Here is a 72089-nt window from a genome sequence, read left to right as displayed (position 1 = left end):
TCTTCGATCGGATTTTATGCCAAGAAGGGTTTTACCAGCAAGGTTTTTAATGAGGCAACATCTATATGCTACCTAAGGAGAACTTAACAAGTGTTCAAGGCTTCTGTTCAATTAACCTCGAATACTAAGGGGCATCCCCCGTGAGATCATCTCCCCAAAGAATCAAGACGAGACAAAGAGGGTCTCAATAAAAAATTATGTATCGGGCCAAACGGTCGCAAGAAACGTGTCCACATAGAATAACCGAACCCTCAATGGCGAACACTATGTATACTTGTACCAAGTAATCAAGGAATATTTTTTGATTTTTTACCATCAAAACACTTTGCGCTTTAAAGAAGTTTGCTATTTTCAAAAGAAATGACTCCAGGGCCAGTAATTTCCCAAACTCTCGGGAACTGACGTAAAAAACTCAAAGCCATAAGACCTCCATGCCGAAAACTTCGAGCTCATAAGCCCTCAATAGGGCAATATCAAAGAACGACTCCAGAGCTGAAAAATCTTGATGTCTCGGGGACTATCGCCGACTGTCACCTCGTCGAGCTATGAAAAACTCGAGGCCATAAGACCCCAAGTGGGCAACCTTGAGCCCGAAAGACCTCTATAAGGAAATACCAAACCTATAAGACATCAAGCAAGGAATGAATTATTCTTGTACCAAGTAACCTATCTGTAAGACCTCAAGTAAGGCATGTTCAAATTTATAAGACCTTACAAAAGGCATAATCCCGATCTTAAAGTCAAGGCTATATATTCGAACTTGTAAGACCCCTAAAAAGGTATACCCTCGATATAAACGCCAATGCTACATTACTCGGGGACTATAAGGCTATGGTCAAACGCAATGACTACGGTCATAAGGCTCCGGCCAAACTAATGCGACTCGGGATGCTAGACTGTTGCCATAAAATTACAGGCCTTCAATTACTTCGAAAAGAACCGGTTAATTAGGCTACCCTCGGCATAAGCAAAAGACCTTCGATTATATCAACTCCAAACAATAAAAAGGCTTCGAGATAATTCATCCATCGAGAGAAACCTATCGAGGTGCTCATTTATCGTCACATAACGGCTCACAATCGAGGTTCTTATCAAACCGTTGAAGAGTCGTACGAACACAAAAATTTCAAAAAGTCTTTAACGAGGGAAAAATAAAGTCATATTAGAGGCCGTATCGACCCACCGCGTAAGAGCCTAAGCGCTAGCCTATATTAGAGGTCATATCGACCCACCATGTAAGAGCCTAAGCGCCAGCCTATATTAGAGGTCGTACCAATCCAACGCGTAAGAGCCCAAGAGCCAGCTTAAAATTCAAAAACTTAAGGGTCGATAAGCTCGAGTCGAAATCCGACTTGTAAACTGAGCCCAAAATGGTTAACTAAAAACTGCCTAAGGGAAAATGCGTAAGAGCCTACTAGCCAGCCTAACAAGCCTCAAGGCCAATTTGTAAAACTAAGGGATTTTACCTCGAAGGCCAATTCATCTGGCTAATCATTGACAAATGTCAAAATAAAAGACAAAGAAAGACACATACAAGCAAAGAGAAATTCATGAAAGGAGAAAACCGAAAGGCTTCTTTTTATATGTGAAAAAATACAAAGCTTTATTTATAATTGTTTACCATGAAAATGGTAATAACAATTAAATTTGATTATGAGGTTCTAAAAATACGTGATATATTTTTATGCTAGTTGTAAAGAAATGGATTCTAAGTGAAGTACTTGGAATCAAGGTAAGAGCTTAAAAACAATATGTTAACCGAGCCGAATGGCTGTCGATCGTGGCCTCAGGGTTGCTTATTTGGGGCCTCGAGGTCAAGTTCGACATCCGCCGAGGATGGTCGATGGAGACTAACAGTTATAATAAAATCACAGATGGCTCTTTAGAGTCAATGATAAGCAATAAATGAATAACAATAAATAGAACACAATAAATGTAAGTAATAAATGCAAGTAAAGAGGTCGGGAGAATATGTTAGAGAGCAGAGAGAATGTTCTTGTGTATTAGTATTGAGCAACATGTGACTACAAAATGACAAGGATCCCCTTTATATATGAGGGGAATCCTAACATAGTACAACAAGCATTAATTACAAAGATATGGAGATGGTACAACTAGTTAATTCCTTGATTCGTTTTTAGGACTAGTCCACTAGGTTTTGTCAGCCCTATTTATGCGCCTTGGGAACTCCCCACTTTCTCTCAGTAACCGTCGGTTTGTACTACTCTGAAGTCGAGCGTTGATGGCCCTCGAGGGATGAAACTCGACCATGGTCTCGAGCCTTCGAGATGTGTTTACGAGGCATCATAACGATAGAAAATTGGACCTTCCGATTTTACCGTATACATATAGTCCCTGTGTTTCTTAGAGTGGAATGATAAGAAACGACTTTGATATACATCTCTTCGAACTTACCACGATGATGTCATACTTGTGACGTGAGACTTTGTGACAACTGAGGCATCCCGTCGATCCATTTTTCCAGAATTATTCAATGTATTGTCTACTCTTATTCTTCAAAGCGATAATATCGCCGCTGGTCTAGTTCTTGAAAATGTACTGATTGCGTCTGCTGATACGTCTTTCAAAGACATTGATGGCACCGTCAGTTATGTTTTTCAAAAAGCATTGATTGTGCCTGTCGGTTACGCTACCTTTCTCTATAAATGGAAGCCTGCTGGAACCAACTTTTCATTCAAGTGTCTTCCAACATCCTCCCACCCTTTTCTTCTCCTCATCCTCATCCGTTGTTATCCCTTATGTTTGAGGCCCGCGGCCTTAAGGTTACATGGCGGTGTTCTCTTCAGCCATGCCATGGCCTTTTTCCTGAGCTTTCCTTTACCGAGTGAGATTACACTGACTTGTCATTGTTGTTGTTGCTGTCGTCGTTGGCTCGAGGTGATGAGATAAGGGGCCGATTTCTTTCGACTCGGGAAGATATTTGGACTCTACACCGCTGCTCAGGAGGGTGTTCGGACTATACATCGCTGCTCACCTACCTACTCTGGCCTGGTGTGGCACTTCATCCCTTTTGCTTTCTATGAGGTGAAGTGGCACTTCCGGCCGGTAACTTGCACAACACAATGTCCTAAGAAGTGGACTCAAAGTAGCCGTGCAGGTAAGGCTAGCGCTCGCCAAGTCTTCTACCGGGTCGTGATCTTCTTGGCCTGGTATAAGCTTTTGCTCTTTGACGGGCTATGGCTTTTTCTTCATCTTTTTTTCTACTTTAGTTCTGTGTAAGGACCCCTCGTGGGCTTTTGTAATTATATGTAAGGACCCTTCGTGGGATTTTGTAATCATGTGCTTATGAATACAAAGATTTTTCTTTGATTTGCCTCTAATTTATGCTATATTTCTTTTTATCTGCGTTTGTGGAGAATTTGAATGCACGATTCCACCGATTGGTGAGAGTATTGAGCCCAGGTTCAAGTACTTCTTCTGGCCCGTAATTGATCATAATGATTCCCCGTATAACCCTTTGACATTATTTGAACTGAGCCCGGATCGGTTTGATAAACTCGGGTCGTCGGGATCCCTGACTCTGAGTTGAATGAGAGTAAGGCTTCAAACTTTTAATACAAGACTTGGCCTTTTAGACCTCGTGATAGTCTTCGATTTGGGGGGGGTTTGCTCGGACGCCTAAGAATAGAGATAGCCTTTAGGCATTCAGAGACAATCCCCGAGTGGGGGTCCGCTCAAGCTCGGGCTACGTGGGGAGTAGTTTTGAACTCAGTGTAGATAGCCTTAAGGCGCTGTAGATAGATCCTGGATGAGGGTGTACCCGAGTTTAGGTGGCACCTCGAGGACAAGCCCGTATGAGTAGGGTTTTAGAGCTTATCTTCTTTTTGAGAAAAGCCCTCGGGATCGGGTACCATCTCGAGTCTCATAATGATATTAATGGCCCTTTAAAGCATATCTTCTTCTTTGTGGAGGTCCTCGAGACCGGGTACCATCTTGGGACGTATAGTGATGGCATTGGCTTCTTGGAGCCTGTTTTCTTTTCGATGGAGGTCCTCGAGATCGGGTACCATCTCGGGACTTGCAATGGTGCCAATGGCTTCCTAGAGCCTAACTTATTTTTGATGGAGGTCCTTGAGATCGGGTACCATCTCGGGACTTGCAATGATACCAATGGCTTCCTGGAGCCTATCTTATTCTTGGTGAAGGTCCTCGAGATCAAGTACCATCTCGGGACTTGCTATGATGCTAATGGCTTCTTGGATCCTAGCTTCTTCTTGGTAAATGTCCTCGAGATCGGGTACCATCTCGAGGCTTGGTTGATGTGGGGTCTTCAACCCCAAAATGTTGTATGACGGCGTTTATATATGATACGGTTACGAAATGACCGAGACGATTCCGCCGGCATATCTTTCCAAAGCGATAAAAGCTTTAGCCAATATTTTTAATCAGTCTTTGAGGCAGGTAGGCAGGTGGTCGTCGCTTTTCCCATATATAGGGTTTTCTTCGCCCTTTTCAAGATTCCGCTATTTTGAGTAGTTATCCTCTTTCATAGAGTTCTCCTTTCTTGTGCCAATTTTCCTTTAACTCAAAGCTTTCGCCCAAGTCTTCATTTCTCCTTTCTTCGTTTCACCATAGCCATGGCTGCTATGCCCGAATCCGCTTGGCAAGGAGAAGTGAGCTCCACCTCCGGGCACTTTGCTTCGGGAGGGAATCTCCTGTCAGAAGAGACTCCCAATGTTTGAGGTTATCGGGATTATGCCTCGAAGTTCATTTCTTTAATAGGAGAGGAGCACCTTGAGTTGGTGAGGAAGGACTGTGGATGGGGAGAAAAGGTAGCATTGTGAGTACCTTCCCCAGAGGAGAGCATCATAGACCATGCCGAGGGATTTTTGAACGTGTACACGTACCCCTTTACGCTGGGCCCCCTTGATGGGTTTGTGCTCGACTTCTATCTAAAGTACTAGGCTACCTTAGCAAAAATTCACCCGTCATTTTGGCTGATAGTAGTGATGATGAGGTTCTTTGCGGAAGAAGCAGGTCTTGAATTCACTCTCAGTCATCTCATCAAGTTGTATCGGCCCTTTCACCATCAAGGCCTGCTGACCCTGCAATGACGATCCACCATGCCTTTTGTTATTGACGATGAATAAGACGGAGATCGGGGATGTGTGAGCCGATTCGTTTGGGTATGAACTGTCGATATTATTTCAGTGGAATTCCTTCCATTTACTGAGGAATGGAATTTTATACGTAAGTGGTACACTCGTGCCTCCGTAGTTTCATTTGTGGCGGAGGTGGGCTCCATAAATGCACCTTCTTTTACTTTTCTGCAACGATTTCATGGATGTCGGGCGAGGTACCAAATCTGCTGGATTAGGTTCAGAAGTTGGTGACCCACTCGACTTACAATGAGCGTAAGTGGCGAGCTTTATCTAAGGATAGGTGAGAGGCAAAACACCACAGTACGTGCTACATGATTTTCTCCCCCCTCTTTCTCTTGGAAGTGCGCTTTTTCTTTCTGCATACTAACTCTGCCATCGTAAGTATTGAGAAGACCCTTAAAGCGAGATCGTGCCCTTTAGGAGAGGGGTAAAGACCGCCGACTTCAGCACTGAGGGATGATAATAATAACAATAAGCAGGAGAGGCCTTTGAAGGACAACATTGATTGTAGCAAGACGAGCCCGACCCGGAGGCTTAGAGAGGGCGCATCAGCCAAACCTGCAGCACCCGAGGGTTCTCTGCCGCCGGGTTCTTCTCCTGTCGAAGGCACTTCAAGGGATGTCGGACGCTAAGGCGCGCATATATCGGGTAACCATGTCCCAAACTGGGGCGGTTCTACCAGGGTAGATGAAGCCAGATCAGTAGATGTACGCTTGACTCTTGAGGAGGCTCAGCGACTTCACTTGGAGGTAGGTTCAGGCCGCTCGTACTGGTTTAATAGTTTTGTAATTTTCACTTTCTTACCATATTTCTCTTCTACAGGCTTTTAATAGGCTCAAATCTGAGCTGCTCCGCCGTGAGGCCAGATTGCGAAAAGTCGTTGATGGGGAGAAATCCCTTAGGCTTCTTTGCGATGAAAAGGAAGATGAGTTGGCATGTTTACGACATAAGACAAATCAAAGCTCGAATTATGAGAGCTACCTGAAGGAGCAGGTAGCTTTGTTCTGAGGGAGTGTGTGTTCCTTCTTTTAGCTCCTGAGGCTAACATTTTTGTTTGTTTTAGTTGCAAAAAAAGTCAGAGGACCTAGAACTCCCCCGGAGCAAATTTGGCTGAGCCAAGCACGAGTATGATGAGTTGAGGGCTCAAGCGGACGTTCAGGCTTCAGTGGAGAAGGGTGTTTTAGCTAAAACTTCCGCCTTTAAGGTTCAACTCAGCTTAGCTTGTGATAATAGCTTGGTTTGAACAGATATGATTACGAAGCTCGAGTCTGAGATTTTGAAGATAAAGGTCGAGGTTGTGGATGCCCGGACTGAAGCCGTAATGAGCCGAACTAAGGCTGACCAGAAAGTGGCGGTCTATTTAAAGGACGTTGTTGATGCTCAAGTTGAGTCGAGAAGGACTCTTGACCACGAGGGCAGGAGCAAGGAATATGCTTGGTGTAAGTCTCGAAGGGAAACCCTCGAGGAGATCCATGTTAGGGGCTTTTACCTCTAGGAAGAGGTGAAGCGGGCGAGCGCGGACGAACATGGCGCTATGTCACTTCTGTCCGATGTCGAGTAGAGTGAGGATGAGGCCGACGGTCCATAGTCCCAAGAGGGACGTAGATTTCCTTTTTTTGATTCTGTATATAGTACTTTCAAAGTACGTTGTAAATGGAGCTTGTATTTTCTCGCATATATGTACGAAAGGATGCCTTGCGATTTTATTTTTCATGCATTCCTCTTTGTTTTGATTTTAGCCAGATGAACTGGTCTTTGATTTAAAAGGAATCCTTAGATTCATAGCGTGGCCCTAGGGCTCATTAGGTTGGCCCGTAGGCTCTTATGCGCTTGGTCGGTACGACCTTTTAGTGTAAGTTGGTGTTTTGAGCTCTTATGCTTTTGCTTTGAGGCATATTTAGTTAACTATTTTGGGTTCAGTCTCCGAATCGGGTTTCGACTAGAGCTCATTTGACCCTCAAGTTTTTGAATTTGGGGCTGGCCCTTAGGCTCTTACGCATTGGGTCGGTACGACCTTTTGTATGTGCTGGCGACAGTGGCTCTGATGCATTGGGTCGGTACGACCTTTTATATATGTTGGCGACAGTGTCTTTTATGCGTTGGGTCGGTGTGACCTTTTATAGGCATTATTTTTCCCTTGTTAAGGACTTTTTGAAATAATGTTTGCCTGGCTCTTCGACGGTTTGATAAAAACCTCGATTGTGAGTCGTTATATGGCGATGATCGAGCACCTCGGGAGGTTTGGCTCGGTGGCTGAGTAGCTCGAAGCCTGTGTTTAGGAGCTGACATGGTCGAAGCTCTTTTGCCTATGTTGAGGGTAGCCTATTTAACTGGTTCTTTCGAAGTATATTTGATGTAATTAAAGGCCTGTGATTTTATAGCGACGGTCGGGCGTCCCTGAGTCGCGTTAGTTTGGCTGGTACAGCCTTGTGACCATAGTCATTTGTGTTTGGCTAGAGCCTTTCAATCCCTAGTGAAGTAGTTTCGGCGTCTATATCGAGGGTATGCCTTTTCAGGGGTCTTACAAGTTCGATATATAGCCTTAACTTTAAGATCAAGTTTATGCCTTTAGTAAGGTCTTACAAGTTTTACATGCCTTTGAGGTCTTACAGTTTTGCATACTTGGTACAAGTATAGTTCATGCCTTGCTTGAGGTCTTATAGATATTGTCACTTAGTACAAGTGTGGTTTATGCCTTGCTTGAGGTCTTACAGACATTGTTGTTGCCTTATATAGGTTTTACGAGACCGAGGTTGCCCGCATGTGGTCTTACGACCTCGTGTTTTGATAAGTCGATGGATATGGCGATTTATGGCAGTCCCCGAGTCATCAGGGATTTCTTGGCTCGGGAGCCATTACTTGTAAACTTGGTATTGCCTCATCGTGGGCTTATGATTTCGGAGTTTCCGACCTGGAGGTCATGTGGCCTTGGGTTTTCGACGCTAGTCCCTGAGTGTTCGGGACGTTTTTGGTTCTGGAGCCATTTAGTGATCTCGATGTTGCCTCATTGAGGGCTTACGAGTTTGAAGCTCCGACCTGGGGTTCATATGGTTCGAGTTGGTGACGCCAGTCCCCGAGTGTTTGGGATGTTTTTGGCTTTGGAGCCATTTTTTTGCAAAGACACCGGATTCTTTTGAAGCGTGAAATGCTTTGACGGCAAGTATTCTTCGATTACTTGGTACAAGTATAAATGTTTTCACTTTCAGGGGCCTGGCTATTCTATACGGACACGGTTTGTTCAACTGTTTGGCCCAATACATCATTTTCCTATCGAGACCCCACTCGGCGTATCTTGGCTTCTTCGAGTAGGTGACCTTCCGGGGGGATGCCCCTCAGTATTCGAGGTTGACTGCAAAAGAAGCCTTGAATACTTGTTGAGTCTTCCTTAGGTAGCATATGGATGTTGCCTCATTAAAAACCTTGCCCATAAAACCCATCCTGGGATAAAAACCCGGTCGAAGGAAAAGAGTACAACGCATGCTTTTGAAACTTAAGGCCTTCGAGTTGGGAAGCGATTCGGCCATTTTGATTGGGTACCTACACTCAGGCTAGTGTAGAATGTAATTTAAAGAAAAAGGAGACGGTCATACCTTAGTGTAGAATGTTCCAGCGGTGTTTCGAGCCCTGATATGTTTCAGTCGCTTGTGATGAGGACGCGGTACAGTCCTACGCTTTGTTTAGTCGGGGGTAGCCAAGGGTGTAGCTTGTTATCGCTATTTTACTATTTGCTTATCCTTCGGATCCTTTGAAGGTGGAGGTATTGGTGTCAGCGTCACATCATGCACCGCAAACATTTCTCTTGTCGTATGTTGTTCCCCGTAGACAGTTTTAATCCCATCCTTTATCGAGAATTTCATCATTGGATGGAGGGTGGATGGTACTACTCTCATGCGGTGTATCCATGGCCTTTAGAGCAAGGCGTTTTACCTCATGTCTCTTTAGATGACATGGAATTTGGCATTTTGTGTTATGCCGGCCACGTTGACTGGGAGGGTGATTTCCCTTTTTGTTGTTTCGCTTGCCATGTTGAATCCGCTGAGGACTCGAGAGGCGGGTATGATTTGGTCAAGCAGTCTGAGCTGCTCTACCACCCTCGACATGATAATGTTGGCTGAGCTACCTGGATCCACAAGTACACATTTAATTTGAAATGTATTTACAAGGAAAGAGGTTACTAGTGCATCGTTGTGAGGCTGAGACAAGGTCTCGATGTCCTCATCGCTGAATGTGAGAGCATAATTGGGTATGTAATCCCGAGTTCGTTTTTCTCTAGTGATGGATATTTTTGTTCTTCTCATCATAGGCTCTTGTAGGGCATCGCTGCCTCCCAAGATCATGTGGTTGACATGTTGCGGCTCATTTATTTCATTCTTCTTGGTCGCCACTCTTTCCCTGAACTATTTTTGGTCCGGTCACTGAGGAATTCTCGGAGGTGACCTTTGCTGAGTAGTCGGGCTACTTCTTCTCGGAGCTGGTGGCAATCCTCGGTCCTGTAGCCATGCGTGTTGTGAAATTCACACGCTAAGTTATGATTTCTTTGCAAAGGATCTGATTTCACAGGACTGGGCCTCCTGGCGTCTCTGATTTTACTGATGGCGAACACGATGTCTGATATGTCAACGTTGAAGTTGTATTCTGACAAGCAACGTGCCTCCATTGGCCCTGTGTGCCTATCGAATTCAGCTCTGTTGACGATTCCCCAAGGGTTCTGGCCTCAGTCCATCCTTCGATCATTGCGGGGTATGTTGCTCCTCGGGGCATTTGTCCTGTCTTCGGTGTATGGCTGGTACCTTTCTTTGTTTGGCTTTAGCTCCTTCACTAAAAGCCTGCTTGGGTATACCGAGCCTGAAGGGGCTCCCAGTTGGTCGTCTTCGACCCTAATCTTCGACTGGTATCGGTTGTGGACGCCCGACTAGGTCACAGCTGGATACTCAACTAGATTCTGTTTCAGTTGCTTCGAAGCCATCGAGCTTCGTTCGTTTAATCCTTGAGTGAAGTCCTGCACCACCCAGTCGTCGGAAACTGGCAGTAGTTCCATTCATTCTATTTGAAAGTGAGATATGAACTCTTACAGCATCTCGTTTTCCCTCTGCTTGATCTTGACAATGTCAGATTTCCATGTAGCTACTTTGATAGTACCGGCATGTGCTTTTATTAAAGAATCTGCTAGCATGGAAAATGAGTCTATAGAGTTAGGAGCTAGGTTGTGATACCACATCATGGACCTTTTCGAGAGTGTTTCCCCAAACTGCTTTAGTAAAACGGACTCGATCTCGTCGTCTTTTAGGTTGTTGCCCTTCACCACGCAAGTGTAGGCAGTGACGTGCTCGTTGGGGTCCGAGGTTCCATTGTATTTCGGAAGCTCGGGCATTCCAAACTTCTTTGGAATCAATTTTGGGGATGCTTCCTGCGGGAACGGCTTTTGCACGAACTTCTTTGAGTCTACCCCTTTTTGAATCGAGGGTGCGCTCGGGATTTGATCGACCCTGGAATTTTAGGTCTCTGCCTTCTTGTCATTGGCTTCTATCTTTTTCTCTCCCGACTCGATCCTTTTTGTGAGGTCCTCGAGCATCTTTATGATGGCGGGGTCGGTTGCCGACCCATTGTTGCTTGATCTCTCTGGTACCTGCTCGGCCCGGGGGGCCATCCCTGGTGCTACCGTGTTTGGAGTTTTCTGGTGACTTTGCAGCTGAGTAATCACCAGTTGTTGTGCTTGTAACATTTCAAAGATAACGTGAAGGCTAACCTCCCGTTCTTCCCTAGTTCGTGTTTTCTAAGCTTCTTGTTGGTCTCCTTGGTGCACGCTCCTGTTAGTGTGGGAGCTTATATCGATGTGTTGGGCGTCGCGTGAGACTGCGTCCACGAGAATTGGCTCTGGTGCGTTCTCAGGGTTTTGTGGTGGTACACCAACACCTGGAACATCCACACCATTTTCTCCATGGTTCTCAAGATTGTTGTTTATCGAATCAGACATTTTGACCTGAAATCAAAGATCTTGAGCAAGAAAAAGTATGAAAGATAACTTGCATCATGTAGTAAAACAAGAAAGAAAATAATCACTATTATTATTAGCCCCACGGTGGGCGGCAAACTATTTACAATGAAAATGGTAATAACAATTAAATTTGATTATGAGGTTTTAAAAATACGTGATCTATTTTTATGCTAGTTGTAAAGCAATGGATGCTAAGTGAAGTACTTGGAATCAAGGTAAAAGCTTAAAAATAAGATGTTAAACGAGTCGAATGGCTGTCAATCGGGGCCTCGGAGTTGCTTATTCGAGGCAACGGGGTCGAGTCTGATGTCCGCCGAGGACAGTCGATGGAGACTAACAGTTATAATAAAATCAAAGACAGCTTTTTATGGCCAATGATAAGCAATAAATGAAGAACAATAAATAGAACACAATGAATGTAAGTAATAAATGCAAGTAAAGAGGTTGGGAGAATATGTTAGAGAGCAGAGAGAATGTTCTTGTGTATTAGTATTGAGCAACATGTGACTACAAAATGAAAAGGCCCCTTTATATATGAGGGGAATCCTAACATAGGACAACAAGCATTAATTACAAATATATGGAGATGGTACAACTAGTTAATTCCTTGATTCGTTTTTGGGACTAGTCCACTAGGCTTTGTCAGCTCTATTTATGCGCCTTGGGAACTCCCCACTTTCTCTCCATAACCGCCGGTCTGTACTACTCCAAAGTCCAGCGTCGATGTCCCTCGAGGGATGACACTTCACCATGGTCTCGAGCCTTCGAGACGTGTTTACGAGGCGTCATAACGACAAAAAATTGGACCCTCTGATTTTGCTGTATACAACAATGTTCTCTAAGAGCATTATACGTAGAATCAGAAAGGAAAGGCCTAGCCTATGTTCCCCTCAGGGACGCGGCCCCATCGGCCTCTTCCTCATTATCTTCGGCATCGGATGCGAGGAACTTGGCATCATATTCATCCGCCTTGGCCTGCTCTATCTCTTCCGAGAGATCGAAGCCTCTAGCATGGATCTCCTCGAGGGTTTCCCTTCGGGATTTGCACTGGAAATATTCATTGCTTCTGCTCTCCTGTTCGGAAGCCCCTCTCAACTCAGCTCGAGCGTCGGCATCATCTATTAAATAGACATCCACTTTCTTATCAGCCTTATCTCGAATCTCTTTAGCTTCAGCCCGGACGTCTACGACCTCGGCCTTTATCTTCAAAAGGTCAGACTCGAGCCTTGCAATCCTGCTCGTCTGGACCAAGCTATTTTCATGAGCGTTTCGGAGCTGCACCTCGAGGGCAGAAGCCTTGGCCAAAACATTCTTCTTGGCCGTAACTTGGGCATCTATCTGAGCCCTTAGCTCATTACACTCATACTTGGCCTGACCAACTTTGCCCTAAAGGCATTCCAGGTCCTCCGACTTAGTCTGAAACTGAAGTATCAAAATATTAATCTCCGAAGAATAGGAGAAGAAACATGCACCCCTCGAAACAAAGGTTACCTATCTCTCGAGGCGACCTTCATAGTTCAGGCTTCGATTAATCTCGTACCAAAGGTGTCTTAGCTCCTTTGCCCTTTTGTCACAAAGAAGCCTGAGGGATTTATCCCCGTCCAAGGCTTTCCAAAATCTAGCTTCACGACAGAGCAGCTCGGACTTGAGCTTGTCAAAGGCCTACAAAACAGAAGCTCAGTAAGAAAATGAAAATGCCAAACCAAAAAACCAACAAAGTCAACCAAAACTCACCACAAAACAGAGCCATTGAGCCTCCTCAAAAGTTGAGCGGGCATCTACTGGCTTGGTCTCATAGGCCCCAGTTGAACCGATCTCGGTGAGAACATTTTCGCTCAAGGCCCCGCTTGATTTAGGTGGCCCCTGGCCTCGAATATACCTCGAAGTACCTTCGACAGGAGATGAAGACGGCGATAGAAAACCTGTATACCTCGAAGTACCTTCGACGGGAGAAGAGGATGGTGGCTGAAATTTTTTATCCCTCGAAGAACCTTCGACGGAAAAAGAAGATGGCGGCAAAAGAGGAGCCATTCTTCCGAGGCTAGAAGCCTTGGGTGCTACAAGCTTAGCCGATACATCTCCTTTAAGCCTCTAAGCAGGGCTTGCCTTGCTATGAGCACCCTCATCATTTGAGGATTCCTTTTATTTGTTATCATTCCTCGGCCCCAAAGACTACGATCCTTCCTCCTCTCCATGGGAGCAATGTCTCATCTCAGAAAATTCTCCAATGCCTGTGGTGACAGAGTTAATACACATAGAAGAAAGTACCTTTCAAAGAAAATAAAGCACACATCACATACCATGGTGTTTAGCCTCCCATCTACCTTTGGACAGATCTCGCCACTTATGCTCGTTGTAAGTCGAGCAAGCTGCCAGTTTTCGAGTCCAATTCGCCAGGTCGGGGACCTCGTATGGTAGCCACAGGATTGCTGTAGAAAAAAGAAAGCGTCTTTACGGATTCTGCCTCCGCCATGAACAAAATTAATAAAAGCACAAGTGTGCCACTTACGTGTGAAATTCCATTTCTCAGGAAATTGCAGGAACTCTGCGGGGATAATATCGACAGTCCGCACTCGGACAAATCGGCTCATCCACCCTCGGTCCCCATCTTCTGCATTGCTAGCAACAAAGGGCCAGGTGGATCGACGTCGTAGAGTGATTAGGCCTCGATAAAGCAAGGGCCTGTACAATCTAATAAGATGGCTGAGGGTGAACTTGAGCTCGGTTTTATCTGCAAAGTACCTTATCATCAACACTATCCTCCAAAAAGACGGGTGAACCTGTGCCAGGGTAACCCGATATCTCCTACAAAACTCGAGCATGACTTTATCAAGAGGGACCAATGTAAAGGGGTATGTGTATATGTTCAAAAAACCCTCTACATAAGCCATGTTGCTCTCTTCCATGGAAGGTACCTGCAGTACCACCTTTTCTCCCCATCTGTAGTCTCTCTTAACCACCTAGAGGTGTTCTGCCACTATTGATGAGATGAACCTCGATGCATGCTCCCAATGGCCCTGAAAATTGGGTAATCTCTTTAATGTAAAGTCCCTCTTCGAGACAAAGCATCTTGAGGTTAGCTCACCGAACGAGCGGGAAGCGGAGGCGGAACTCTCCTCTTCTTGGTGAATGGATTTTGGTGTAGCAGCCATGACTATGGTGAAACAAGAAGAAGGAGATAAAAAATTAAATGAAAACTTTGAATTAAAATGATGGGAACGCTGGTGCAAGGAAGAAAAGCTCTACAGGAAGGATAGTTGATCAAAATAGCAAAGTCCTCAAATGAGAGGAAAGCAAGCTCATATATAGAGCAAGCGGCGACTGTTCGCCTACTCTGAAGGACAATTAATTCTATCTAGGCCATTATCACTTTTGGGGAAGTGTACCGGCGGGACCACCTCGGTCACTTCATGGTCATACAACATTCGAAGGGTCAAGATTCCCGTATCAATCTAGCCTCGAGATGGTGCCCGGTCTCGAGGACCTCTATTACTATAACTATGGGCTCTAAGGAGCTATCAACATCAATCTATCCTCGAGATGGTGCCCGATCTCGAGGATCTTTGTACTACAAAATGGGCTATAAAAGAGGTATCAATCTAGCCTCGGGATGGTGCCCGATCTCGAGGGTCCCTATTATCCCAAAAATGGGCTCTAAAGAGCCTATATCAAAATTCAAATGACTAACTTTGTATAAGCACTGAAAAATAAAATTTGAAGACTTGAAACAAAAAGGTATCTTTGCGTTCCCAAAAATACATTTACAGAATGTGTCTTACGGAACTCCCCCGAAGAGCCCATACACAAAAAGAAAGAAAAGGGGAAGCAAAGTTGAAGACGCGATTTTATTCCTCACCCTCACTACCGTCTGAACCACTTTCGGAATCCTCATCCGAAGTAGTTGAAGGTGCTGATTCTTACTCCAAGGTCCTAGTTTTCTCAATCTCAATAGAGATCCCGACATCTTCGACGCTTGCTTCCTCGAAGGCCTTCCTCCTAGCATGCACATGATCATGAGCAACGACTTGAGCCAGCTTCTACTCGGCCTTCTCGAATATCTCTCTGGCTGGATGGTTTGCGGTTGCGACATCTCTCTTGTATAAGAAAGCATTTTTTTCGACCTTAGACTTGGCAGTAGATAATGCAGTGACCTCCTTTTGAGCACTTCGAAGAAGATCCTGGGTCGAGGCCAACTCTCCCCGCAAAAGGTCTTTTTCTAAGGTCACGACCTCGTTCTGCCTCTTCAGCTCGAGGATCTTCATATCCTTGGCTGCAACCTCTTCCTGAAGTTGCCCCACCAGGGCATCCTTTTGCCCAATCTGCAAAGGCAAAACAAGATGGTGAGCATCAAGTTATAAGAATAAAAAGATGAACACATGAATGCCGTGTTACCTGCTCGGCAAAGCTATCCCGTTCCTGGTGCACCCCCTCCAGGCTTGCCCAAAGCTCACTCAACTCCTCTTCCTTTCGGGCAGAGGAAGCCTTCAACTTATTTATCTCCGAGGTGAGCTTCTCGAGTTCCTTCTCACGACATGAAAGCTCGTTTTGGAGCTTAGAAAAGGCGTGGTCATACAATTTCTTGACCTATAACAAAAGCGGAGGAGTTAGAAAGACAAAGGAAAAATTTGAAGCGCAAATGGTATGTCGAGAATATTACCTACTGTTGAAGCTTCTCGGCCTCCTTGAAAATGATGGGGGCATTGAGGTCTGTGTCCATGTCAATGCCAATGAAGTAGTCCTTGAACATATTAGCCTCTCCCTAAGAGGCCCCACATCGTCAGCACCCTTGTTCTGAGCGTCCCTTATTTCTCCCATAGAAAATGAAGGGCACAATTCAAAGCCGCCCACTTTATCAATATCTATAGAGGTCTCTTCTCGACCCCGAAGAATTTCGGAGTCAGGCCCTCCAAAATTTCCAGTCGATGGTTCGTTGGCACGGACTGTACCATGTCCAACTTGAAGCTTGGGGATTGCACCCAAACCCTCCTCAAGGGTCTCTTCAGCACGAGTTTGGTCCACATCGGCATCAGCACTCTGTCTTACCCACTATACCAGAGGGCGATCATCATCATCATCCTCACAAGGACTTGCCGTAGCAGTCGAAATCAAGACCGTGGTGTCGGTCTTAGTTGGAGCCTCGATCGATGCCTCCTTCTTCCTCTTGTTGCCCTTGTCGGGTTTCGAGGCTTGTTCTTCACCAGGAGGAGGCAATCTCATCAACATGCCTTCCCTGAGGCATACACAAGCATGATGTATTAAACTCACCGCAACAAGATATAAGGAACTTGGTAATGACGACAATGAAAAGCATATCGTGGTTCTTGGCCTACCACCGCGTTTTGGCAAAATCAAGCCAAACACGCTCGCTGTAAGGAAAAGCAGAGTCTAACTGTTTGATCCATCCCAAAAGGTGCTGAATCGTGCTGGGGTACCAAACGGTGGCGCATAATAAAGAAAATCATTTCAGGAGGGAAAGAAGGGGCAATAAAATGTGCTCGAGGTAGGAACACTTACGCTTCGTGTTTTATTCCTTCGGGAATGGCATCCTTTCGGCAGGGATAATGTCGAAAGTTCTTACTCTGAAAAACTAGCTCATCCATCCCTGGTCCTCATCCTCATCGATGCTTGAAAAGAATGACTTGTCGGATCGATTATGAAGCTTGATTAAACCTCGAAAGAGACGGGGGTTGTACAATCAAACCAAGTGATTGAGGGTGAAGGTCGTTCCCTCGACCCGGTTGGAGAAATATTTGAGCATGTAAACAATCCTCTAGAAAGAAGGATAGATTTGACTAAGTGTCACTCAGTATTCACGACAAAAGTCAAGAATCACCGGATCTATCGATGGGGAAGAAAGATCTATGGGGCCTAGAGTGAAAGGGTATGTGTATACTTTGAGAAATCCAGATTTGTGTTCTACTATGCTTTCTTTAGCTTTGGGTATCTCTACTTGCATTGCCTCCCCCCATCGGCAATCTATCTTTACTCTCTTCATGTCAGTCACCACACTGATATACTGAGACACGGGCTCGCACCGGCCCGGTGTAGAAGGGGGGTTTTCTATGGTAAAATCGGAGACCATATCGAAGTGGCTAGGGGTCCATTGCTCGATACTTGGAGGTATTTTTGGTTTGCCCCTAGATGGACGTGATGAGGAAGCGATACTCTATTTCTAAAGTACCGTTTAAAAGGTTTTGCCATGATTACAACATAATTTCAAAGAAAGAAGATGAAGAAACAAGCACAGAAAGAAGATAGATGCAGGAAGTTGTGAACTTAGCCCTAAAAACTTGAAGATATTTTAAAAGTGTGAATGGCAAACAATTGAGGTATTTATAGAAGCTGTTTGGGAAATGTTTGAGAAGCGGAAGAGTCGAATCAATAATGGTTTGTGGGCTTCTTGAAATCACGTTGACAGCAACCTCTATGCAGCCTTTGAGTCATTTAATGCTCTAATTGGCTGACATTATAATAGAAGAATCGAAGAGGCAAAAGTTCAAGACCATTTCTTATCATTTCCCTCTAAGAAACACGGGGACTATCTGTACACGGCTAAAATTAGAGAGTCTGATTTTGTGATCATTATGGCATTTTACAACCCGTCTTTAGAAGCCTCGAAGCACAGCTCGAGATTTGACCCCGAGGATTCCCAATGCTCGACCCCGAGGCAGTGTAAATCAGTGGCTATCTTAGACAAGTGTGAAATTACCAAAAGGCATGTGATTAAAGTTGATCAGGTCTACAAGAATAGTACAAGTCCGTACCGTGGCATTAAATGGTTGTACCAGCCCCATATCTTTGTAATAAATGCATATGTATGATGTTTGTATTCCCCCTCCTATATAAAGAGGATCCTTGCCATTTTGTAGTGGGATCTGATACACAATATTGAATATACAAGAACATTCTCTCTGCTCCCTAACTTAACATATTCTCTTGATCTCACTACTTACATTTATTGCTTACATTTATTGTATTCTATTTATTGTTCTTCATTTATTGCTCATTATTGGTCATAAAGAGCCACCATCGAATTTGTCATAACTGTTAATCCTCCATCAACTGTCCTTAGCTGGCACCCGACTAGATCTCGAGGTCCCGTATATGCAAGCTCGAGGCTCCGATTTCTAGCCATTCGATTTGGTTATTATACTATCTATAAGCTATTATCTTATTTTTCCTAATCTTTCACTTAACATCTATTGCCTAATGACTAGCATAAAATAGATCACATATTTTTAGAACCACAAAATCAAATCTAATTGTTATTACCATTTTCAAGATAAACAGTTTGGTGCCCACCATGGGGCTAAAAATAATAGTGATTGTTTTCTTGTTGATTTACTACATAAAATAAGTTATCTTTCACACTTTTTCTTGTCCAAGAATCTTTGATTTCAGGTCAAAATGTCTAACTCTGTGAATGCATATGAAAACAACGGTCTTCATGACCATGGGGAGAATGGTGTTGCTGTTTTGGGTATTGGCGCACCGCCACTAAACCCTGGGATGCGCTAGAGCCAATCCCCACGGATGTGGTCTCATGCAATGCCCAACATGTCAATATAAGCTCCCACACTAATAGGAGTGTACGCCAAGGAGACCAACAAGAAGCACAGAAAACCCCAACTTGGGAAGAATGAGAGGTTAGCCTTCACGTTATTTTTGAAATGTTACAGGCACAATAGTTAGCAATTGCTCAGCTACAAAGCCACCAGAAAACCCCCAGCACAGTAGCACCAAAAACGGCTCCCCAAGCCGATCAGGCACCAGAAAGATCAAGCAACAACGGGTCGGCAGCCAACCCCGCCATCATAAAGATGCTCGAGGACCTTACAAAGAGGATCGAGTCATGTGAGAAAAAGATAGAAGCCAACGACAAGAATATGGAGACCTACAATTCTAGGGTCGATCAAATTCCGGGCACACCCCCAATCTTGAAAGGTGTAGATTCCAAGAAGTTCGTACAAAAACTGTTCCCATAGGAAAAGGCCCCAAAACCCATTCAAAAGAAGTTCAGGATGCCCGACCTTCCGAAGTACAATGGAACCTGGGACCCCAACGAGCACGTCACTGCTTACACTTGTGCAGTTAAGGGAAACGACCTAAAGGACGACGAGATCAAATCCATCCTACTAAAAATGTTTGAAGAGACGCTTTCGAAAGGGGCGATGATGTGGTATCACAACCTGGCCCCAAGCTCGATAGATTCATTTTCCATGCTGGCAGATTCCTTCATAATGGCGCATGCTGGTGCCATCAAGGTAGCTACAAGGAAATCCGATATCTTCAAAATCAAGCAAAGGGAGAACGAGATGTTGCGAGAGTTCATGTCTTGCTTTCAAATGGAACAAATGGAACTACCACCAGTCTCCGACGACTAGGCAGCGCAGGCCTTCACTCAAGGTTTCAACTTGCAAAGCTCAGTAGCTTCAAAACAGGTGAAGTACAACTTAGTCGAATATCCCGTCGTGACTTGGTCGGATGTCCACAACCGATACCAATCGAAGATCAGGGTTGAAGACGACCAACTAGGAGTCCCCTCAGGCTCGGTATATCCTAGTAGTCTTCCAACAAAGGAGCCAAAACCAAACAAAGAAAGATACCAACCATACACTAAGGATAGAAGAAATGCCCTAAGGCGCAACATACCCTGCAATGACCGAAAGATGGATCGAGGCTAGAATTCCCAGGGACACGTTAGTAGAGCTAGATTCGATAGGCATACAGGGCCGACGGAGGCACCTCTCTTGTTGGAATACAACTTCAACGTCGATATTTTGGATATCATATTCGCCATCAGTAAAATTAGAGACGCCTGGTGGTCAAGGCCTGTACAATCAAATGCTTCACAAAGGAACCATAACTTAGCATGTGAATTTCATGGCACGCACGGTCACAGGACTGAGGACTACCGAAAACTCCGAGAAGAAGTCGCCCGACTACTCAGTAAAGGTCACCTCCGAGAATTCCTTAGCAACCGAGCCAAAAATCAGTTCCGGGAAAGAGAGGCGACCAAGAAGAATGAAACAGATGAGCCACAACATGCCATCTACATGATCTTAGGAGGCATCGATGATCCACAAGAATCTATGGTGAGGAGAACAAAAATATCCATCACCAGGGAAAAGCGAACTTGAGGTTACATACTCAAGGATGCTCTCACCTTCAGCGACGAAGATATCGAGACCTTGTCTCAGCCTCACAATGACGCATTGGTAATCTCTTTTCTTGTGAATTTATTTCAAATTAAACGTGTACTTGTAGATCCAGGTAGCTCGGCCAATATTATCAGGTTGAGGGTGGTGGAGCAACTCGGACTGCTTGACCAGATTGTGCCCGCCTCTCGAGTCCTCAACGGGTTCAACATGGAGAGCGAAACAACGAAAGGGGAAATCACCCTCGCGGTCAACGTGGTCGGCACTACGCAAAATGCCAAATTCCATTTCATTGAAGGAGACATGAGGTACAACGCACTGCTCGGAAGGCCGTAGATACACTGAATGAGAGCAGTACCAGCCATCCTCCATCAAATGATTAAATTTCCGACAAAGGACGGGATTAAAACCATCTACGGGAACAACATGCAGCAAAAGAGATGTTTGCGGTGCACGATATGGCACCGACGCCAATACCTCCACCGTCGAGGGAGCCAAAGGATAAACAAATAGTAAAATAGTAATAACAAGCTATATTCTCAGCTACACCCGACTAAACAAAGCAAAGGACCGTACCGCATCCTCAGAACAAACGATTGAAACATATCAAGGCCCGAAGCACCGTCAGCACTAAAGTATGATTATCTCTTTTTTTAGTAATTACATTTTATACTAACCTGAGTGCACGTATCCGATAAAAATGGCCGAAGTGCTTTCCAACTCGAAGGCCTTAGGTTCCAAAAGTGTACGTTGCACTCTTTTCCTTCGACGAGATTTTTATCCCAAGAATGGTTTTACCGGCAAGGTTTTTAACGAGTCAACACCCACATGCTATTTAAGAAAGACTCAACAAGTATTCAAGGCTTCTCTTCAATAAACTTTGAATACGGCGGGGCATCTCCCTGGAAGGCCACCTCCTCGGAAAAGCCAAGATGTGCTAAATGGGGTCTCGATAGGAAAATGATGTATCGGGCAAAACAGTCGAACAAACCGTGTCCGTATAGAATAACGGGGCACTTGACAGCAAAAACGTGTATACTTGTACCAAGTAATCAAAGAATACTTTTTCCTCCATCAAAGCATTTCGCATTTCAAAGGAGTTCGGTATTTTTTACAAAAACGGCTCCAAAGACAAAAATGCCCTAAACACTCAGGACTGACATCGAAAACTCGAAGTCGTATGACCTCCGAGTCGGAAGCTTCGAACTTGTAAGCCCTAAATGAGGCAACATCAAGGTCACAAGAACGTCTCCAAAAACTCGACCCCGTAAGACCTTTATAAGGCAACACCAAAAACTGTAAGACCTCAAGCAAGGTATAACCATAATTGTACCAAGTACAAAAAACTGTTAGACCTCAAGCAAAGCATGAATCATACTTGTACCAAGTAACCAAAACTGTAAGACCTCAAAGGCATGTAAAAATTATAAAACCTTACAAAAAGGCATTATCCCGACCTTAAAGTTAAGGCTATATATTGGAACTTGTAAAAACCCTAAAAAGGCATACCCTTGATATAGACACCAAAACTACTTCAATCGGGGACTAAAAGGCTCCAGCCAAACACAATGACTACGGTCACAAGGCTTTACCAGCCAAACTAACGCGACTCGGGGACGCCCGACCGTCGTTGTAAAATCACAAGCCTTCAATTGCTTCAAAAGTACTTCGAAAAGAACCGGTTAAACAGGCTACCCTCGACATAGGCAAAAGAATTTCGACCATGTCAGCTCCAAATTATAGGCTTCGAACACTCATCCACCGAACAAAACCTCCTGAGGTGCTCATCGCCACATAACGACTCACGATCGATGTTTTTATCGAACCGTCGAATAGTCAGGCAAACACAATTTCAAAAAGTCCTTAACGAGGGAAAAATAAAGCCTATATTAGAGGTCGTACCGACCCAATGCATAAGAGCCACTATTGTCAGCCCATATAAAGGGTCGTACCGACCCAATGAGTAAGAGCCACTGTCGCCACCCATATAAAGGGTCATACCGACCCAATGTGTGAGAACCATTGTCGCCATCCTATATAAGAGGTCGTACTGACCCAACGCGTAAGAGCCACTTCCGCTATGCCATATAAAAGGTCATACCGACCTAACGCGTAATAGCCTAAGGGCTAGCTTTAAATTCAAAAACTTAAGGGTCAATGAGCTCGAGTCGAAATCCGGTTTGGAGACTGAACCCGAAACAGTTAACCGAATATACCTAAGAGAAAAAGCTTAAGATATCCAACGTCGACTTATGCTAATAGGTCGTACCGACCAAACGCGTAAGAGCCTATGGGCCAACCCCATAAGCCCCAGGGTCGTACTACAAACCTAAGGGTTCCTTTAACTCGAAGACTAGTTCAATCTGGCTAATGACTGACAAACATCAAAGCAAAGGGAAGTGCGTGAAAAATGAAACCGTAAGACTTCCTTTTATATATGTATATGCAAAAAAATACAAAGCTCTATGTTCTTTAAAAGCACTATACACAAAATTAGAAAAGAAAGGCCTAATCTACGTCCCCTTGGGGGACTATGGCCTGTTGGCCTCTTTCTCGCTATCTTCACCATCGGACAGAAGAAACTTAGCATCATATTCGTCCGTCTTTGCCTGCTTTATCTCTTCTGAGAGATCGAAGCCCCTGGAATGGATCTCCTCGAGGGTTTCCCTCTGAGATTTACACCTAACATACTCTTTGCTCCTACTCTCCTTGTCGAGATCCCCCCTCATCTTAGCACGAGCGTAGGCAGCGTCCTTCAAATAGACGACCACTTTCTTATCAACCCTAGTTCGGATCGCTTCAGCTTCAGCCCGGGCATCCACAACTTCAGCCTTCATCTTCAAAAGCTCATACTCGAGCCTTGAAATCATATCCGTTCGGAACATGATGTTCTCATAAGCATTGAGGAGTTGCACTTCGAGGGCGGAAGCCTTGGCCAAATCATCCTTCTTAGCCACAACCTAGGTGTCCACCCAAGCCTTTAGCTCATCACACTCACACTTGGCTTGACCAACTTCGCTCCAAAGACGCTCTACGTCCTCCGTCTCTTTCTGAAACTGAAGTAAACGAAACACTAGCCTCAGAAGATAGAAGAAGAAACACGCACTTCCTTGAAACAAAAATTATCTGCTCCTCGAGGTAGCTTTTGTAGTTCAGACTTCGACTCACCTCATACCGCAAGTGTGCCATCTCATCTTCCCTTTCATCACAAAGAAGCCTGAGGTATTTTTCCCCATCCACGGCTTTTCGCAGTATGGTCTCACGATGAAGCAGCTCAGACTTGAGCTTGTTAAAAGCCTATGAAGGAGAAACTCGATAAGAGAGTAAAAATTGCAAAAACTATCAAACCAAAACCATCAGCCAAAACTCACCACAAAGTAGAGCCGCTGAGCTTCTTCAAAAGTTGAGCGCGTATCTACTAGTCTGACTCCATCAACCCTAGTAGAACCGCTCCCGGTTTGGATACGATCACTTGATATATGCGGCCCCTGGCTTTGAACATCCCTCAAAGTGCCTTCGATGGGAGAAGAAGTCGGCGGTAGAGAACCCTCGTTCCTCGAGGTACCTTCGACGAGAAAAGAAGACGGCAGCAGATGAGGGATCATTTTTCTAAAACCAGAGATCTCAGGCGCTGTAGGCTCAACTGATACACCCTCTCTAAGCCTCCAGACTTGATTTGTCTTGCTATAATCACCATCGCCTTGCGAAGGCCCTTTATGCTTATTATTATTACCCTCGGCCCCAAAGTTGACAATCCTTCTCCCTCTCCGAGAGGGCATGATCATGCCTCAAAGAACTCCCCAATGCCTATGATGACGAAGTTAGTACGCATAAAAAGAAAGTGCCTTTCAAAAAAAGGGCAAATCACATGGCACGTACCATGGTGTTTTGCCTCCCATCTACCCTTAGACAAGGCTCGCCACTTATGCTCATCGTAAGTCGAGTAGGTCGCCAACTTCCAAGCCAAATCCATCTCTTATGACATCCACAGAATTACTGCAGAATGGTAAAGAAAGGCGTATTTACGGAGCCCGTCTCCTCCATAAGTAGAACAACGAAGGCACAAGTGTACCAATTACGTGTAAATTCCATTCCTTAGGAAATGGTAGAAACTCCGCGGGGATAATACGAATCGGTTCATCCATCCTCGATCCCCATTTTCTTCATCATCGACAATAAAGGGCGTGGTGGATTGGCATCGCAGGGTTAGCAAACCTCGATAGTGAAAAAGCTGGTACAGCTTGATGAGATGACTAAGGGTGAACTCAAGCCTTGCTTCTTCCGCAAAGAAACTCATCATCAATACTATCCTCCAAAATGACGGTTGAACCTGTACCAGGGTAACCTGGTACTTTCGACAGAAGTCGAGCACGACCCTATCAAGGGGGCCCAGCGTAAAGAGGTACGTGTATACGTTCAGAAACCCCACGACATGATCCATAATGCTCTCTTCCGGGGAAGGTACCTAAAGTGCTACCTTTTCCCCCCATCCACAATATTTCTTCACTAACTCAAGGTGCCCCTCTCCTATTAAAGAAATAAACTTCGAGGCATACTCCCAATGACCCCAAACATTGGGAGGTTTTTCTGAAGGAAAGTCCCCCCTCGAAACAAAATGTCCCGAGGTTGGCTCACCTGGCACCAGCGGCGCACCACCAACCAGGCGGGAACAAGAGGCGAAACTCCCTTCTCCTTGCCGAGCGGGCCCTGGCGTAGCAGCTATAACTGTGGTAAAACTAGGAAATATGGAGCGAGAATTTGAGCAAGTGCTTCAAAGTTGAAATGGTGAAGGACCTAACGTAGGAAAGAAGAACTCTATGAAGGAGGATAACTACTGAAAATAGCGGGATCCTCAAAGGAGGGAAGACAACCCTATATATAGAGAAAGCGGTGATTGTCCGCCTGCATCAAAGGCCAATAAAATACTGATTAAGCCATTTTTGCTTTAGGAAGATGTACCAGCTGGATTGCCTCGATCGTTTCATAACCATGTCATGCAGTTAAAGCTGTCGTACGATATTTTGGGGATCAAACACCCCTGCATCCACAAGTGTCGAGATGGTACCCGATCTCGAGGATCTCTGTCAAAAAGAAGATAGGCTCTAAGGAGCCATTTATATCATTAAAAGTCTCGAGATGGTACCCGATCTCGAGAATCTCTATCAAAAAGAAGATAGGCTCTAAGGAGCCATTGATATCATTACAAGCCTCGAGATGGTACACGATCTCAAGGACCTCTGTCAAGAAGAATATAGGCTCTAAGGAGCCATTGATATCATTACAAGCCTCAAAATGGTACCCGATCTCGAGGACCTCTGTCAAGAAAAATATAGGCTATAAGGAGCCATTGATATCATTAGAAGCCTCGAGATGGTACTCGATCTCGAGGATCTATGTCAAAAAGAAGATAGGCTCTGAGGAGCCATTGATATCATTACAAGTCTCGAGATGGTACCCGATCTCGAGGATCTCTATCAAAAAGAAGATAGGCTATAAGGAGCCATTGATATCATTACAAGCCTCGAGATGGTACCTGATCTTGAGGACCTCTGTCAAGAAGAAGATAGGCTCTAAAGGGCCATTGATATCATTACAAGCCTCGAGATGGTACTTAACATATTCTCTTGATCTCACTACTTACATTTATTGCTTACATTTATTGTGTTCTATTTATTGTTCTTCATTTATTGGTCATAAAGAGCGACCATCAAATTTGTCATAACTGTTAATCCTCCATCGACTATCCTTAGTCGGGCACCTGACTAGACATCGAGGTCCCGTATACGCAAGCTCGAGGCTCCGATTTCCAGCCATTCGGTTTGGTTATTATACTATCTACAAGTTATTATCTTATTTATTTCTAATCTTTCACTTAGCATCTATTGCCTAACGACTAGCATAAAAATAAATCACATATTTTTAGAACCATAAAATCAAATCTAATCGTTATTACCATTTTCAATATAAACAATAATATATGCGTATATAATGTCATCTAGTCATGGGTCAATGTACATGTATAAATAAATGCAATGTATAAGAAGTAAGTCAACAAAATCTATCGGGATGTCATAAGATCAATATGTCATCGGTTATATCACGAAATAAACTTTATCAACTTATGTATTTTCTAGGATCTCTGAATAGACGATATAATAATAAGACACATGGGGAATCAAAAATATATGCACCCCTAGTAGTATAGAGTCATTTGGGAAAGTTCTGCATTTGCTCGTTTCGTTTGTCATATGGATCATGCCAAAAGGAAAGAAGGGATAGCCTTAACATACCATAACCCCATTGAGTCATTCATACCTTCCAAGAAAATCTTCAAACAACTTAGCTAAATCTACCATAGCATAAGGAGATTCAAAATATATGTCGAGTAAAGGCTAAGTTCGCAACTTAAGATAATAGTTCATTTACGTAAATTTGGGCAGCATCTCCCCTATAACAAGGGCATTATCCAATACCATATACCAACAACAACAACCAGAGCAATACAATAAGAATAACATCAACAATAGGGTACACAATATTTCATTAACAAGTATTCAACATATCATGACGAGCTGTAAGCTCAGGTTGAATCCCTTTAGAACCCTTCAACCCCATTATCATACATTAGTTAACTTAAAAACATATCGAGCATGATACCAAGTAACATCAGAGGACTTCCAACCTCCTATTAATCACCTAATCCATACTCAAACAACCCAACAATAACAACAAGTATAGCTTTCCATTATTATATTGTCCTTTATCTTCTTATTCACAATACCAATAGCAAGTTTGTCATGTAGACAATATATTCATGAAAATAAAAGCATAAACATGTCATTTTCCAAGGTCTCCAACCATTTAAATTTCATGAAAACAACATTCTTAAAGCAGTCCATTAAGAACAATAACATATCAAACTATTTCAAGTCTTCTCTTGTAGTATCTTGCTCAAATAATGCAACCAACATACAAAAAACTTCAATAAAATGTAGTAGAGTATTATACATACGTAAACCAGCAGAAACCACTTTAAATTTCAGCCAAACACAGCCCACAACTATCCTCAATGACAACACAACCTCAAAGAGGTGTTGTTCTTAACTAGAACTAACTTTTGATGTTGAAATATGGTGTAATCACTTCAAACCCACATGGTATCTATTTAGGAGGATTAAGAGACGTTTGGAGACGAATTTGAATAAATAATGAGCAAAAAATAGGCGTCCAAATCATTTATAAAGTGAAGTAGGTCGACCACCAAGTAAGTGGGTCCCATTAGGAACTGCTTGCGCGGTCTGGCAAAAATACGAATATCTCTCTATTCCAATGTTGTATAAACAAATGGTTTAATGCGTTAAAAACTAGACTCGTAGATATTCAATTTGATATGTGTGAGCACGTGATTTTTGTTTCACACGACAATCGCTCCAAAAAGAAATAAAAACAAATATAATTGGCCCTGCTGTACAATTTCGGATTTCTGTGCGGCACTTTGTTGATTTATTTATGACTTTGGCCCATTTTTATTTATTTACTTTATTAAAATAAAATTCAAAAAAAATATGTGTCCTGCATAATTCAAACCGTAATCCGGTCGTTAAATAGAAAATCGTGATTAGGCATTTTCGTCCGTGATTTTATTTGGTTTGACCTTACCTGTTTTGAAATATTTTAGTATGTGTGCAAATAATTGTATTTGAGTGTGTATTTAATTTTAATTTGATTTTTGGCTTAGTTTTGTTTTAAAATAAATAAGAAAAAGAAATAAAAAAAAAATAATAAAAAATAAAAAAAAAAAAGAGAAAGAAAAGGCCCTTTCCGGACTTGGGCCAATTTGTTAAAATTGGCCCAACAAACTCAGCCCAAACGGACAGCCCAAGCCACCAGTCCAAACAGCCCACCCCCCAGGCCATGAAACGACGTAGCTTAACACCAAAACTACGTCGTTTCGATGCCAACCCATCACAACCGTTTAAACCAAGCCGATCCAACGGTCCAAGATCAATCCCCATAACCCACCAATAAACCCGACCCGTCTCACCCGGACCGACCCTAACCCTTCACCCTTGGAACGACGTCGTTCCCTGTTAGCCGAAGGATCCTGGCCCTTCATCTCGTCTCATCCAACGGCCAGGATCCACTTGCCCACTAACTATATAAGTGCATAACACTACCCTACCCCCCTATCCAATACCCCAGCTGCGTCGTCTTCACCCAAACCCATCCCCTTCAAACCCTAGCCGCCCCTGCACACCTTCACCAGAAACCCGGCGGCCTGAACGCCGGTGACCTTCCCCTTAACACCCTAGAAACCCCTTGCCATCCTGAACATGGATCTGCTAACCATGTAGTTCGAATCATCCCCTAGGTCCTCGAATCTTCGTTTGAAGATTCGAGTCAAAACTCGATCCACACGGTTCAACCCCAGCTTCACACCAGATACTCCCCAGACCCCCCTCGTGACCAAACCATACTTGGTTTGGTCCGAATCTGATCAGGGAAGCCTGAATCCCAGATCTAAGTCTGAAGGTTTCGTGTCCTTCATCACTGGTTCATACCGGTTCAACCGAAGAGATTAAGGTCTAATGGACTTCAATCAAAGTGTTTCTCATCTGAGAAACACTTCGATTAAAGTCCATTCAGCCTTAAGAAAAGTTTGTCCAAATCCGAGTTCAAACTGTTAAACTTTTCAAGTTTTAAGGTAAGTCTGCCTTCTTTTCCTTTGTTTGTTTTTAGTCCGTGTGATTTGTTCTAAAAAAGTTTGTTCATATTTGTTTTAATTTTACCAACTTCTGTTTATCCATTTTGCCTGAACTTCTGTTTGTTTGAATGAGTCTTTCTATTTGCCCTGATAATGTGTATGTTAAGTGGTGTGCAATTAGCTGATTCTCTACATTGAACTGATCAAATGGCTTCCCGAGCACCATTTTGTTTATCCAGTACAATTCAAATCATATGTCGATACTGTTGAATGTTTGATTTTTGGTTACAGTTGTATGTGTTATGATTAATATAGTCGAGTCGACATATGTCGTCAATTAGTTTCAACTGTCCGAACAATAACAAATTGACTTGCTTCTGTTGAACATTTGCCTAAATCAATTAAGAACCAATTTTGTTTACTTATAGCTGTTGATTTGGATCAGTAATGTAAAAGGGACGTTTGGTTTAAATGCTTAATTGGAGGGCATGTGCACTCTTGCACAGCACTTGCACTGGTGCACCTCATGTGCATTGGTGCACCTCATGTGCTTTGTGCACAGCCTGTGGCCTGCATAAAGATCCTTGCTTAATTTTAAAAATAGTCTGACAACATCCTGCTGCCCATGCTTGCTTTTAGTTAATAAAATGGGAAAGTTTAAGCCTGCCAGGGGAAGGATGGGGTTTAATACTTAATTAGCTAAAGTGGAACTGAAAATGGAAGGCACATGGGAGGAGTATGGTGATACTCTAAACAGGCTGTTAAAAGGGGGTAATGTGAGGGCTTATAGAGGGGACACACACAGAGATATAGGGGGGGACAGAATTAGGAGAAGGAAAAAAAAGATAGAGAGAATCAGAACTAAGAAAGAAAATACACACACTGTGAGGGGTGTTGAAAGAGAAAGCTTGAAAGACATACAAAGAGATACAGAAATTATACAATCTACAATCAGAAATTGTTTCTTCCTATTTGTTATTTGGATTTTCAGTTGTTTAACTCGCTGAAATCCATTCTGATTGTTTGAAGTTCCAGCTGTGTCTATTTAGTCAAGTGTTTTCCATTGGTTCACTATTGGTTTGGTCTGCTTGGAGTTCTTGATTCTACTCCACTGGGTTGTGCTCTCGTTTGGCTATTTCTTTCTATTGGCCATAGCTGCATTTCTGCACTTGAGCCCTTTTCTGCTGTTCGTTTTGTTCTGCTGCTGCTCTGTCCTGCTGCTATTGCTAGTCCTGTTTATTTTGCTGCTGATCTCAACATCTTCTTCTTTTTCTCCTGTGCACATTCAGCATTTCCAGGTACACATTTCAGGCCCATATTGATGTAATTGAAACAGCTTGAAAGCATGAAATGAAAAGGTTGAAGAAGTTCAGAATCATTTGTTGTAATATTCATGGCATATTAAGGGGCCTGTGTAGTTGTTAGTTCCCAGTTCAATAGTACGAAAATGTATTGTTAACTAATACACTTCTGAGCTTGGTCCTTCATGTTTTAGTTCGTAGCTATTTGTTAATACAAGGTATGGATACTCCAAACTTACACTATGTTGACTTGTTTCATTTTAGTCTTTGCTGGGTCTCGTTAGGCAGTACATAATATCATGTTCAAATCCCATTAGTAACAACGCCCAGTAGTTAATTCCTTCATTTCAGCCCCAATAAGTCTAGTAAAATTCAATTCAAGAAACGTTTGGACACAAGTATAATATTGGGTCAATCTCGAATGTAATTTCTTTGTCCAATTAAAGTATGTTTCATAAGTTATGGCATCCCTCCGCTTTGTAAATAATCAATCAGAAATCGATAAGAATCCGGATTAGACAAAAGCATATAGTTAATTTAGCATTTTTCTTCTCTTTTAGTTTTTTTTTAGGGACAAATATATTAAAATGTAGCCACTTTAGGATATCCTTTTCTAAAATAGAGACAAGCCTCGCCAAATAAAGGTGCAAAATTGCGGGGCCCTCAATAAATAACCTTGATAATTATCTAGAATTCAGGATGGGCCATTTAATAAATTTCATGGCCTTCTACAAAGATAATAGCGCGTTAGACTCTGTTGGCGCGGTTTAATTAAATCACATTCTTAGATTCGGGTGCACATTGATGTGACCCAAATCCAAATCTCAATGAAGTCCAAATGTGTCGACAATCACGGGTGCATTGATTGTGACGTGGTTCGAGACGCATTTTCACGACGTTGCAATTCTGTAAAATAATTGATAATAGTAAAAGCGATTGAAACTTAATAAAAGCACATAGGTCACAACATGTATTTAAATCGGATATTCAGCCATTATAACAATTTAAGCGACCGTGCTAGAACCACGGGATCCGAGGGTGCCTAACACCTTCCCTCGGGTCAACAGAATTCCTTACTTAGAATTTCTGGTTCGCAGACTTCATTTGGAAAAGTCGAAAATTTCCTCGATTTGGGATTCAAGATAAACCGGTGACTTGGGACACCAAAAAACCAAACCTTTCCCAAGTGGCGACTCTGAATTAAATAAATAATCCTATTTCGAATATTGTCACTTAAATTGGAAAAAACTCCCCTCGCGCATTTAACCCTTCGGGGCCGGGCGCGCAAAAAGGAGGTGTGACAGCTCTGGCGACTCCGCTGGGGAATGGACCCAGAACCACTGTTTCAGGGTTCAAGAATTCGAGCTTAGAATAATTGTTATATTTGGCTTTATTATCTGATCTTTATTACATGTTTTTGCATAATGTGCTAAATGCTGTCTTTTACCGCTTTGATATTATCTGAACTGTATATAAACTGTGCCGAAACCCTTCTCTTCTTACCTCCGGGGAGAAGCTCGCTGGTCGAGACTCCCTATTCTGTTAATGTCAATACCTAAAATAAGAAAGAGGACGGACAAGTTACAAAGCCGGACGATCTCGCGGGTCCCCGGTACGTAGCCCCTCCTCGACTCGAGTTGGTCCGCTCGGGTACACAGTCTAGAACAAATACCAAGGTTTAAACCTAGTATAACGAAACTTCATGCCGGATCCCTAGTAGGAACGTTTATTTGCATCATGTTGCATTTGACTTAGGGGGCTCAACACAGGGGTTGGGTCCGTCTAGGACAGGCAACCTGAATTGAAAAGACCACCCTGCTGCATCCTATTTGTTTTGTGCATTTATTTGCTTCGGTTCCGCATGCTGACCGGTTTCTAAAAAAGAGGAAAATAGCAACGTGGGGAGATAATTACTTATTTTGGAAAAATAAAACCAATGTTCAAGTATTGTCAAAACCTCACCGGAATTGTTCTAAAGAAAAAAGAAAGAAAAAAAGAATAAAAACAAAATTTGTCTTCTTAGTTTGAATTATTAAAAAAAAAGGGGTATATATAAAAAAAAAATTCTTTCACTTTCAAAATCAAAAAAAAAAAAGAATTGGTATTTATTTTAAAGGTAAAAAAAAAATGGAAAACTCATAATTCAAAAAAAAAATTCTTTCTTTTGTAATACCCTTTTTATAAATTCAGACTGATAGTCCAAATATTGCAAAAATTATTTTTTCTTTAGTCTTTATCTTTCTTCAAAAATAATAAAAAATACTTATTTCTGATTTTTAGGTTTATTTAATTTTCTCTATTCACGGTATGCCCGAACTACGCCGGTTTGATTCTCACCGGATGTGAGATACGTAGGCAACCCTCGTCGGGTTCAACCCCCATTTTGCTAAAATAGCCAAAATCAAAAAAAATATGTTTCAAATTTTTAAAGAGTCATAAATAAGTCAGGTGATGCTGTTTTGACATGAATAGCCGAATGTTCCCGAAAGGGACGCCGGAAGGCTGACTTTGCATAAATAGCCACTTTTGGGTTTTGCTTAGCATTTTTAGACCCACACAGCCTTAAAATCTTCGTCCCCGAAGTGCTTAAAGGCCGTGTTCAAAGCTTGGTCCCCTCTGTAAAATATTTTGAGTCAGTCATTTTTGTTAAAATCACCTTAATAAATGTGCAGGATGAGCACGATGCAAAATGAACATTTTTCAATAATGACCAAAATCCCTATCAAGTTACGGCTATGGTGGAATGATCTAGGTGTTGAAGGGCAAAATGAGGTTAAGAAAAATCTGAAAGGTCTTGTGGGTCTGTTGGAAATCCAGCCTCGGGGAGATATCATAAGAGCTTTGGTTACCTATTGGGACCCGGCGCACAATGTTTTCCATTTCTCTGATTTCGAGCTCACCCCAACTTTGGAAGAAATGGCCGGGTACATCGGGAATACTGAACTTCCGTTGAAGGAAAAATACTTGGTCGCCCCAAGAGTCGTCACGGTACATCGGTTCCTGGATTCATTGAAAATACCTAGAACAGTCCACAACCCGGATCTAGCAGCCGGATTCTGTACTCCATGCTTCATATATGATAGATACGGTCACGAGGGGGGATTCAATAATCCAATCAACAAACTGTGCAGCAAAGGAGTTCGTCAGAAGTGGGACGAGCACAGACGGGTGGCGTTCATGATAACGTTTCTGGGTCTTCTGGTATTTCCCAGGAAAGATGGAAACATTGATTTGAAGATATCGGGGGTCGTCAGCACTTTACTCACGCAAAGTGACAGTACTCTCGCGCCTATGGTGGTGTCCGACATCTTTCGAGCTCTCACAGCTTGTAAAGCTGGGGGAAATTTCTTCGAAGGTTGTAACTTGCTCCTGCAGATATGGATGACCGAGCACCTTTGCCATCATTCCGAGATTTTGAGCCATGGTTCCCCGGAAAAGACCCGCATAGAAGAATCTTACGCGAGAGCCAAAGAGATCAGTTTGCCCGAAGGAGTCCTGGCTTGGACCTCGTTCTTTCAAGCTCTTACTGCCAGCCAAATACAATGGAAGTTGGGATGGTTGCCCGTTGATGAGGTCTTATATATGTCAGCGGCTAAAACTCATTTCTTGCTGATGGGGCTTAAGAGCATTCAACCTTACGCACCCGGCCGAGTTTTAAGACAGTTCGGAAAATGCCAGACAGTACCTCATGAGGAAGATCTAAGCACTCAAGCAATTGAGATAAGTCCTAACGGGCAGTTCCCAGAAGCAAAGATTCGCCAAATCTGGAATGAGGGTCAATATTTGAAATCAGATACTTGCGTGCGGGATCAAGCCAAAGGAGAAACGGCGCCAGGTTACCTTGCATGGTACAGAAGGGAACTCGAGCATGAAAGGCCAGCTAAGAGACCCCACATCCGGAATTTTACCGAATCATCACAAAAGCAGTGGGATTGGTTAGCAAAAGAAAGAGGCTATTGCACCGAAATCAGCAGGTTAAAGCAACAAGTGGAAAAATTGAAATATGAACACAACGTACAAGTTGCTACCGATCTGGGAGAGCGGAACAGGTTGATTCAAGAAAATGAAATGCTCAGAGCCCAGATCAAACAGATAAGGTTGGATGCAGATAGACAACCAAGGCGTCGATCGGACGAGCAGCTGATAAAAGGGCTAAAAGGTGAAATCAGGGAATGGCGAGATGGTTTGGAGAAATCTGAAAACATCATAGCAGAGCTCAAAGCACAGTGGGATACAAGAACGGATAAGCATCGCAGGTACCTGAATCGATTGGAAAGCAACCATGAGAAGACTGTTGTTAAAATAAAGAGAGAGATGGCTGCACTTGAGATCAAGGCAGCTAATCAGGCCAAGGATTTCCAAATTGAGAGCAGATACTGGTATGACTCAATAGCCCAGATGAAGTTGGAAGTACGACGACTGAAGCATCAGCATGTACAAGATGCTCAAGTTTTCAAGATATGCAGCGATCAGACAAAACGCCTGCTCGTAGAGAAGAAGCAAACCAGAGATAGGATCAAGGCCATTGCCCATGCCATCACCAGACGATGCCTACAATGTGAGAACATGTCCAGCGCTACCGTCCTCTCGGCAGTAATGGGTTATGTCAAGCGGACTATGCACGAGCTAGAGCAACTTGAGAGGGATCTCACGCCTAGGACCGCGGCGAGGCCGAACGACGCCCCGCGGAAACCAATTTTTAAAACCATAATGCATTCATAGGTCAAATCTGTATCTTAGCATCTTCTGCCTGTTTTTTTTCATCAGGGTGATTTTTAGTCTATTTTTGAGTCTAGGTTTATTTCCAAAGTTTGCTTTTTCTTTTGCAAAATGTAGTTTGTAATAGACTGCTTCAATAATAAAGAGTTTGCTTCTTTCACGCTCATTCGTGTTTTCGAACTACGTAATGATCTGATTCACGTGAGTATCGTGATACGTAGGCAATCCTCATCGGATCCGATCGCATTTTATTTTGCTACAAAAAAAATATATAAAAGAAAAATAAATGAAAATAAAATAAAAGAAAAAAAGGGGGGGGAAATAAGAGGAAAATACCGGAATGACGCATGCTCTCGTAGCAGACATATAGTAATCCACTTAACTGTATAGGTGCATCATGCCCAACGTGAGATTAACTATCTGTTATTTGCTGCAAATTAACCGTGCGCTTGTCATTGAGCATGTTTCCAGGGTTTTTGAAAAGACGGTTGGTTTGGTGAAAGTCTGGCCTCGCACTCATACTTCACGAGGTCAAGGAGAGGTGTTCAACTACCTATTGTTAGGACCAGAAACAGTACTCACACCTACTTCACCAGGTCAAAAGGAAGTGTGGAAATGTCTTCGGAAATTCCATTGCAAACAGTCCCCGTCTCTGAGGAGAGCTCAATCTCAACCGTCCTCACGCCTGAATCCGCAACTGCAGAAGAAAATAGAATCCTACGGCTCCGCATGTTGGAAATGCTGGATGATTGGAACAATGGGAAAGAGCCGCCAAGTGTCGTCCCCGGATTCCCTGAATTATTCTCCAGGTCAGGTGGGACTTCTAATGTCCCCATAAATTACCCTGCTACCCCATTCGGGTACCCAGCCAACTCCGTTTTCTCCGCCGGATCACCTTCTGAGCCTCATCCCCGAATGTCGGCCACCGATGCAAGCATGAATATCTTTACTGCATCGCCTTGCCCAGCTACGGCACAGCCTGCCACATACAAGCCAAGCTTTGACTCATCCTCTTTTACATTCCAAGCACCATCGTTCTCAATGGAACCAACCAGGTTCGCTACCAACAATAATCCTCTACCGCCTCAGTGCGAACTCGCACCGGGACAGGATCAGAACCCCAGGATTGCAGAACAAAATGAGATTGCTAAGAGAATGAGAAGCCTTGAACAAAGTTTGAAGAATATGCAAGGTTTGAGCGGGCAAAAGAGCGTCTCTTACGCCGACCTGTGCATGTTCCCTCACGTGCACCTGCCGACGGGTTTCAAGACCCCCAAGTTCGAGAAATACGATGGGCACGGTGACCCCATTGCACATCTTAAGAAATACTGCAACCAATTGCGGGGAGCCGGCGGAAAGGAAGAACTGCTAATGGCGTATTTTGGGGAAAGCTTAGTAGGGATAGCTTCGGAATGGTATATGGATCAGGAAATGTCCCGATGGCATATATGGGATGATCTCGCCAGAGATTTTGTAAAGCAATTCCAGTATAACATCGACATTGCGCCAGACCGAAACTCTCTGTCGAATCTGAAGAAGAAGCCTTCGGAAAGCTTTAGAGAGTATGCTATTAAGTGGCGTGAACAGGCGTCGAGAGTGAAGCCTCCCATGGATGAAGTGGAAATGGTCACTACCTTTCTCCAGGCTCAAGAGTCTGACTATTTCCAAAACATGATGTCAGCCATGGGTAAGCCATTCGCGGAAGCAATCAAGATAGGAGAGATGGTAGAGAATGGGCTGAAAACGGGTCGGATATTGAGTCAAGCAGCCATAAGGGCAACCTCCCAGGCCGTCCAAAGCGGGTCTGGAGGGACGACAAGGGGGAAGAAGAAGGAAGAAACGGCTATGGCAGCCTCTGAAGCAAGGGAGTATCGTCATCCCAGGCCCCATTTTTCGGAAAGGGCCCCACAACACTACTACCCCCACTCAAATGTGGCATATGCTCATCAACCTTATATGGTCATGAATGCCCAGCCTTACAACCATTCACCACAACAAGCCAACCGAGGCCCAGTTCCACCTCCCAGAAATCAGCTTCCTTACCGCAACCACTATAACCCACAACCCCCGCAGAATAACTACCGCCCCCAGGAGCCACCTCGACGGCGGACTTTTACGCCCATCGGTGAACAATACTCCACATTGTTCCCTAAGCTAGTCCAGTTGGGTTTCTTGCAACCAATTCCCCAAACGAGGCAAAACCCGACATCTCCTTCTTACAAAGCCGGAGTCAGATGCGCCTATCATTCAGGGGCCGAAGGACATGATACAAACGACTGCTGGTCATTGAAAAGAGTGGTCGAAAACTTGATAGAGCAGGGGAAGATAGTGCTAAGGGACGAAGAGATCCCAAATGTAACTAACAATCCATTGCCCGCTCACAATAATGGGCCGCTGATCGGCATGATTTGTGAAGACAAAGAGTTCGACCCTGCCTTGAAAGCCATAATTGCCATTGTCGACACAGCGAGGAGGCCTGAAACAGACCAGAAATCAGAAAGGGGGGAGGAGGCCAAGGCTGCAGAAAGCAAGCCCGAAAAGAAGGTGGAGAAGAAAGTAGTACCAGCAAAGGGTGGAGTTCTTTACATACCACGAGGTCAAGCCAAGAAGACGCAGAACTTCGGGATCAAAAAGGCAAAACCTATGTACGTGCCAAAAGGGGCCTATGTGGTCCGGGGGACGATTCAACCACCTCGGCTGAATGAGCCAGTGGTTATCGGACGCGTGCCACAAAAGCCGATGACCAACCCGTCCACAGTGCCGTGGAATTATCAAAAGACTTTGGTAACGTATAAAGGTAAGGAGGTCAGGGAAGAACTTCCAGAAAATACTTTCGTTGGAGGGTACTCAAATACCCAAGAACTGAACAACGCCACACAAAGGCGCTTCCCTCCAAAGGAGCCTGTGAGTGTTGAAGAAGCGGAAGTGTTCTTCAAGCAGATGAAGATGCCGGATTACGAAGTGATAGACCAGCTGCGCAAGCACCCTGAGCAAGTGTCCATGCTGTCACTATTAATGAGGTCAACCGAGCATCAAAAGATCCTGCTGAAAACCCTGAATGAAGCATACGTACCGGTCGAAACCTCGGTGGAGCAACTAGAGCGGATGACAGAAAGATTCTTCGCCGTCAACCAAATCTCCTTCAGCAAGAACGATCTACCCCCGGAAGGAGCAGCACACAACAAGGCATTGCATTTGACAGTCAAATGTGAGGACTACTATGTCAAGCGGGTGATGCTGGATGGGGGATCAGGTGTCGACATCTGCCCGCTCTCCACGCTGCAAAGAATGGAAATTGAGACCGGAAGAATCCGACCCAACAACGTCTGCGTGAGAGCTTTCGATGGTATCAAGAGAGACACCATGGGAGAAATAGACCTGTTGCTGGTCATAGGACCAGTCGAATCTCGAGTCACTTTCCAAGTGATCGACATGGACACATCTTACAATTTCCTCCTTGGCAGGCCTTGGATCCATGCGGCAGGAGCCGTGCCTTCTACTCTTCACCAGATGGTGAAGTTCGAGTATGAAGACCAAGAGATCGTGGTCCATGGAGAAGATGAACATGCCATTTATCGGGACCCATCTATCCCGTATCTTGAACCAAGAGAAGGGACTGAGCATACGGTCTATCAAGCTTTCGAGGTGGTATTGGCAGAGCAGCACGAAGAGGGAGTACCTTGCCCCCAGCCTTTCTTGTCTAACGCTTCGGTTATGGTGGCCAAAGAGATGATCCGACACGGATTTAGGCCGGGGAAGGGGCTTGGACGAAATCTTCAGGGAACGACGGAACCCATTACTTTACCAGTCATCAAGAAACCTTTTGGACTAGGTTTCAAACCTACTCCAGCAGACGAAAAATGGGCAAAGAAAAGGAGAAATGAGGGCTGGAAGTTGCCTCAACCACTGCCGGATTTACATGCGACTTTTGTCAGGCCAGGGTACACTGAAGAAGAAGAAGATGAGGTCTTCACAGTTGAGGAAATCGAGGAAATATGTGGGGCAATGAGGGAAATGCTCTACGAGGTCCACATGGTTCAACCAGGCGAAGGCACGAGCACTGCTGAGATGATATACATGGGGCCAAACGCCAAGCTCCAAAACTGGGAGATCACGCCATTCCCAACTAGACGGAAGTCCGGGTAGACCTGTCCTGCCACCTTTCCTGTATCACAAGTTATCTCCGGGACATAACTTGAACGTTTTCTTCTTTTCATTTGTTATTCCGAATTCCTAGTTGTAAACGTTGTTGTCTTCCAATTTTCAAAAGAAAATAATAAAAAAAAAAAAAAAAAAATCATCATTGCTTTCCTATTCTTTCTTTCGTTCTGATTTTATTACTTTTCCTCTTATCTTCCTTTTCAGTCCTAATAATGCGGCTTTAAATATGACATGCTTGCGGACTTCACGCCCAGGTCACAATGAGCTATTTAACTGCGAATTAATGAATCCAGAACCAGAATATGATGCGGAAGAGGCTTTTAGGGAGATAAACCGAGAGTTGGAATATTTCGAGAATAAACCTAAGCCGAATCTGAATGACACTGAACCGGTAAATTTAGGAACCCCGGAAGAAATCCGAGAGACCAAGATAAGCATTCACACGGACAAGAAAACGCGAGAGGCGATAATTCAACTTCTTCTTGAATTTAAAGACGTGTTTGCTTGGTCATATGATGACATGCCGGGACTAGGTGTCGATCTAGTGGTTCACAAATTGCCGATTCATCCTGATTGTCCTCCGGTTCAACAAAAGCAACGAAAGTTCAAAACCGAGGTCAGTGACAAAATTAAAGAGGAGATCACCAAGCAACTGAAAACAGGAGTGATCCGGGTAGTCCAATATACAACATGGTTGGCGAATGTGGTTCCAGTACCGAAAAAGGACGGGAAAACTCGAGTATGTGTAGATTACCGAGATCTGAACAGAGCAAGTCCTAAAGATAATTTCCCGCTGCCCAACATCCACATCCTCGTTGACAATTGCGCCAAGCACGAGATACAGTCTTTCGTAGATTGTTACGCTGGGTATCATCAGGTATTGATGGATGAAGAGGATGCCGAGAAAACTGCCTTCACCACGCCTTGGGGCACCTACTGTTATCGGGTCATGCCATTTGGTTTAAAGAATGCTGGGGCTACTTACATGAGGGCCATGACCGCCATTTTCCATGACATGATGCATCAGGAAATAGAGGTGTACGTGGACGATGTTATAGTCAAGTCCAGGACGCAGGATAACCACATCCAAGACTTGAGGAAATTCTTCGAGAGGCTAAGGAAGTATGACTTGAAGCTAAATCCAGCCAAATGCGCTTTCGGAGTTCCGTCAGGTAAACTTTTGGGTTTCATCGTAAGCAGGAGAGGTATCGAGCTAGATCCGACTAAGATAAAATCTATCAAAGATCTACCTCCCCCAAGAACGAAGAAAGACGTGATGAGTCTTTTGGGCAGGCTGAACTACATCAGTCGGTTTATTGCCCAGCTGACAAGCACGTGTGAGCCCATATTCAAGTTGTTAAGAAAGGATGCGGCGATTAAGTGGACAACGGAGTGTCAAGAAGCCTTTGATAAAGTCAAAGAGTACCTTTCGAATCCCCCAGTCTTGGTCCCTCCCGAACCAGGGAGGCCACTTTTCTTGTATCTGACAGTCTTGGAGAACTCCTTTGGCTGCGTCCTGGGGCAACACGATGTGACCGGGAAAAGGGAACAGGCGATCTACTACCTGAGCAAGAAATTCACCAGCTACGAGGCCAAATACACTCTGTTGGAGAAGACATGCTGCGCTCTCACGTGGGTTGCTCAAAAGCTGAGGCATTATCTCCAAGCCCACACTACATTCCTCATAAGCAGGTTGGATCCCTTGAAATATATATTTCAGAAACCAATGCCTACTGGGAGACTGGCTAAATGGCAAATCTTGCTTACGGAATTCGACATAGTTTATGTCACTCGCACGGCAATGAAAGCCCAGGCGTTAGCAGATCATTTGGCCGAAAACCCGGTCGATGAGGAATACCAGCCATTGGATACCTACTTTCCAGACGAAGAGGTAAACACCGTAGAAGTGATCTCAGAGGAAGCTCATGTTTGGAAGATGTTCTTTGACGGAGCCGTGAATGCCAAGGGTATAGGGATTGGGGCAATTTTGATCTCACCTGCCGGTCAGCATTATCCCGCCACAGCTAGACTTCGTTTCTTCTGCACAAATAATACAGCTGAATATGAAGCCTGCATTATGGGCATACATATGGCAATCGATCAGGATGTCAAAGACTTACTGATTATGGGAGACTCTGACCTGATCATCCGGCAAGTTCAAGGCGAATGGGAAACTCGGGATGTCAAACTTATCCCATACCGACAACATGTGGAGGACCTCAGCAAGCGCTTTACCTCAATAGAATTCAGGTATATCCCGAGGTGTCACAATGAACTGGCAGATGCACTTGCTACTTTAGCTTCTATGCTACCCTACCCGGGCGACGCCCACGTCGATCCTTTGGAAATCCAAATCAAGGAAAGACACGGTTACTGCAGTGTAATCGAGGCGGGATCAAATACGCAGCCTTGGTACCATGACATCAAGAAATTCTTGAAGACACAAGAATACCCCGAGCATGCAACTGGAGATCAAAAGAGGACCATTAGGCGACATGCAAGCGGTTTCTTTTTGAGCAGTGAATTGTTGTATAAGAGGACTCCGGACCTCAATCTCTTAAGATGTGTCGATATCGAGGAAGCGAGAAAGATCATGCACGAAGTACACGCAGGTGTGTGTGGACCTCACATGAACGGGTATGTCTTAGCGAAGAAGATCCTTAGAGCAGGTTATTACTGGATGACCATGGAAAAGGATTGCTTTAGCTTTGTCCGGAAGTGTCATCAGTGTCAAGTGCACGGTAATTTGATTCATGCACCTCCCACGGAACTGCATCCCATGTCCGCACCTTGGCCATTTGTCGCTTGGGGTATGGACGTCATTGGACCAATTGAACCAAAGGCTTCGAATGGACATAGGTTTATACTGGTTGCCATCGATTACTTCACAAAGTGGGTAGAGGCTGTCACTCTCAAGTCGGTCACCAAGAAAGCTGTAGTGGATTTTGTACACTCAAATCTTATCTGTCGCTTCGGTATTCCTGCGACTATCATTACAGATAATGCAGCAAACTTGAACAGTCACTTGATGGGAGATGTGTGCGAGCAATTCAAGATAACACACAGGAATTCCACTCCTTATCGGCCAAAAGCCAATGGTGCTGTAGAAGCTGCAAATAAAAATATCAAGAAGATTTTGAGGAAAACAATACAAAGTTCCCGACAGTGGCATGAGCAGTTACCTTTTGCGTTATTGGGGTATCGCACTACGGTGCGCACATCGGTGGGAGCGACTCCTTATCTTTTGGTTTATGGAACCGAGGCCGTAATACCGGCAGAGGTAGAGATTCCTTCACTTCGAATCATTGTCGAAGCAGAAATCGAGGACAGCGAGTGGGTTAAGACTCGACTGGAGCAATTGACGTTGATTGATGAAAAGCGGATGGCTGCAGTTTGTCACGGACAGTTATACCAACGAAGGATGGCCCGTGCTTACAACAAGAAAGTCCGACCTCGGAATTTCGAAGTAGGACAATTGGTACTGAGGCGTATTCTGCCGCATCATGAAGAAGCAAAAGGAAAGTTTGCCCCAAATTGGAAAGGCCCATACATCGTAAGGAAAATATTGCCAAGAGGAGCATTGTATTTAGGTGATATCGAAGGAAATGACCCTGACACAGCGGTGAATGCAGATGCAGTCAAGAGGTACTACGTCTAGATCATACTCCAAGTGGTCCTGACACGTTGAAAAGGGCGAAGGTGTTTATTCCCCACTACTCCCCAAACACTACCCAATTCTCGCTACTACCTTTTGAGCCGTTATATATATAAAAAAAAAAAAAAAAAAAAAACATTGATTGAGGCCTGAACTACGTTTGACTTGATTCCGAAAGGATACGTAGGCAGCCTCTCCCTGAGGTTCAGTCACACCAACAACAAAATCCCATTCACCCTGAAATTGAAAACCGGGGCATGTCAGACACTTGAGAAGTTTAGTATCAGCTACCTCTCTTCACCAGGTACAAGCCTTCAAATCAATTACCAAAGATGGTGGGAAACCAATAAGCATCACAAAAGGAAACCAGCACACCCTGAGTTGAGAGAAATAAAATGAGAGAGTCTCGGCGGTGAAAACCTTCGGGCACCACGAGGCGACGGGAGAAGAGAAACCAAAATGAGAGAGCTTGTTTAGTAAAAACTCGCAAAGAGTGCTATCAAGCGACGACAGGAAGAGAAATGAGAGAGGTCAGCCAGCGAAAACCCGCAAAGGGCGCTGTTGGCCGAAAAGAATGACGCCACCCCAAGAAAGTCTCGGCAGAGTGCCACCAGTTTGGAATCACAGGTCCGTTCTGGTTCAGGAAAACGCAAGCTCTTAGAAGGTCAGACGTCCAGTCCAAAAGGCATGTCATGTCATTTAAAGCCAGCGTTATCTTCCTCAGATAAGTCTTTCTCGTCCCGAAAAGGGTATTCCTTTTCTGATTTGTTTTCCCCTGCTTTGTTTCTTTTCGAATCCCTTTTTGCATTTTAACCCGGAGTTCAGGACGCACCGAAAAGGGCAGGTGGCAGGTTTGTTTGCGCGGAATCCCGTCTCATGGAGGAAAGCACCTCATCTTGTTGATATGATTACCCAAGCATGATGAATCATGACGTTTGATGGTGTTCCGGAGTAAAGGAAAAAGAGAGAAATCTTGAAATCCTCCCCAGCAAGTCCACCTTCGGACAAATCCCCACAGAGTCTCCCAAAAAAAAAAAAAAAAAAAAAAAAAAATGGAATCTCCTCAGCACATCCCAGCAAGTCCTTTTGTAAATATTCCCCAACAAGCTTACCCCAACAAATCCTAGAAATCCCACTTTGAAATAAATCCCCAGCATGCCCATTGTACAAAATCCACACAAAGAATCCACTTTGTAAATATTCCCCACAGAGCTTCCCTTTTGTACAAATCCCCACAAAATACCTCTAATAAAATCCCCGTTGAGAACCTCCAAGCAAAACGGGACACAAAAAAGAGAAAAGAAAAAGAGCCTTACGAGACAAATCATCACAAAATCTGGAAACACAAGCCTGAGCGGTCTAAAAGGTTTCGGCATATGAATCAAATCAATGGCGGGACTTCACAACAGAAATGAAGACGCAACAAAGCAACCGGGAACGATCAAGGTCACCGAACCGACCGTCATTTTCGAACTAACAATTGTTCTTTAAGTCGAAACAGGTATTAATCCAAGACAACCGTGCAAGAAGCAGGTGTCTCCCAAAGAAGAAGGTACACGGGAACAAGAAACATTTTTGGCAAAAAAGAATTCACTCAAAAGGTAAGTTCCCGCAAAACTCCCTTTTATCTTCTATTAAAACAAGAAAACTCAAAAATAGATCATGTAGTATTCTCGAACTTTTTCCTTTTTAGCCAGCATTAGAGTTTTAAACTCTAAACTGAGCTTTTCCATGCAATCAGCATTAGGGTTTTAAACCCTAAACTGAATTCTCCTTTAGTCAGCATTAGGGTTTTAAACCCTAAACTGAACTTTTTCCTTTTAGCCAGCATTAGAGTTTTAAACTCTAAACTGAGCTTTTCCATGCAATCAGCATTAGGGTTTTAAACCCTAAACTGAATTTTCCTTTTAGTCAGCATTAGGGTTTTAAACCCTAAACTGAACTTTTCCTTTTAGCCAGCATTAGAGTTTTAAACTCTAAACTGAGCTTTTCCATGCAATCAGCATTAGGGTTTTAAACCCTAAACTGAATTCTCCTTTAGTCAGCATTAGGGTTTTAAACCCTAAACTGAACTTTTTCCTTTTAGCCAGCATTAGAGTTTTAAACTCTAAACTGAGCTTTTCCATGCAATCAGCATTAGGGTTTTAAACCCTAAACTGAATTTTCCTTTTAGTCAGCATTAGGGTTTTAAACCCTAAACTGAACTTTTTCCTTTTAGCCAGCATTAGAGTTTTAAACTCTAAACTGAGCTTTTTCCATGCAATCAGCATTAGGGTTTTAAACCCTGAACTGAATTTTCCTTTAGTCAGCATTAGGGTTTTAAACCCTAAACTGAACTTTTTCCTTTTAGCCAGCATTAGAGTTTTAAACTCTAAACTGAGCTTTTTCCATGCAATCAGCATTAGGGTTTTAAACCCTAAACTGAATTTTCCTTTAGTCAGCATTAGGGTTTTAAACCCTAAACTGAATTTTCCTTTAGTCAGCATTAGGGTTTTAAACCCTAAACTGAACTTTTCCTTTTAGCCAGCATTAGAGTTTTAAACTCTAAACTGAGCTTTTCCATGCAATCAGCATTAGGGTTTTAAACCCTAAACTGAATTCTCCTTTAGTCAGCATTAGGGTTTTAAACCCTAAACTGAACTTTTTCCTTTTAGCCAGCATTAGAGTTTTAAACTCTAAACTGAGCTTTTCCATGCAATCAGCATTAGGGTTTTAAACCCTAAACTGAATTTTCCTTTTAGTCAGCATTAGGGTTTTAAACCCTAAACTGAACTTTTTCCTTTTAGCCAGCATTAGAGTTTTAAACTCTAAACTGAGCTTTTCCATGCAATCAGCATTAGGGTTTTAAACCCTAAACTGAATTTTCCTTTAGTCAGCATTAGGGTTTTAAACCCTAAACTGAACTTTTTCCTTTTAGCCAGCATTAGAGTTTTAAACTCTAAACTGAGCTTTTCCATGCAATCAGCATTAGGGTTTTAAACCCTAAACTGAATTTTCCTTTAGTCAGCATTAGGGTTTTAAACCCTAAACTGAACTTTTTCCTTTCAGTCAGCATTAGGGTTTTAAACCCTAAACTGAACTTTTTCCTTTCAGCCAGCATTAGAGTTCTAAACTCTAAACTGAGCTTTTCCAGCCAATCAGCATTAGGGTTTTAAACCCTAAACTGAATTTTCCTTTTAGTCAGCATTAGGGTTTTAAACCCTAAACTGAACTTTTTTCCTTTTAGGCAGCATTAGGGTTTTAAACCCTAAACTGAATTCTTCCTTTGTTTGGCGTAAGGGTTTTAAACCCTACACTGAACCTTTCCCCAGCTAGTCGATATTAGGGCTCCAACCCTGAACTGAGCATGCATATCCTCTTTCATCAATTTTATGAACTACCTAGTGAATAATTAACGAAATTTTCCTAGTGAAACTGGGGCAGAAAATTTCGTTCGTTTGTTTTCTCCCGCAGGTCTGACCTCGAGCCACATGAATCGAAATGACCCACGAGATGAATCCCAGTTCGGAATCAAAGAAGAAAAAGACAAAAAAAGAGATATCCCGAGATATCAGAGTAAAGGGAAAGCAAATCGACTCCAACATTTGACTAAGGTCCTGACCTCTGCCGGTCACATTTTATTCGGTATCCCGGAGATTAAAAAACAAGTCGCCGCAACTCGCAAGCATCAAGATTCAGATCAGAGTCTACAAGCAGAATCAGCTAAGACCCAAGATCAAGTCGTAAAAGAATCATAGATAGGAATCTTGTAACTAGCAGTTGACATGCATAAAAGTAGTTAGTTCAGTTTCCAATTTTCGCTTGGTTGTAATAAGGCGGTCAGTGACGTAGCAGTGACAACAGCAGCAGCAGTAGCGGCAAGCATTGCAGTCCCATGGTAGCCCCAGCTACCAAAACTTCTCGAACTACATTGACCTGATTCCTGTTTAGCCCAGGATATGTAGGAAATCTTTGAAGCAAGATTCGGTCAGATCTTTCAAAAATGCTTCATACGGAGTGGTCCATAGGCAAAAATCGCTCATACACGCTCACTTTATCTTTGCACGAAAACTCTTCGTGTTTCCGAACAAAGAGGGGCAGCTGTGAGCACGTGATTTTTGTTTCACACGACAATCGCTCCAAAAAGAAATAAAAACAAATATAATTGGCCCTGCTGTACAATTTCGGATTTCTGTGCGGCACTTTGTTGATTTATTTATGACTTTGGCCCATTTTTATTTATTTACTTTATTAAAATAAAATTCAAAAAAATATGTGTCCTGCATAATTCAAACCGTAATCCGGTCGTTAAATAGAAAATCGTGATTAGGCATTTTCGTCCGTGATTTTATTTGGTTTGACCTTACCTGTTTTGAAATATTTTAGTATGTGTGCAAATAATTGTATTTGAGTGTGTATTTAATTTTAATTTGATTTTTGGCTTAGTTTTGTTTTAAAATAAATAAGAAAAAGAAATAAAAAATAAAAATAAAGAAAAAAAGGGAAAGGAAAGACCCCTTTCCGGACTTGGGCCAATTTGTTAAAATTGGCCCAACAAACTCAGCCCAAACGGACAGCCCAAGCCACCAGTCCAAACAGCCCACCCCCCAGGCCATGAAACGACGTAGCTTAACACCAAAACTACGTCGTTTCGATGCCAACCCATCACAACCGTTTAAACCAAGCCGATCCAACGGTCCAAGATCAATCCCCATAACCCACCAATAAACCCGACCCGTCTCACCCGGACCGACCCTAACCCTTCACCCTTGGAACGACGTCGTTCCCTGTTAGCCGAAGGATCCTGGCCCTTCATCTCGTCTCATCCAACGGCCAGGATCCACTTGCCCACTAACTATATAAGTGCATAACACTACCCTACCCCCCTATCCAATACCCCAGCTGCGTCGTCTTCACCCAAACCCATCCCCTTCAAACCCTAGCCGCCCCTGCACACCTTCACCAGAAACCCGGCGGCCTGAACGCCGGTGACCTTCCCCTTAACACCCTAGAAACCCCTTGCCATCCTGAACATGGATCTGCTAACCATGTAGTTCGAATCATCCCCTAGGTCCTCGAATCTTCGTTTGAAGATTCGAGTCAAAACTCGATCCACACGGTTCAACCCCAGCTTCACACCAGATACTCCCCAGACCCCCCTCGTGACCAAACCATACTTGGTTTGGTCCGAATCTGATCAGGGAAGCCTGAATCCCAGATCTAAGTCTGAAGGTTTCGTGTCCTTCATCACTGGTTCATACCGGTTCAACCGAAGAGATTAAGGTCTAATGGACTTCAATCAAAGTGTTTCTCATCTGAGAAACACTTCGATTAAAGTCCATTCAGCCTTAAGAAAAGTTTGTCCAAATCCGAGTTCAAACTGTTAAACTTTTCAAGTTTTAAGGTAAGTCTGCCTTCTTTTCCTTTGTTTGTTTTTAGTCCGTGTGATTTGTTCTAAAAAAAGTTTGTTCATATTTGTTTTAATTTTACCAACTTCTGTTTATCCATTTTGCCTGAACTTCTGTTTGTTTGAATGAGTCTTTCTATTTGCCCTGATAATGTGTATGTTAAGTGGTGTGCAATTAGCTGATTCTCTACATTGAACTGATCAAATGGCTTCCCGAGCACCATTTTGTTTATCCAGTACAATTCAAATCATATGTCGATACTGTTGAATGTTTGATTTTTGGTTACAGTTGTATGTGTTATGATTAATATAGTCGAGTCGACATATGTCGTCAATTAGTTTCAACTGTCCGAACAATAACAAATTGACTTGCTTCTGTTGAACATTTGCCTAAATCAATTAAGAACCAATTTTGTTTACTTATAGCTGTTGATTTGGATCAGTAATGTAAAAGGGACGTTTGGTTTAAATGCTTAATTGGAGGGCATGTGCACTCTTGCACAGCACTTGCACTGGTGCACCTCATGTGCATTGGTGCACCTCATGTGCTTTGTGCACAGCCTGTGGCCTGCATAAAGATCCTTGCTTAATTTTAAAAATAGTCTGACAACATCCTGCTGCCCATGCTTGCTTTTAGTTAATAAAATGGGAAAGTTTAAGCCTGCCAGGGGAAGGATGGGGTTTAATACTTAATTAGCTAAAGTGGAACTGAAAATGGAAGGCACATGGGAGGAGTATGGTGATACTCTAAACAGGCTGTTAAAAGGGGGTAATGTGAGGGCTTATAGAGGGGACACACACAGAGATATGGGGGGGACAGAATTAGGAGAAGGAAAAAAAAGATAGAGAGAATCAGAACTAAGAAAGAAAATACACACACTGTGAGGGGTGTTGAAAGAGAAAGCTTGAAAGACATACAAAGAGATACAGAAATTATACAATCTACAATCAGAAATTGTTTCTTCCTATTTGTTATTTGGATTTTCAGTTGTTTAACTCGCTGAAATCCATTCTGATTGTTTGAAGTTCCAGCTGTGTCTATTTAGTCAAGTGTTTTCCATTGGTTCACTATTGGTTTGGTCTGCTTGGAGTTCTTGATTCTACTCCACTGGGTTGTGCTCTCGTTTGGCTATTTCTTTCTATTGGCCATAGCTGCATTTCTGCACTTGAGCCCTTTTCTGCTGTTCGTTTTGTTCTGCTGCTGCTCTGTCCTGCTGCTATTGCTAGTCCTGTTTATTTTGCTGCTGATCTCAACATCTTCTTCTTTTTCTCCTGTGCACATTCAGCATTTCCAGGTACACATTTCAGGCCCATATTGATGTAATTGAAACAGCTTGAAAGCATGAAATGAAAAGGTTGAAGAAGTTCAGAATCATTTGTTGTAATATTCATGGCATATTAAGGGGCCTGTGTAGTTGTTAGTTCCCAGTTCAATAGTACGAAAATGTATTGTTAACTAATACACTTCTGAGCTTGGTCCTTCATGTTTTAGTTCGTAGCTATTTGTTAATACAAGGTATGGATACTCCAAACTTACACTATGTTGACTTGTTTCATTTTAGTCTTTGCTGGGTCTCGTTAGGCAGTACATAATATCATGTTCAAATCCCATTAGTAACAACGCCCAGTAGTTAATTCCTTCATTTCAGCCCCAATAAGTCTAGTAAAATTCAATTCAAGAAACGTTTGGACACAAGTATAATATTGGGTCAATCTCGAATGTAATTTCTTTGTCCAATTAAAGTATGTTTCATAAGTTATGGCATCCCTCCGCTTTGTAAATAATCAATCAGAAATCGATAAGAATCCGGATTAGACAAAAGCATATAGTTAATTTAGCATTTTTCTTCTCTTTTAGTTTTTTTTTAGGGACAAATATATTAAAATGTAGCCACTTTAGGATATCCTTTTCTAAAATAGAGACAAGCCTCGCCAAATAAAGGTGCAAAATTGCGGGGCCCTCAATAAATAACCTTGATAATTATCTAGAATTCAGGATGGGCCATTTAATAAATTTCATGGCCTTCTACAAAGATAATAGCGCGTTAGACTCTGTTGGCGCGGTTTAATTAAATCACATTCTTAGATTCGGGTGCACATTGATGTGACCCAAATCCAAATCTCAATGAAGTCCAAATGTGTCGACAATCACGGGTGCATTGATTGTGACGTGGTTCGAGACGCATTTTCACGACGTTGCAATTCTGTAAAATAATTGATAATAGTAAAAGCGATTGAAACTTAATAAAAGCACATAGGTCACAACATGTATTTAAATCGGATATTCAGCCATTATAACAATTTAAGCGACCGTGCTAGAACCACGGGATCCGAGGGTGCCTAACACCTTCCCTCGGGTCAACAGAATTCCTTACTTAGAATTTCTGGTTCGCAGACTTCATTTGGAAAAGTCGAAAATTTCCTCGATTTGGGATTCAAGATAAACCGGTGACTTGGGACACCAAAAAACCAAACCTTTCCCAAGTGGCGACTCTGAATTAAATAAATAATCCTATTTCGAATATTGTCACTTAAATTGGAAAAACTCCCCTCGCGCATTTAACCCTTCGGGGCCGGGCGCGCAAAAAGGAGGTGTGACAATATGCAGATCATCCCTTAATTTCAAGTATATTGAGAGAACATTTCAGCTACATTTGACCTATTTTCAGCACATTATGAATGTAACTTATGATGACCTTTGCCAACTTTTGTTCCACAACTCGTTTGATGTCAAAATGTAACACAAGACTATCATATGATTAAAATAACTCAAAACATAACCTCCTTGTAATGTTAAGCACCTTATTCTCACCCCAAAAGTACATGCTATAACATTTCAAACTTGTCGACTTTCGACGAAAAATATTTTCTTCAATTCGTTTAGCGTCTAAACTTTCTAACCCTCTTGGTACTTGTTATTCATGATCTTAAATATTTGAAACCTCCAAGGTAACATGATTAACTTACTTTATGCACTTTCAAAGATGATCTCATTTTTGAGCTGACATCAATTGACTTACGACATACTCTCACATACAAAAATATGTGGTGTAATAAAAACCTTTTTCCGAGGGTTACCAGTATAAGGCTTTCCAACTGTAGGTTGACACCCTAAGCCAGAGGTACCCTTTTGCTTTAATTGGCTTTGTTATCCCATTTTATGGGGCTCCCAACCCAGTCCCTAGTTGGTACCCATACTTCACCATCTCCCTCATTGCCATCTTCGACCTGTATAGTGGTTGCATACCATGGTTCTGCTCACTTTCCTCCATTCTGTTGCTTGCATGATCCCTACTACATGAAAGCCGACCCCATATAATCCTTATATGAAAGGTATTGAATGCTACAAGTAAGCTGACCGGCTCCACTCCACATGTATCAGAATCTATTAGAAATCCCACTCAAACTTCATACACAGCTGGAGTGTTGAAGGAACTGCCCCTACCATATATATCCACAGCCTCACCAGCAACACGTTGCACGAAGAAGAATGTCCATAAATTTAAACAATATTAGGAACCCAGTTGGTCCAATCTGTAAGGCTAAGTAAATATATCTGATGACATCTTTTTGTGACCCATAAAAAGCTCTAACTCTTACATGGCTTTCCTTTACTTTCCTCAGATGAATACCAAATTCTTGTAGAGTAGAGAACGAAAAAATGTTTGCTCCGGATCTTCCGTCGACAAGCACTCAAGACACGACTTTATCCCCATACTTGACTGTGATATGTAGAGCTCTATTTTGATCCATACCCTCTACAGTAAGTACATCTCTCCGAAAGGAAATCTTGTTTGCTTCGACCATCTTTCCAATGGTTGTTGTCAGCTGCAAATGCCTCACTAGTAGTATTCCTTGGTACATTTACTCAGCTTAGCACCTTCACCAAAGAATCCCATGACCATCAGATCTCATCAAAAAATCCATGATCAGATATTTGAAAAAGGTTATTCCTCAACTATTCTTCCATGGAATACTGTTTAACTAGCTTTTTCCTCAAATATTCTGCTGCCTTAGCATCTATTATATTTCTTATTTGATTTTGTTCTCTACTCGGGTTCCCTTGGTTTACTTATTTTGTGGTGTAACACGTCCCTGATCTGGTCATCCTACGAGCAACTACGGAGTCTATCATTTTACCCTATCCTTTTGACTGGTAAGTCAATGGCACTATTTTCTAGTCTCGACTCTACTAATTTCTAACAGCAAAAGTAGACCTTTGTTGGTATGTTTGTTCAATCACAGGAGGTTTCAAATATACAGTAATAAATGGAGTCTTTTGGGGTATAACTCTTGCAACTTTGGTATTGCCAATAGCGACAATGGTCCCCTTAAAATCATAATCCTCATCCAATGCGATCATGTTTGTCTCTCTGATTTCTATAGTTCAGCAGTGGGTTACAGTTTATATTTGGTGGAGCCGAGGTACATTGGATGGATCCACTTTTGATATGCAGCTCGATCTCATTCTTTATTCTATAACAGTCCTCAGTATCATGTGCATGAACACCCGAATGGTAGGCACAATGTTTGGTATCAAAATATTTGGAGGGTTTATCGGGAATTATCTTTTCCACTAGATATATTAATCTGTCTCTCCTCAACCTCTCAAGGAATGGGCTAAGGGTTCATCAATTAGAGTGTAGTTTCTGGGATTTCTTTCTTCAAAATTTGGGTGTGGCCGTGGTGTAGGCATATGGTCGTGGTGGGTTTGGATTTATATGGTCTTGAAGTGGATTGTATTGAGGTTAAGCATTGTAGTATGGTCGGGAGTTACATACTATAGTGTAGGTGGGTTGATTAAAAGGATGGGTGTTTATGGGGTAGGAGTTTGTTCTACGAGGAGGACTAGACTGATAGTAGGGGACAATTGTTATTACTTCCTCCTTCTTCTTCTTCTTCTTCGCACTACCTATGGAGATTGATTGTCTTGCCTTACTGGCAGCTTGCAGCTCAGCCATTGATTTGCCTGACTTAATTCTTTCTTCCCGAAATTCTCCTATCTTGAACAGCTCGGGAAACTACTGACATATCATACCCATCATCTTTTCAAAATAAATCTCCTCTTGGGCCCTGATAAAATACTTGGTTAGCTCATTATCGTCCAGCGGAGGTTGGGTCCTGGGAGCTTCCGATCTCCAACGGCGAGCGTTCTCTTGAAACAATTCTGAGGGTTTCATAAGAAAATTTACTAGAATGAACCTGTCTATAGTGATCTCGGTATTAAACCTGAAATTTTTATAAAATCCTCAGCCATGTCTTGCCATTCTCTCCAATTCCTAGGGTCTTGTCGGGTATACCAAGTAATTGCTTCTCCTGTCAGACTCCTTATAAATAACTTCACTCTCAACTTCTCATTTCTTCCTACCCCGAGCAACTTGTCACAGTAGGCCCTCAAATGCACATGGTGGGGATCACCCATTCCATCAAAGATGTCAAACTTTGGAGGCTTATACCTTGCGGTAATGTCAACATCGATATGTATACACAACTCTTCATAATCTAGGCTCTCGCTCCCTCATGAAACTTGGAGATTTTTCATCTACTTTCTCAATACTCGCAACTATTCTAACACTGACTCCTCTTCACTGTACCTTGATTCTTTCTCCATCTCAGCATATTGATCAATCTCGTATTACACTCTGGATGTGATGGGCGCGATGAAGGCAGGTTTAAAGGCGGCATATACATGTGGAACATATCACTCAGGGATGGAAATGTGTGCCGCAAGTATGTGCTAGGTCTGATTGTAGGTAAAAGTGATGTTGTCATGAGGAGAGGTATGAACTAAATTTGTAGGGACTGGTGGATTGTGTTGTGTTTTGAAATAGTTTGGGATATAAGGTGTATGTATAGGGGGTTTGGCCGATTTGTAGGATTTACATGTGGAATAAATTGGGTTGTGGGATTTGAGGTGACAAAGGTTGGGATACTGGCTATTTATCGGATGGTTGGAGGTAAATTGTCAGCGATGGAATCAAAGGAAGGGAAATGGGGTGGTTGCAGAAGCATCGCCATGGCCAAATGTGGCATCTCCTAGATATGTTGTACTTCCTCTTTTAGTGATTCCATTTCTTTCTCCATCCTAGTAGTGTGCTATCATTTCGGATATCATCCTTTTCCTCCTATTGCCCTGGGTTGTTGGCTATTAATAAAGCGTTTCTTGTTGGGTCGTCAGTTGCAGACATCTTTCCCTTAGATCTCAGATTGTACGGTAGCTTAGACAGTGTTACGTATGAACACAAACCAACCTCTATTTTTGGGGTAAAATTAAAGTAACAAAGCGATAAAATAAGAGAAAGTATAAGTTAGTCTCAGAGTTTATACAAATATAAGCACATAGAGCAATTAGTTCACGTATTCAGATAACTGTGTTTCCTAAGAGAAGAAGGAGCTCTCTTTGCGGGAGGTTCTCATGTCACAAATATTTTACAAACAATAATATTTAGGCACATATCCCGAGCAAGCTTTAGTTTTCATTGATAGACTTTTGGATCACAAGAGATGGGAGCGGTGGTTACAACATTGTGGGCTCAATTGTTCGCCCTTAGGGAAATGAAAAAGGGGTAAAAGATAATGGGAAATCAACCAGCCACTTAATAATCATCCTCAGAGTCACCTCCCAAGTTTTCTTCTTCAGGCTCCTCCTTAGGGTCCTCTTCGACTTCTTCTTCCTCCACATCATTGTTGTACTCAGGCTCTTCCTTAGGATCCTCTTCTAGCTCTGTTTTGACACAATTTATATGTACTCAATCACCCGATCATCGTCCTCATTTGGCGATAAAATATGGTTGACCGTCCCTGGTACCAATTGTCGATGCATGGCGGTAGTGACAAGATAGTGAGGCATGATCTCATGATATAAATGCAGAGCTACTACTAAATCCTCTAGTCTGGTCAACCCTTCTTTACTAGGTCTGGCCAACTCATCCTCCTTGTTGATCCACACGAAGTATTCAGGCGTATACAAGGAATTCTGACTCATCGGCCTCATGATCAAGTCGTTCCATTCATCTTGATGTCTCCTCACCCTCGGGATTGGAATTTACCATTTTAATCGTCTTCATATAAAGTTGTCCTTGACCAGAAGGGTACGTCTTAGATCAGGCAAAATTGCCTTAGAACGCACAGAGGTACAGATGGCTGGATTCCTTCAAGTCCCACTAACTCAATGAAGTATTTTATGTGGCTCCACATAGTTTCCCTGCTACTTAACCATGAAAGCATCCAGTTCACAAATTCTCCACTCAAATAGGTCAACATGTCACGCCACTCCTATTGCCGGTGCGGTGTAACCCAGTGCCTCATCCTTTTATTATGGGCCTTGATAATGTTACTAATGCCTACAAAATATTCGACGGTTGCCTCCCTCTAAAAGAAATGTTCAGTGGCCCAAATATGGAGTAGTAGGTTGCAACCTTTTAAAAATTCATATCCTTTGGAGCATATTGACAATGATTGGAATGTATCTGCTAATATCATAGGAACAAGAGTGATTTGTAGATTCCCTCACAAGGATGCCAAAATCATGGGCAACAAGTTGATGTTGATTTGTCCCTTTCTTTGCGGGAAGACCAGCAATCCCAATAATAGAGAGACTCTATCATGTTTCTTGATCTCATTGAAACTTCTCAAGATGCCACTCGTAACTTTCCCGGTGTCCGAATCTTTCTAACATCTAGTCTAAGCTCACCCATCCACCTTCAAAGTTTCTCAAATTCCTATTGTTTGTTAGACCCAATGCATGAAGGAACATGTAGTCGGTCATAACAACATGTAGTGACAATTCACAATCGACGAACTTGAAAACACCTTATCTGGGTCCCAAAACCCTATGAGCAATCTTTTAAGGACCTTGTCAGCTAAAATATTCATCATAGCGGCCAGTGCTCCCAAGTGTGTTCTGATCTCAACCCCATGCTCCCGGTGAATGTTTCTCCACCACTAGTTAAGCTTGTGTGGTGCATCCATGACTATGTTAATTTCGAGTATGTTGTAGTTGTTTTCCATCTATAAAGGTAAAAAGGTTTGGAAAGTGTTTGATATGGATATTTAGCATCTCAACAGGATTGATTCGTTGTTCCACAAAAGGCATGTCGTTGGGTACATGACCCCGTTAATATTAAGTTGGGTTTCCTAATTATGAGTCAATGCCAAGGACCGACTCACCTAAGGTTTATGCAGCATGAACTATATTTGCTACAGTAGATTGTTTCCTAATTTTAGAGTTGGACTGAACACTGTGAAACATTATGTCAATTGACCTGCCAAAGTTGTTCTCTCAAACTAGAGAAATTTGAAAGAAGGTTCGGAGGGGTATAAAAGACAATCATCGTGTATTGATTGTGTAAGGCCAAGAGTCGATAGAAAAGAACGTGGTGACGGTGTATAATGTAGTAACAGATAATTGTGATGGTAGTAACAACATTAAAAGCATGCAAATAAGTACATGTTTAACGAGTTATAGAGATATAAACAAGTAAGACAAGTAAGCACATATTTTAAAAGTTAAGCACAATTAAAGGAACATATAAACAAACATCTCCAGTTCAAACAAGACAAGTAAGTACACATTGACGTATTTCAGCGAATATGATATAAACTCAGATTCTTTTTATTTACCTATAGGCCTTACTTTTCCTTGGTTCCTAAAATAATCAATATATAACAGAAGTATCCAATTATAGTATTAGTAGCAAAGATATATACACACAATAAGCAGAAATTTTATTGTCTAAAAGTGAGAAGAGAAAAGGAAACTAGATTATTTGTTATAGGGCCAGTGGACCAAGCCCTGCAGGTCTAAAGCAGAAGCAGACTTCATAAAGCAGGAAAGGAAAACTAGACTTGAACTTGGACCTGAGTTCTAAAGAACCCGGTAGCCCCAGTTCAAACATGCACCCAAAGAGATAAATAAAAATAATTATTAAAACCAATATGAGGCACAACAAAACAAAATAACAATGAGTAAACAATATTAAAGAATAAAGTGAAACTATTTTCATTTGTATTAATCCTAAAAGGATCAATAATAGTCAGTGATTAGAGGCTTAAAGCAAAACCTTATCCATGGAAAAATACCCTTTGAATCCCCGGCACATTAGAGTTCATAAGGATCTCATAAACACCGAGCAGTGTTTGTGCCAGGGAAGGGCACAGGTTCCACTCCAAATACCCTTAACCATATATAGTTACTCTTCCCCAAAGGTTTAGATACAAATGAGGTATTCACTTTAGCAATTAACATGAGAGCAGTTGTAGATATAAAGGTTCAGACAAGAATTTCCACAGAAACATTATCATTACATCATTAACCTTAGAATCAGAACTCAAACACAAGTAGGCAAACTACTACAAGTACTTAGAGTATCAATGACCATTTATAGCATGTATCAGAACAATTAAAGAAAAACTACCATACTGATGTAAGAACAGAAGGAGTAAGTGGAATTTATTAGCAAATCATCTCTAGTTTAGAAATGCTAAATTAAGTGATCAAAATGATTGGAAAGACTTGCAAATTAATCTCATTAGTTCTGCTAAAAGTTCAGTATTTCAAGGAACCTCAACTAGGTTCACAGTACTTCAACAGTGTTTTAGTGACCTTAAGAACTGTCAGAAGTAAACATACACACATGATTGAGTATTTATTCTACTAAACACTTATATTAACTAGTATTAGCTTCCTAACGATAATAACAACATCAGAGACATCAAAGTAGGCTAGACAAATAAGTTTTGATCTAATTCAAACTTAATATCAGGACATCTAGTCTATCAGGTTACTTCAAAATTCATGATTACGTCATAGAGACACGGATATGACCCAGACATGGGGCAGTGTTCATTTCAACAAGAGAAGCAAGTATTATTGAGTTTGCTCAAGCTTATTAATGACAGCAGTAAACTCCCCATTTCAAATTCTGTATAGCTCAGGCTACTAAGTTATTAGGGCAGACAAGATTCAATTTTCTTATTTGACAAAATCGTTTTCAAATAAAGCACTTGGTAGTTTATTCATGAAGCTTTATTACATGACAAGCAGGTAAAAGGTACATGAGCATCAAGGTGTAAACACAAGTATAGAAATCATCAAGGATCACTTAACCAAGTATAGAAATCTTTCATATAGAAGTCATTAAGGATCACTTACAAGATCAGATGAGCAGATTGCATGACAACTAAACTGATGAACTCATTACATGAGTTTAGGTTATAATAACAGATTTGCATGAATCCTTATGTGTGCACATCATACATGGTTTCAATAATAAATTGTTCAGTCATTGTAAACGAGTCAAAGACATAATATGAACTATAATGAAAATAACTTTTATTTGATCCATAGCATGGCATAACATTACAAACATAAGGATCCATATGGCATGGTGCAGCAGATGAGCTCTTAAAATGACATTAAACAAGGTCTAAAAGGCATAGTTCAATTTAGTTGTCCAAACACAACAGTACAATCATTATTCAACTGATAGAGTATGCATAACATTAGCTTAGGCCTAGTTCAATTCATTATAAAGATATTTAACAGGATCAGTAATCAAGAAGGCATTTATTATTTATCTAAATCGTAGGAAAAGAAGTTCATTAGCAACAACAATTTGGCCAACAACATTAACACAATCATAACCATTCAGGAGATAATTTATTCAATCAGCAAGAATGACATGTGAAGGCAGGATATAATAAACACGAACATGAGATACTGATATGCATTACAAATGAGAGCTAATTATCAGAGAATACATCATATACACGAAGCAATACAATTAATTAAAGAAAGAGGAGGAGAGAGAATCAGTGTACATTGACCTTCTGCAGGGCAGCAAACCAAACAAGAGCTTTTTGTTTAACCGTTTGGGAGTCCAAACCCCAATTAATCATGTACAACAACCCAACTCGAGCAAAAATGAAAGGAAGAAAAGAAAGTTAAGAGAAAGCTATTGGACCTTCAAGACTTAACCGAAAAGCCTTAAAATTTTGAAATCTTTCAATGTTTTAACTGATAGTGTTAGGTATATTCGCCTTTGTCAAGTCATGTTAGTTGAGAGCATTGAAAGTTCATATTTATAGTGGATGTTGAAGCCTTAGGAATTCAAATTAGTTCGAACAGGCAGTGAATGCTGACGCTAAATGATAGGTGAAATTAGGAGGAATGAAGGGGAAATCAGTGATGGATTTTACTTAAGAGGAAGGAAGTCGGCCATTGAAGTCTACAACCCAGTGGTCAAACCCCGATATCTAGAGGCCACTATGTTTGATCTCTGGAGAAAGAATCACGATGATGAAGCTGAAGATACAACTATGCATTCTTTGATTTGAAAGAACGGAAGAGAAAATCAAACAAATTGAAGTTTTGTATTTTAGGTCTAGGATTTCAGATTTGAGGATTTGATGTGTAGTGATGAAAGGTGAAAGAATCAAGCGAGATTCGTGCATATAGGAGGCAGATTCAGTGTTGTAAAGTTCGAATTCGTGACCTTGCGTCAATTTCTGTAAGGATTGAAGAATGATGGGAGATGAGAGGTTGAGAGAATAGAGAGGAAAGGAGGAAAGAGAGGCGGCCGTTCAATGTGAGAAATGATTAGGGTTAGGGGTCACTTGGTTGGTCTCTAAGGTATAAAGTGAAATATGAATCGTAGGCCGTTAGATCATTTGAACAATGACGGTGATAATTCCAGATATAAAACCCAGTAAACTGGTTAATGGGGAAAAAACGTGGACCGTTAAATCCGTGTGATCCAACGGTTAGGATAAAATTTGATGAGAGGTTTAAAATAAAAGAAAAAGTGGGAATAAATTTGGACCGTCGATGATTTGGATTGACGGCCCATATCACTTATGTTTGTTTTGAGAGTGGAGGGTGCAGATAACGTGGCATGATTACATTGACTCTCAAGAGTTGGCATGAATTGCCAAGGTGGATGGGAGGGGATAGTTCCAGATCAGGTTGAGCAATTGGGCCTCTGTTTTTGGGATGAATTGATTTAACACATAGCAACATTGTGTTTCATTAGGCTTTGCAATTGTAGCCTTTTAATCTTTTAATTCCTTTAAAATTAACTTAATTAAGCTTAATTAATTCTAATTGAATATGATAAAAATATAATCATCAAATTCACTATAAATTACTGTAATTAATTCATTATTTATTAATATACTTTATTTACCAAATTATGAAATTTAATTTTGATTGATTTAAATAATGAGCGGTGTAATTAAAAATCAAAGATTAATTTATTAAATTAATTATAAAACTTTTGTATCAAAATATAGAGGTTGTTTTAATAATTTTAAAATAGTAAGGGTAATATATTTTATAAGTATTTAATAATAAATTATTAGTTTAACACTATTAATTACTAATTTCCTATTATATTTATATGAAAATAGGTATTATTGATTAGAAAACATGGTAACCACATTTATTGCAATACATCAAGTATAAATAATTTAATTTTTAAAGGAAGAGTCAAAATTAGTCGTCAACACTTATATCTTGTCCAAATTAACTACTAAATCGTATATTAAATTCGCTATCATATTTTATGACTGCGTGAAGCACTAACAAATAACTAGTTTCTACTAAATGCCGACTAATCAGAGTTATGAGATTCCTTAACGGTATGATTGGGTAAGTCTTCTCAAGCAATATATCCATATATATTCTCTCATAAAGATAAAAAAGCTTAGATTTCACCTTCACAAATACCTTCTAAACTGGAATTACTTCTTCCCTTTTGTCATTTAATATATTTGGATCAATAGAAATAATAACAATCAAAACAACACGGACTTTCCTATTAATATTAACCATGTCATCCAAAAAGCAATTGAATTTATTCTTCTCACTGGAAAATGTCCTAGCACATGTACCAAAATCCCCATTAAGATTAAATGGAACAAGCCATCTAGAGGGTGGTTTAAACTAAATATTGATGCTTGTTTTAAAAATCACAACGAAAAAACTTGCATTGGAGGAATAATCAGAGATACCCGTAGGAATTGGATAGTTGGATTTGCTAAGACTACCCAGGCTACTTGATCACTATATGCAGAAATGAAAGCACTCATGGAGGGGCTAAAAACAACACAAGAATGAGGAATGTTCCCGCTGGAAATAGAGACGGACTCCACGGAGGTGATTCATTCAATACATCAAGGAACAGATTATATAATAACATTGTTGATAAATGCAGGTTGTTCATGCACCAACAGAAGGTGATCCTCCAGCACACCTTCAGGCAAGGGAATAGGATTGCACATCACTTGGCAAAGAAGTCAAGGCAGAAAGGAAAGCAAGTTTTTGTATTACCACCATGTTATGTAGACTCTCTAGTAGAGAGTGACCAAAAGGAACTCTATGTTTGTATTAAGACTTTATCTTATGATGTGTAATATCTTAGCAAGCTTAGGAAATCGAAGTGTCCTTAGTGACAGAAACTATGAAGGCTATGTACGCAACAACTAGTTATTAATACATATTATTCCTGTTTGCTCAAAAAAAAAAAGATAAAAGTAGAATGAAAAATCTGAACCGCAAATTCAACGTATTATGCCTATTGCGGGGGAAGTTTATAAGTGATGTAAATAGCAAATCTGATTCCAAATGCAAGGTGGTGTGCAAATCTGATTCCATATGCAAGTTGGTGTTTGGGGATAAAGTCGGGAGCATTTTTGAATGCCCAAGTGTTAGAGACGACCACCACTAAATGTGCGCCATTTCAGAACCTCAATAAGAGGAATAAGATCCTCACTTATCTGATTGGAATCCGAAAATCCTCTTGCCATAGCCCTATAAATCTGATCAACTCTACAGACCATTTATACAAGCAAATAGCTCAATATTTTAGTACGACTCCTCTTCTTTAGACAATCCAAAATGGTTCTCCAAACTGAAAGCTATCCTGCTCCTGGCTTCAAGCAGCAACAAAGCTACTATAACGGGAACGACTTCTACTCCTCTGAGGACAAATATAACAGCAACTACGGCTCAAGCATGCAAATGACAAAGCCTTATGGTTATCCCAGCGTAACCACTCCTCAGCGCACCCAACATCACATGATGATGAGCCAAGGCGGCTATAGCCATGACGATGATAGCTGGTACAACAAGGACAAGTACCAAACGGGCTATGGTCACCACAATAGCCATGGCCAATATGGGCACATGTCCCATGATTCCTCAAACTTTTCCAGCGATAATAGTGACTATGGGAGTGGAATGCAGCACTCTAGTTCCCACATCGATGGTGGCTATGGGAGCGGAATGCAGCACTCTAGCTCCCGCATGAATGGTGGCTATGCGAGTGGAATGCATCATTCTAGTTCCCACATGAATGGTGCCTATGGGACTGGAATGCAGCATTCTAGCTCCCACATGAATGGTGGCTATGCGAGTGGAATGCAACATTCTTCCAACATGAACAGTGACTTTGGGAGTGGAATGCAACAATCCTCTTACTCTCATATTCCTAGGGGATTGGGACCAACAGAACACGCTTCTCCAAAATACTATGGACAGGATTCCGATAGGGCCCCTGGTTACTATGAGCAGCACAACAAGAATACTGATATGTGGAATTTGAAGAGTTTGGATGATTAAATTCCCAACACTTTTATATAAGGTGAATCTGTGTGCTTTGGTTGAGGCTTTGGCTATATCACAAAGGCCTGTAACCTAAATAACAAATATAAACAACCCTGCTGCTATCTAGTTATCCATGTATTTGCTTTTTTATAACTAAACTAAGAATAATTTGAATTATATGCAGCTATAATGATCTTGAGGAAGTCTTTTATAATCGTAGGTGTTGTCATGTTACAGTTCCATAACAGGGCCGAAATAAACTATGTGAATGTCACGACCCAATTCATCTGAGCCTTGACGGCACCTAACCTGCCCCTTTAAGCGAACCAAACAACACAAGAATACCCAAAACATTAGACAATAAAACCATAATAAAGTCGAATAGTTAATAATATAGATAAGAGAGTAATACCAAATCCATTACGACGTTGGAACGACCAAAATTATCCCCCAGGAACCGGGTAAAATTAATTACTCATGAGCATCTATGAAGAATAGCAATACCGCTATCTCAAATACACAATATTGTCTGAAATAAAGAACAATAGAAAAGATAGAAGTGTTGGACTTTAAGCCATTGGGCTTTAAAGTAGAAGAAGTGTGAATTGGAAATTGAGGGAAATAAAATGGAGAGAAAATGAAAATTTGAAAAAGTGAACTTTTGTCTTGCACTTTGTCCCTCATTGGTGAGGGACAATCATATTTGTGTGCTTATATATAGATTCACTTCTTAAAGCTCTTAAAAGGAGTTGAAGAGAATGAACCCTCGCGATGTCGTCGTCGCTCGCTCGGCTTCGGATTTGTCAAATGATCGATAAGATTATTTTTTGGCTTTCATCTATGATCTTTCTTGATACAGCCATTCCCATTCATGTGGGGGATTGTTGGACTTTAAGCCATTGGGCTTTAAAGTAGAAGAAGTGTGAATTGGAAATGGAGGGAAATAAAATGGAGGGAAAATGAAAATTTGAAGAAGTGAACTTTTGTCTTGCACTTTGTCTCTCATTGGTGAGGGACAATCACATTTGTGTGCTTATATATAGATTCACTTCTTAAAGCTCTTAAAAGGAGTTGAAGAGAATGACCATCGCGTCGTCGTCGTCGCTCGCTCGGCTTCGGCTTTGTCAAATGATCGATAAGATTATTTTTTGGACAAAATTTATTTAATTATTTAATAATTAATTAAATGTCAAATCACTGCTGAAACTACGCCAGAACCCTACTGAAAGTTCAGAGGGCCTCGCTGGCCGCGGTTCTGCCGCGACCGCGGTAGAATCGCGACAGTCAGGTTCAGAGGGCCTCTCTGGCCGCGTATTTTCTGAAAAGGCACCTTTCCAGACACCTCTTCTAATATTTGCCTATAAATTCTGAGGCAAAGCTGCATCTTCAAAATACGAAAAAACGCTCTAGAACTTCTTTCTTTCTGAATATACTGCATCCTAATTCGCAGTCTCTCTCTCTCAAATTCGTAAGTGTGATTTTGCTTCGTTCTTTGAGTTCGTTGGTATCCTGCAGTTTGTATTGCCACTGTTGCAGGAAGGTTTATTCCGTTTTATCCTGGGAGGATTTAATCCATTACCTTGGCAACGTGTGAGGGGGTTAAAATTCCTTAAGGACGCACAAGAAAATTGTGGACTCGGAATATTTCTGATTCTTTACTATTTTATACATTTCTTTATTCTTCTAACAGTTCTAATTTTTTGTTTTAATACAGTAACGCTCACAAGAAGGTGGTTCTAATGTGTTGTGGATTAGATAGGGCAACTCACCACAATAAAGTTTCCAAATAAGCTGTTATGATCCTTCTTGAGCTTCACCAGTACTAGACTTAGTATCTGCAGATAAAGTGCATGAGTATAATATGAATAAATAAAACGTAGTCAGTTAAGTATCATCGATTGCGCCCAACTGAACAATAAGAAGGAGTAATATAAATATAAAGGACGAGGATAAAATAATTTGAGATGCACAAGTCTAGCATTTATATGAATGCAACAGCAAAAACCTCTAATCACTAATGCATGATAATTCCTCAAACAATACATAAAATTGGCACTTCTCGTGTCAAACGAACCTGTGCCCACAGTGGCGGTCTTAGGATTTTGCACAAGCGGGTTCAGTCAAAGACGAGCGCAAGTAATAGTATAAATAGTGTCGGGTATGACGACCAAGATTTGATCATTTTATTTATTTATTTATTTATTAATTATTCTTAACACAATCTCAAAATGAAGTTATTTTAAAATTGGCACTCTATAGTTTTAACATAATTAAAAATATTTTTAAAAAGGTACAAAAAAATTATCTATCTATTTGTAGAAATTTATTTAATAATTTACAAATTTTACTTCAAAAATTTATTAACTCTAAAATATTTAAATAAATCTAGAGTTTTCTTTGTTACTGATAAGATGTTGTTATCTAAAAGAGCGAAGAGAATAAATCTATAAATACTAAACTAATTCAAGTAACAATTTTTTGGAACTATATACCAAACTAGAAAATTAAGTATAAAACAAATAAACGTTACTAAACTAAATAAAACTAACTAATTATAAATAATTTCAACAAATGTACTTGCATTTTATCAAATTTTAAGAAATAACGAGCAAATTTCACTTTGTAGGTAGGTTTGATTTTTTTTTTAGCAGATTAAACTATAGAATAAATTGTATTCTGGCAAAAAAGAAGATAAAGTAACATAGTAAAATAACAAACGAGTGGACATGAGAGTAATATTAGAGGGACTCTTGGTTAATTTGAAACACACTTATCTTGGCCATTGGTTGCGTACACTTCGTCCTACAATACAGATTAAAAGAACAATTAGAAAATGGACAAAATGGACTCGAACTTGGCACCGCCTAGACAGCTTGAACCCGCTTGACCACCTCGACCAAGAGCATGTTTGTTCAAAGTGGGTTCAATTTTATAATTTTTACACAACTGTCATCTGTTTAAGTATAATTTATCAATATATATAATATAATTTTTCAACGAAGCGGGTTCAACTGAACCCCCTTGACACCATGTGGGTCCGCCCCTGTGTGCCCATACTACCCATGGTAATTAGGCGATACAGTGACTCATGAGGGAGGGGTCCGTATCCACAGGCAATATCAGATCGCATGTACAATTCACATGAATTCCATAATCACAATTAAGCGTGAAATCACATATGCAAGTTATAACGCATATGAATAATCCATGACTATCAAGTAAATAATGTAATAAAATATGCATATATCCTATCATGTTAAACTACAAGAGATGCCTACCCCAATGCGCAGTAAATTATAGTGTTCTTGAGAGTGTTTTTGGTGTGAGTAACATCTGTATCTTTGACGAGATACAAGGGGATAAGACCACCGCCTCAATTCTCCAAGCAGGTGAGTAAGTTGCCTGCTTGGCAGCTTGAGCAGTGCAACTTCGGATACTTGTATCTCTCTACTCCGATATCGTATTGACAAACGATTTTCCTCGTTAGAAACTAGACACATGAATCTTTAATTCCATATAAATATCTCCTTGTAACTCTCAACAGATTGGGAGAAACTGTGTCGAAACCTGGCCTATAAACCTGCCAGTTTTTTCGAAGTGCGGCAACGTGACTTGGCGACCCTACTTTAAAAATTCATATTTCTCTACCCGATGTCGTATGAATAAATAGTTTGGACCGTCGGAAACTAGGTTCCAATACCTTCTTTTTGGTATGATATATGTCCCAAAATGACATCATAAAGCTTACGAATTTAATTTCTCAAAACGGCTTGTTACAAGGCAAATCTTAACGCGACTTTTCCGTAAGTTAAATCCAATTTTTCCCAAACTTTATATTTTATGTCCAAACATCATATATAGTCATATTATGACTTTACACTCATTCAAATTATGATTAACAAGTCTCATATTCATTATATGTCACCTTAGGACACACAGGGTGTAACACCAAACTTGTGGACTTTCGACAAAACTTATCTTCTTCAATTCGCTTATCTTCTAAGCCTTTCAACCATCTTGGTGCTTGTTATTCATGATCTTAAATATTTGTAACTTCCACGGTAACATGATTAACTTACTTTATAAACTTTTCAAAGATGATTTCATTTTTGAGTTTACATCAATTGACTTACGACGTACTCTTACGTATGAAAACATGAGGTGTAATATCATTCCCCCCTTTGGAATATTCGTCCTCGAATATTGACTGATGGGCTTATCAGTCTCGCCACCCATAGCTCTTGCGAATATTTTAAAATTGTCCTTGCCATCTAGCCAACTATTTTATGAACAAATCCAACGGCCAGGGCATTCCCCCCTTTAGGCCTCTTTCTCACACCACGATTTATGGATGGAATCCTTCCAATCTCGTAACTGTTGCTACCTTCTATCATGTAGATTGTACGACTCTGTCCTTGTATGGGCACATATGCGACTCTTCCATAACCACATTCAATCTCTTACCAACTGTCTTTCTTGATGTAGGTATCATTGTATTACGAATGAAATAGAATTTAGGAGTTTGAATTCCTACAACTAAGCTCGACCACATGATCTAGAGTAAGAAGAAAGAGTGACAGTCCTAGATGCCCTGAGCCTCCTGCTTATAAGTGTGGTGCACAACACACCCATAAACAAGACTCTACTAGACATGGCTTATAGACTCCCTAGAACAGAACTGCACTGATACCACTTTGTCACGCCCCAAATCTGGGGAGGCGTGGCTGGCACCCGGCGTCGTGCTGGCCCGAGCGAACCACTTTATAACTCATGATCATTCTACCAAAACTAGAACATACATAGGTCGAGTTGGCTGAACTCATTCCTTTTGCAACTATCATGGGCCAACATGGCCATAACTCATACTGTACAACTGTAAGTAGGCAAACACTGTATCAGCGAACCATCGTACTTAACACATGAATATATATAGGCCATCAAGGCCTCTGACATATTGTACATAATGAACCTATGTGTCTACAAAGCCTCTAAAATTATTCGACATCAAATGAGACAGGCCCCGAGCTACCCATAAGTTTGTAGCATAACTCTGACACGATGACTTATAGACTCAGGTGCACTTCGAATAAAGTGAATTCTTACCAATCCTTCGCCGAATCCTAACCTCATCGACTATGAGGGCTCATCAAATTGATTACCCATAGCTGTAGGCATGAATGCAGTGTCCACAATAAAAAGGACGTCAGTACGAATAATATACCGAGTACATAAGATAGAACTGAAACATAATAATAAGTCAACATTAATGAAAATGATATAAGAATCACATGAACCTCTGAAGTACTACCATATATGCATACTTATTATATTTATATATATATATATATATATATATATATATATATATATATATGTGTGTGTGTGTGTGTGTGTGTGTGTGTGTATAAACTCTTTGGAACTATTATCCATATTGATGCATGACTGCCCAGCTGATCAATGGTGTAATGACCCAAAAGATCATCACTTGTTTTAGAAATAAATTATGTGTTCTGAGGACTTAAAATCTCCTTTTGTCTCACCGTGCTCAATCCGGACGTGTATCCAAAAAGCCATTATGTGAAAATCTGTAAAACAAAAAATGATAAATTTTGCTTTTAAAATGAATTTAAGTTGACTTCGATCAATATTTTGGGTAAACAGATCCGAACTCATGATTTGACGGTCCCGGAGGGTCTGTAGGAAAATATGGGACTTGGATGTATGCCCAAAATTAAATTCCGAGGTCCCAAGCTCGATAAATGAATTTTTGAAGAAAATTATTTAGCTGAAATTTTAAGAGTTTTTAGAAACTTGAATGTATTGGAATTTGGTGGTGGAAACAAGAGGTAAAGCGGTAGTTGAGGCTTGAATTGTGTTCGTGGCATCGAGGTAAGTGTTTGGTCTAACCTTAGCTTGAAGGATTAAGAGTTGTGTCTTAATTGCTATGTGTTAATTATGGAGTACAATGTATAGGCATGGTGACCAGTATCTATACGTCGATGTCAAACATGCCCGTAGGTCTAGTGTCGTAATTGTTGTGACTCCATTGAGATTTATTCATGCTTAATATATTGATTATCATTGTTGGTTCCCTTGCCGGGATATTATTGTTCATGATATTGTCTCCCTTGCTAGGATGTTATTGTTTACGATATTATCTCCCTTGCCAGGATGTTGTTGTTATACTTTTGTTCCCTTTCTGGGATTCTTTTGTGATTGATGTTGATTTGTAAATGGGATTAGGTTGCACGCCTGCAACGAGATATATGAAATGGGATCGGGTTGCACACCTGCAATGAGATATATAAAATGGGAGCGGGTTTGCATGCCTGCAACGAGATATATGAAATGGGATCGGGTTGCACGCCTGCAACAAGATATATGAAATGGGAGCGGGTTGCACGCCTACAACAAGATATATGAAATAGGAGCGGGTTGCACGCCTGCAACAAGATATACGAAAAGGGAATGGGTTGCATGCCTGCAACGAAATATATGAAATGGGAGCGGGTTACACGCCTGCAACAAGATATATGAAATGGGAGCAGGTTGCATGCCTGTAACGAGATATATGAAATGAGATCGGGTTGCATGCCTGCAACAAGAAAGAAATGAAAGTGAATACTATGTTTGTTTTCCTCATTATTGTTGGCAATTAAATTCTGGTTTCCTTATAATCCTCTTTGGTATTTTGTTGTTATCTGACACTCCCCATAGCATGTTTTCCCCTCCCCATCTTTAACTGTGAATATCTACTTTTATTTTCTGATGTACATGATTTAACTGCACATGTTTATTTGGTAGTCTTGTCCTAGCCTCATTACTACTTCGCCGAGGTTAGGTTAGGCACTTATCAGCACATGGGGTCGGTTATGCTGATACTACACACTGCATTATATGCAGATCTCGGTGCTACAGCTTTTGGACCATAGTGAGGGTGTTTTCTTCAGTCCAACAGGCGACCCGAGGTAGTCCTGCAGGTGTCCGTAGGCCTTGGAGTCTCCTTCTATCATTTCCTTCTGTTTTTACTTATTCAGAGACAAATTCGTATATTTTTATTCAGATCTTATTTGTAGTATTCTTAGACAGTCTGTGAAATTGTGACACCAGATCTAGGTAGTTTTAGTTTATGTGTGGGGATTTGTATCGGTAATACTAAACTCGTTATATTTCAGTCTTTCGCTTTATTATTTTCGCCATTTATATAATGTTTGTTCACCACTGTTAAGGGATTAAAAGTGAAAAAGGTTAAGTAAATAGAATAATTTGGCTTGCCTAGCTTTCACTAGTAGGCACCATCACAACTCTCGAGGGTGGAAAATCCGGGTCGTGACAAGTTGGTATCAGAGCTCTATATTACTTAGGTCTCACAATTCACGGACAATCTTAGTAGAGTTTGAGGGATTGGTATGGAGACGTCTGTATTTATCCCCCAGAGGCTACAGAGTTAGGAAAAATTTCACATCTATTCTTTCTTGTCGTGCGGTTTGGTTTCTCAATGATAATTGAATTTCTACTATGTTCTTTCGTAGATAGCGAGAACACGCACTTTCTCATCCACTGATCAGTAGCCCGAGCCCCCAGCAGTAGCTCCCACGAGGGGCAGAGCGCGAGGTCGAGGTCGTGCTAGAGGCTGAGGCAGGGACAGAGCTCAGCCTAGAGCAACAGCACCAGCGGCAGAGCCTTAGGTTGAGTTTGATGATGAGGTTCCGGCCCAGGCAGTTCTGGTGGGCCCAGCTCAGGTCCCAGAGGGGTTCATTGCTACCCCAGTATTCCAGGATACTCTGGTCCATCTTGTGGTCCTTATGGAAAGTGTCACCCCGGCAGGCTTGCTTCCTGTAGCACCAGCCATCTCTTAGGCTGGAGGAGAAGCCCAAACTCCTACTACTTGCACTCCGGAGCAGATGGCTCCCAAGTTTCAAACTCCAGTAACTCAGCCAGTTGCAGCAGTTCAGCCGGGTGTGGTAGCTCAGACTAGTGATGGAACAGCTATGTCTGCTGATGCCTTGTAGAGATTGGACAGGTTCACCAAGATCTTCACTACCACCTTCAGCGGTGCATCTTCTTAGGAGTCCCAGGATTATTTAGACAGCTATCATAAGGTTCTCAGGAACATGGGGATAGTGGAGACCAATGGGGTCGAATTCGCTGCTTTTCGTTTGTCTAGATCCGCCAAGACTTGGTGGAGAGATTATTGTTTGGCTAGACCAGCCGGGTCACCAGCTTTGACTTGGGATCAGTTTTCTTAGCTATTTCTAGAGAAGTTTCTTCCTATCACTTAGAGGGAGAACTATCGAAGGCAGTTTGAGCGTCTCCATTAGTGTTCTATGATTGTTACTCAGTATGAGACTAGATTTATTGACTTGGCCCATCATGCTCTTCTTATACTTCCCACTGAGAGAGAGAGTGATGAGGTTCATTGAGGGACACATTCAGCCTATTCGATTGCAGAGGTCTAAGGAGAAGGGGAGTGAGATTTCTTTTCAGGAGACGGCTAATGTGGCTAGGAGGGTTGAGATGGTTCTATCGTAGGGAGGTGGTCAGTGGTCTGACAAGAGACCTCATCATTCTGGTAGGTTCAGTGGTGCCTCGTTTGGAGGTAGGGATTCTTTTGGTAGGGGCCATCCTTTTAGGTCGTTTCATTCAGCACTTCAGGTTTCTCACAGTGCCCCAGGTGGCTGTGGTTCTCATTCATCGGTAGCTCCTATCAGTGCACCTCCATTTTAAAGTTTTCATGGTCGTCATCCCCAGCAGTAGAGGACTTGTTTTACTTGTGGTGACATGAGACATATTGCTAGATTTTGTCCTCGAGCACCGAGCAGTTCTCAGCATCAGGGTTCCCGTGCCATGGTTCAGGCACCGAGTGTTCCACCGCCCGCTCAGCCAGATAGAGGTGGAGGTAGGGGTGCTAGAGGTGGAGGTAGAGGTATTAGAGGTGGAGCTTAGGCCGCTAGAGGTGGAGGCCAGCCAGCCAGCAGGAGGCCGTCATAGAGATGTAGTTCAGAGTGGTGGGGCCCAGCCCCAATGTTATGCTCTTCCAAGCAGGCCTGAGGCTGAGGCTTCTGATGCAGTTATCACAGGTACTATTCTGGTTTGTAGTAGAGATGTTTCAGTTCTATTTGATCTAGGGTCTACATACTCCTATGTGTCAACTTATTTTGTACCATATTTGGTCATGCCTAGTGATTCTATAAGTACTCTTGTATATGTGTCTATAATGGTAGGTGATTCTATTGTGGTAGATCGTGTCCATCGTTCATGCATAGTTGTGATTGGGTTCCT

General features: G+C 41.9%; 1 protein-coding gene and 1 long non-coding RNA gene across 2 annotated transcripts; one reads left to right on the top strand and one right to left on the bottom strand.

The window, feature by feature from the left end:
- Nucleotides 1-49024: 49024 nt before the first annotated feature.
- LOC138889147 (uncharacterized) lies at nucleotides 49025-59812 on the bottom strand. Its single transcript, XR_011406775.1, has 2 exons — nucleotides 59030-59812; nucleotides 49025-49474 (listed from the first exon to the last, which is right to left on the bottom strand). It is a non-coding gene; the product is annotated as an uncharacterized lncRNA (long non-coding RNA).
- Nucleotides 59813-62099: 2287 nt separating this feature from the next.
- LOC104249028 (stress protein DDR48-like) lies at nucleotides 62100-62822 on the top strand. The gene has a single exon (XM_070172982.1). It carries the CDS (start codon nucleotides 62100-62102, stop codon nucleotides 62820-62822), a length of 723 nt encoding a protein of 240 aa, XP_070029083.1.
- The last annotated feature ends 9267 nt before the right edge of the window (nucleotides 62823-72089 follow it).

The sequence above is a fragment of the Nicotiana sylvestris genome, chromosome 4 (genome assembly GCF_000393655.2).
Source record: "Nicotiana sylvestris chromosome 4, ASM39365v2, whole genome shotgun sequence".
NCBI lineage: Eukaryota > Viridiplantae > Streptophyta > Magnoliopsida > Solanales > Solanaceae > Nicotiana > Nicotiana sylvestris.
Note: the sequence above shows the minus strand (reverse complement) of the source record. Positions and strands in the feature narration are given on the sequence as shown.

Coding starts and splice junctions, on each gene's coding strand:
- LOC104249028 (XM_070172982.1), top strand. CDS start 62,100: ATGGTTCTCCAAACTGAAAGCTATCCTGCTCCTGGCTTCAAGCAGCAA.